We start from the raw sequence: 64,890 nt of genomic DNA on the forward strand, positions 1-64,890 counted from the left end.
TTTGCTTGATCCTACTCACGGGTAGTTGCTTTAGATTCCAATTGTCCAGAAAGAAATCAGCGCTTTCTGACCATGGCTATGCGGCTTCACTCCGAAGAAGGTAGACGACTCTCAGCCCCGCACCGCTCACCCCCGTTCCGTTCCAAAGCCTTTAAAAAGGCTCCTTCGCAGCGGGGGGGGCGCAAATGGAGCCCGCCGAGTCTCCAAGTTCACAGGCTTCACCGCCTGTGATTTCTTCGGGTCCCCGCTTCGCCGCAGCAGCCAGACCCAGTCCCCGCGGAGCCGATTCCCTCCGGAGCTCAGAGGGAATCCGCCATTAGTCGCTGGTGCTGACCGGAAGTCCGAGCAGCATTTAATTTTCTGACTTCCGACTGTTTCTTTGCTGCTTTATGGTTTCTGTATCTGATCTGTTGTTGTTTAAAAAATAGTTCTTATTAAATATTTTATTAGGTTACAAGAGTACATGCATTGTCTCTATTTTCGGGTTGTGGAGTTTTTCTACACATCAGTTACCGTATTTTTCGCCCCATAGGGCACACCGGCCCATAGGGCACACCTAGTTTTTTGGGGGGGAAATCGAGGGGGAAAAATTTATTCCTCCCCCCCCCCCGCAGCCATCCCCAAGCTAGAAGAGGGAGACAGAGCGCTCCGCCTCCCTCTTCTGCCTTCAGGGACAGCCTCCCTAGCCTCCGTGGGAAGGATGATATAACAAGGTTTTAAATGGATAAATAAATGTCCAGACAGCTAGGTTTATTTTATTGAACTTTATCACTATAGGTATATAAGGCCATGCAATAAAAATGATAAAATACAATAAAAATGCAACATAAGCATAGTTTGGGAAACCAGGCCCACAGTTATCAAAACACTTTCTATAAAGCAGTGGTTTCTCTTCTTACCAATATACTGGAGAGGAGAAGGAGAAGATAATCTTCTCTTTTGGCTCATCTCTCCCCCCCCTCTCCCTCTCCCTATTTAAATGTTCAGCCAAAGCTGCGTGCAGTTCCTCGTAATCCTGAACCTTCCATTTGGTGTGAGATAGCTGTGTGTTGTTTTCTGAACCCTTCACACTGGGAAACAGATTACAGGGTGAGTTTGCCTTTGACATTGCAACCAGTACTCCCACTTGAAAGACTTCTTCTCTCAAGCAGGAACTCTTCCCAGTTTTCATCCTCGTGGGATAAGTTAACATGCTTTCAGTTCCAAAAAGGTTCAGACACTTTTCAGATCATAAAAATGTCCCTATGCTTTAAAATCCCCATTAAGTCAAATTATTCAAAATGGAAAATCTTCAAAGAGCCTCTTCTAAGTAGTTGCCAAGGGGAATATCAGGAAGGGAGGGGGTCTTCTTTCTCTCTCTCCACAGACGCCACCCCCTGCGCCACAAGCAGCGTGCTTGGTAAAAGGATAGGAAGAGTATGGATGACATGTTCAAAGGGAAATATTTTAATTTCCTAGATAACCTTCACCACCTTGTTGTATCGAGTGGCAATGTTAACTGATGAGATTACTCTCTTCCAATGTGGAAAATATGTTAGTTGTTGATTTTATTGTATTTGGAAGCCCCAAATTGTTTTGTCGCACAGGTGAGAAACATTTTGGATAAATAAAAATGCACTTTGTATTCCTAGAGAACTGTGTCGATCTGTAGCAGTAAAAACAAATCATGTAGCACCCTAAAGACTATGAAGCCATAAGCTTAAATTCAGAGTGCGGGAAATGCAAGTAGACTGCGCAGAAAGGGAACTCCAAACTAGGTGAATGGGCAATGGCTGATTGAGGCAAGCATAAATAGAAGCAACCTGGGGCAAAAAGTATTAACTTCACCTATATACTGATGGGATCTGAATTAGTGCCGAACAGGAAAGAGAGTCGGGACAGGGGGAGAAACCTGATTCAGTTTGTATTTAAAGGCCCATCTACTTTCTGAAACAAAATGGAAAATGAAATGCAGCCATCCTCTGAAACTGAATTTTGCAATGCAGTTCTCTATCCAAGTAATGTGTACAAAAATGCATATAGTCAGGTAAATTGTGCATCAAAATGCATAGTTGTTGCCATCCATCTGTCTCTCGAGAGACAATGGAGTGCGCCTCTGGGGGTAAAGCCAGGGATTGACTGCAGGAATTGCCAGAAGAAGGCTTACGAGGCACCATCCAATAGAAAAAGTAACATTAAATGCATTCTATCAGGGGAAATTAAATTGACAAAATGTGTATATTAAAGAAAATTGCATACAAGCATGTGTATGTTAGGTGAAATTCACACAAAGTGCTGATTAGTTTTCATGAGGACTTAAAAAATAATAATAATAATGGTGAACTGATATGGAAATATGAAGATTGGTTTTCATGAGGACTTTTTTTTATTAAAAAAAATGGTGAACTGATGTAAAAATATGAAGAACTGAAGACTGGAAAAATGAAAAACTGGGAGAAAATAACACTGACAGATTCCCCCATCCCCTGAGAAGAGACCTTGAAGCTGTGCAGGTCATTCAGTGGAAATGTTGGATGCTAGGAATTATTAGGAAAACAAATACATGGTGGGGCCATAATTGGAATACAGCAGTTCTGGTACCACATCTCAAAAAGACTATTCTACAAATGGAAATTTTCTCCATGAGAAAATGGAATCCTTGTAGGTTGCAAAAAAAAAAAAAAAGGTGACAGGGGAAGAATAAAGATTTGTAAATTATGCAAAGTATGCATTATGCTGAAGTTATATGTTTTATTATTTAATATTATTTATTTTATATTGAACTCTTCTGATAAGCTCCCCATCCCCATTCTGAACCATTACCATCTTAAAACAAACCCTTTTTCCTTTGGAAACCTGGAAGTTGGCTAGTTGTTTCAGGATACTACAGTATCTCATCACCGACAGGCTCTAGCAATTCAATCCAAAGTTTGCAAAAACAGAATTTGAGGAGGAATGGGTTGACCCTCATATAACAGGAGGGAGTTTGCTGGCAGTTTCCCAATTCACTTGAAAAAAGAGAGAAAAAAGCAGGATGGCTGTGGCGACCTCTGTTCCCCACTCGGCAGGGTGTAGACAGTAGCTCCTAATTGTCAGAGCTTTATCCCCTTCCCCAAAAGATAATTTTTACCTGGAGAGAATTTTTTTTAAAAAGAAATAAAAATCCTGAACTGATCTGACATGTCAGGTTGTGGAAGAGACAGTTCTGTTCTGTTATATTCCTCTCCCTTTTATTATATTGTCCTTTGTTCTAAGAACAGCTGGTGGCTGATAAAGTGCTTGGATTTTTCCAATAATCATGGTGTTCTGAATCTGACAAGTGCTTCATTCTCTTCCTCACCCCGGTGCCTCAGAATTTCTGCTATATTTCAGAGCCGAATTTGCTATTACCAATGGTGGTATTGGTGAGAGAGACAGACAGATCTCTCCCCACATCTTTCTCACACAAACACAAGCTTCTTATGTTCACAAGCTTCTTATGTTTGTATGTGGGGAATACATACCTGCAAGTGCTTTCTTTCGGGGGGGAACAGGGGTACGCATACCCCTAAACATTTTGTGAATCTAAGTTTGGCCTCATTGAGGGGCAGTATTTCAATATGAGAAGGAAAATGAGAGTACCCCTAAACGTATTTTGGGGGGGGGAGGGGAAGCACTGCATACCTGTCCAGGGCCGGATTTAGGTTTGATAAGGCCCTAATCTGCTAAAGGTAATGGGCCCTTTATATGTCCAGGTGTCCTTTGTCAACAACAAATTGTCGCTGTTTATGTGTTGAATATATGCTATATGGTAATTTATGGACCTAATAGGTTTCTAAAGCCATTTGTACATGCAGAATGTAGGCACCCTATAGGCACTCATAGAAATGAGCAAACCAGTGATATTTTAGGGAGCAGGCTAGCAGGCAGGGCCCATTACTTACATCATAGGAGCCTAGCCAACACAAAACATTGTTGCTGTATGTAGGTTTTATTTTATTTTATTTTTATCTTATATTTTTGAAAATGTACATCCAGGTTTAAATTTTTTTGGGGCCCCCAAGAGAGTGGGGCCCTAAACTATAGCTTGTTTAGCTTATACGTAATCCGGCACTGTACCTGTCTATAAGCGAGAGAGAAAGAGAGAGACTTAAAAGTGTTTGTATGCGCATGTTATACACACATAACTTTCTTTCTCCATCTCTCACACACAAAACCTTTGTATTTGTGTGAGAGATAGAGAGACCTCTCGCACACACACTTTCTTACTCTCGCACACACACATAGATCTTTATAGTTATGCATTCTCCACACACAAACATACAAAGCTTTGGATTATGCCGAACACTATGCATTATTAATTGCTCCTTCTCTCACAACCACCCACTGAGCTGCGCATTAATGCGCGTATATACCTGAGCCCGAGCAGGCACTTTGTCTTTGATTATTTCTCGATGCCGGGCTGCCAAGCAATGCTCATTAAAAGAGAAAAGGGGGGAAATTATAGAGTTCCTAGGCTATTATTCCCAAACAAACATTTTTATTAATAAATCGGCTTTTATGAACCTTCTTTACGAACTAAGAAGAAATGGCAGCAATATCACAGCAGTTCCAGTAGGTCAGAATGCACAAGGAGGCCTTTTGAAAGTCAAATCATTGCCGCTGAGGAAATGATGAAGGTCCTGTGTGAGTGTCTGGAGGCGGTTGGAGGATGGATGGCGGCTAACAGATTGAGGTTGAATCCTGACAAGACAGAAGTACTGTTTTGGGGGGGACAGGAGGAGGGTGGGTGTGGAGGACTCCCTGGTCCTGAATGGGGTAACTGTGCCCCTGAAGGACCAGGTGCACAGCCTGGGAGTCATTTTGGACTCACAGCTGTCCATGCAGGCGCAGGTCAATTCTGTGTCCAGGGCAGCTGTTTATCAGCTTCATCTGGTACTCAGGCTGAGACCCTACCTGTCCGCAGACTGTCTCGCCAGAGTGGTGCATGCTCTAGTTATCTCTCGCTTGGACTACTGCAATGCGCTCTATGTGGGGCTACTTTTGAAGGTGACCCGGAAACTACAACTAATCCAGAATGCGGCAGCTAGACTGGTGACTGGGAACGGCCGCTGAGACCATATAACACCGGTCTTGAAAGACCTAAACTGGCTCCCAGTACGTTTCTGTGCACAATTCAAAGTGTTGGTGCTGACCTTTAAAGCCCTGAACGGCCTCAGTCCAGTATATCTGAAGGAGCATCTCCACCTCCATCATTCAGCCCGGACACTGAGACCCACGCCAAGGGCCTTCTGGCGGTTCCCTCACTGCAAGAAGCCAAGTTACAGGGAACCAGGCAGAGGGCCTTCTCGGTAGTGGCACCTGCCCTGTGGAACGCCCTCCCACCAGATGTCAAAGAGAAAAATAACTACCAAACTTTTAGAAGACATCTGAAGGCAGCCCTGTTTAGGGAAGCTTTTAATGTTTAATAGGTTATTGTATTTTGTTGGAAGCCACCCAGAGTGGCTGGAGAACCCCAGCCAGATGGGTGGGTATAAATGAATTATTATTATTATTATTGGTTTATAAACATATATGAGGACTAACCATTCAAAAGGGATGGTTCATGCTGCAATTACTTTCTTTCACAGATGGTCTGAAAGACTAAGAATATGAGACGAGGTTGCTGGATCAGGCCCGTCTAGTCCAGCATCCTCTTCTCACAGTGGCCAGCCAGATGCCTGAGGGAAAACCCTATGGTATTCAGAACTGGTATTCAAAAGCAGAGCTGGCCTCAGCCCCACGGCTTTTGCCACCTAACCCCACTTACTTGGAAATAAGCCCTTGGGACTTCTAAGTAAACATGGTTACGGTCGTGCTGCATGAGTATTAAGGACTGCAGCCTTACTTACTTAGGCTGCAGTCCTATACATACAGTGGAACCTGGGTTTTTGAGCGTCTCAGAAGCTTAACGTTTTGGTTTCCAAATGCCAAAAACCCAGAAGTAATTGCTTCCATTTTTGAATGCACCTTGGAAGTTGAACAGCTTCCGCTGTGTGTTTTTCAATTTTTCCAATTGAACTTGCAGCCAGCCCTTTGCGCCTTGGTTTTCAAACGTTACGGAAGTCAAACGGTCTTCTGGAACGGATTATGTTCGAGAACCGAGGTACCACTGTACTTGAATTCTGTGGGGTTAACTTCTGACATGTATAGGACTGCACTGTCTTCCACACTGCCCCAAGGGTTCAGAATGAGTTAAAGTTTTATAAAATTTAAAATACACTCACTTGATTTTTTAAAAAACAACAACACACATTTCTGAGAAGATTGAAGATTGGGTTGGGGCTATTATCAGAAGGGTGTGCATATCAGAAAATGTGACACAGTTTAGAATGCTGTGCACAAGTGACTCTGGATCAAACATCTAATCTTCCACAACTGTGTTACGGAAACCTGAAAATTGCATGTGTTAATGACAGATTATTTGTGATGAGGAACTCACTGTCAATAGTAGATAGCTCCTACAGAGCCATATTATCAGCAGGCATAATTAACGGCAACTCAGTTTATGCCTAAATCTCATACCTGTCAGTCTGGCCTATAAGGCATTTTATCTTCATAGATATGACTGATAAAAATCTCTCTTTCAGCTTGATTTAGCACTTCTTATCAGCATTCAGTTTGCATGACCACTCGTTATTCATTAAGCATGAGCTGCAAAGTTACTTCTTTGTATTAAGAAGTAGCGACCAATGGCATTCACCAAAATGATTCAGCATATATTGATAACAAGGCTTAGCCGGATCCCTCTCTTGCTCTTCCTCTGTTTTCTTGCTGAAACCTTTATGGCAGCAGAACCGTTTTATGCTGCACCTGGAAATGTTCCCTTAATGAGTAGGTTGCCATACGTATGGAATTTGGGGAAATCGGCAAAATGTCTGGGGAAAAGCTCAACAACTTTGAGTTTCATTTCCTAAAGAAAGCTCAACAACTTTTGTGTCCTGAGTTTTACTTCTAGATATATGGCAACCCTATTAATGATTTTTGAGGCAACTTCCTGCACTGGGAATGTGCCATAGCTTAGTGGTAGAGCACATGCATTGCGTCCTAGGTTTAATTCCTGGCAACAGCCTCTGTCAGAAACTCTAAAGAACTGCTGCCTGTCAGCATAAGGGCAATGCAGAAATAGATAGGCAGTTTCCTGTGTTGATATCTTACCGTTGTGCTGGACACATATAAATAATCTGCAATGTTCCAGAAGGAGCCCACTTGAACTTGGTCAGTTTATCATAATCTCAACAAACCAGCTCCCTTGTACGCCACAATTTCATTATTGATTCTTCCTAAATCGCTGGAGCAGGAGTGAGTTGCAAGTTAATAATCACAATTATGAGTTTAGTGATAAAAACAGTTCTGAGCTAGAGTAAGAAATTCAATTTCAGAGACTTACCTGTTCCTGGCCTTTGCAATTACGAAAAGCTCTTGCATTTTAAATCTTGTAGTCCCTCACTCAGCCTTAGATTATTCTGCCACAGGCAAACCCCAAAGACACATATCACTTTCTAACTAAAGTTGTTAATATGAAGTTGGAGGAGCTTTCTGCATTTAAATCAACCTGCTGCAGATTCCCTGAACCTCAATTGCTTTTGAATCCAGACAGCTGCAAAGGAAGGTAAGGGAGAGCAATCACCAACCAGAGTACAGGAATATTCTAAATTGCCAAAGTGTCCCATTTTCATTAAAATCCTACCATTAGCTGAGAAATAAATCAGACAGCAATCCAGCTCCGCAGCTGAATATTGATACGAACCTTAAAATGTAACATGTAACAGCTGCATGAAAATAATGCTCTTGGAAATTAATCAAAATATATGTTCTAGTAAATCCAACTCAAGGCCTTTGTTCAAAAACAAAAGAACAACAACCCCAGAATGCATCACATTAATACAAGGGAGTGGGGGAAGCAGAAAATTAGACATTTGGCTTCTGCTTCTGGTATTATTATACACACTGCAAAAATTAATCTTCACCCTTCACAAAACTCTGCTGATGTCATTGAAGTTTAACCTCAGGTAACCCAGCTATCATTTTCTAAGTGCAGTTTCAAGGTCACCCACCGTTTTATCTGTGCAGTATGAATGTTATTTGAACTGCTGTCTTCTCTCCATAAAAGAATCATGAGAAGAAGCTTTCGGGTTGTTGTCGTTTTTTTAAGGGAAGGATCATTCAAGTTTTATGGACTTTATGAGCAAATTAGATAGCATTGTCTTTAGTTATTGTTATTTCAGATCGTTCTGTATTTTCCAAACGACTGAGTTTCATGAACGTTTTCATGTTTCATTACCGCTTTGTGAAGAATTTGGGGGTGGGGTGGCCCTGAAGCAGTTCCCCAGTGATTCTGCGCTAACTGCAGTTATTTGATGCCAGCCCGAACCTACAGGGCCCTGGAAAGAACATATTCTGCATCATCCCTGTATTGGTGACACAAGGCCGGTGGCACCCTCACCTTTGTGAGGTCATCCTTCCTTTCCTTCATAAATGTACTTAATTAATTGCTTTAGTTTATGGGCTGCTTTTCCAGCAGGAAGCTGCATCACTTTCACAGCTGATGCAACAGATTTTAGTTATTTATTACATTTATATCTTGCCTTCTATTCCCCCAAAGAGTTCAAGGTGGTATTCATTGTTAAGTATAAGTGATTTAATTCACACAGAAATGAAAAATGTATGTGTATTAAAATAGAAAACTGCTAGCATTTTCCAGTGTTGTTTTCTAAAGGACTCTGAGCTCCTTAATGGGTTAATGAATAACTGTTGATTGTTTTCTACTCTGTGCTGAGAAAGAACCTTTGATCATGTGATGAAGGTATGGAGTTGCAACTTCGCCATCTTGGAAGGGTGGTGGCTGTTTCCCTGCCCCCCTCTCCCAAACTCCATGGAGTGAGGATGTAAATGAAGCTCTCCTGAAGGGAGAATAAACAGCCTAAGGCCAATGGAGGCAGGAATGCAGGTTGTGGGGAGAGACTGACCTCTGCTTCTAGGTCTGTTTGGATTATTTCATATTTTATGAGAAGCTGAGCCTGTGTTGGACAGCACAAGACATTGCATGGCTTTTTTTGGCTGTATCTTTGATGGGAGTAAGTTCTTATGCTTCCAGTCACTGTGTAAATATTAATATCTGCAACATTCATGAGCCTCACAACCACCATACACAAACTCTTAGCAACCATGTGAGGTAGATTAGGTCAAGAACTGGTGGTCGACCAGTGAGGTTCATGGCCATGTGCAGATCTCAGAACTAGCACTCAGCTATATAGCGGCAAATAAAATGTTTTAAATGTGTTGTAAAGTGCAATACACAGATGTGACACTGGATGGTGACAGTGAGCTATGGCAAATTCAATGTATTTTTCAAAACATTTTTTTCAAAAATAGCATTTTCACAGTGGGTTTTGTGTGTGTGTGTGTGTGTGTGTGTTTAGATTCCGCCCTTGTCTATTCCACCCACTGTACTACACTGACTGAACCCTTCTCTCCGATTTATGAATGCCAAATCAGCATTGATAAGTAAAGGTTGGTAGGGAATGAGACTCTTAATCTCAGGGCCATGGGTTTGAGCCCCACATTTGGCAAAAGATTCCTGCATCACAGGGGGTTGGACTTGATGGCCTTTGTGGTCCCTTCCAATGCTATAATTCTAGGTTTCTATAATTCTGTTTTTTCTTGCAATTTATAATACAGACTGATCCTGATATATCAGCTTGCCTAAGCCCCCTCATATTGCTTTCCCTGCAAACTAGTGGATGGACAGAGATTTGAAACCAGGACTTATTAGCTCATAGCTCATGATCTTATCCTCAAGGCCACATTAGCTTTCTCACCTTAATTGCTTATGAATCCATTTGAAAATCTTATCAAGGCATTAGAGATTTAAATTAAGACAAATAAATAAATAAAGATCAATCAGAGATCAATTACTTGTGTGAGGCAGTGGCAACAAAAAGAGAATTTCTAGGGATGTAATTAAGATGGAAAATTCTAGTGGGAGGGCAATTAGGAATTGTTTGGCAACGCAGTAAAGAGTTGCCAGGAGCAGCTGCACAACTGCTATCAGTTCATACGTTTTCAAGGTTACTCCTGACACCCATCAATTTAAAAAGTTCAATAGCAATCAAATTATGCTGCCATAGGGGGATAGGATAGATGACCCACGAGAGATCTCTTCCCTATCAAATGATATAATGGACTATTTGAGTTGAAATTAATGAAATGCTAACATTGTTGCATGAAAAAGTATTAATATTCATTGCTTATCTGACATTCGCAAACTGGAGGGGGGTGGAAACTGTCTTTTTGAGCACACTATCAATCTTCCCAGGTGTCTCCAGCATAACAAATGTATGCAGTATAATTTGGAGAAGAAAGAGAAAGTAAACATGGATGATCCCGGAAAGAAGTTATGCAACATGTGCTTCATCTTTCCAAGAGATGCGGGTGGTGCTGTGGTCTAAACCACTGAGCCTCTTGGAAGGTTGGTGGTTCGAATCCCCACCACGGGGTGAGCTCCCATTGCTCTGTCCCAGCTCCTGCCAACCTAGCAGTTTGAAAGCACATCAGTGCAAGTAGATAAATAGGTACCACTATGGTGGGAAGGTAAACAGCATTTCCGTGCTCTCTGGTTTCCGTCAAGGTGTTCCAGTGCGCCAGAAGTGGTTTAGTCATGCTGGCCACATGACCCAGAAAGCTGTCTGTGGACAAACGCCGGTTCTCTCGGTCTGAAAGCAAGATGAGCACCACAACCCCATAGTCGCCTTTGACTGGACTTAACCGTCCAGGGGTCCTTTACCTTTTACCTTTACCTTTCATATTTCCAGGTCAATTGTCATCAAGGAGCTTGCAATACAAGGATGGTGCTTTCACCAAGAAAAGCAAAATTATTTCGTTCCTCAGTAGAAATAATCACTGATGCCATGCCCCGATGTATTTCATTTAATAAGGTAAGGGTGGGGAACCTTCGGCCCAGGAACCCAATGTGGCCCTCAGGCCTCTCTCTATGGCCCCTCTGACTCTCCTTGGGTACCTCTCTCCCCAGAGCACCTTGTTTCATGGTCCTGCTCCACACCCTTGGGTGCTTTTGCCTGGCTGGAACATGATCTGGGATAAAACGTATGTTTCCTCAATGGAGGGGAGAGGTATCTGTGTGAAGCCCAGGTTGAAATGTAACCTGCCAAGTTCAGAGTTGCCTCCTCCCATTTTTCCCTCTGACCCCACCTACCACTAGAATGGAGTCTGTGGAAGGCAGGCATCAAGGGAATGTAGCTTTGGGGCTGAAAGAGGTCCCTCACTCTTTTTATGAAGCATAGGCCAAAGACAAACATCTTCAGCACCTTGGATTCCATGAAGCTATGGTCAAGATCAGGGGTAGGCAACTTAAGGCCTATGGGCCACAAGCGGAACATGGAGTCGTTTAACTGGCCCCCGAGCCACCCCTGAACCGAGCCGCCTGCTCAGCGAGTCCCTGCGTGCTGCTCTAAAATGGCACGGCGCGGCGTGGGGACTCGCTTCTGCGGCGCTGGAAATCGTGTCTGCGCAGACGCTGGCCCATGGAGGGATCTCCACCAGAGTGAACCGGCCCAGGCGAGGTAAACCTTGCCGACCCCTCGTCAAGATACGTGAGGGTAAGCAGCTTGTTCCACATGCTTAAAAGAGATATTTGAAGTGAGCAGGGATGTTCATTTTATGGAGACCCAGGCTGGGTCCTGGGGGTGTGAAGAGGTCTCTGGGTCCCTGGGCACCTGGAAAAGTTTAGCAGCAATTAGCAGCAACCACAGCAGATGGAACTTTACACTGGCTTCCCAACCACCTCTCACTTTTGCTTGGGCAGAAGACTGGGCTCCGGGACGGACAGCTCAGCAACCAAGGGGCAACATAATTGAGCTCCTGAGACTCACAGCGTTTTGCCCCACAGGAGAGCCACAGAAAGAATGTAGTTGGTCAAGGGAGCCATGGACTCCAAAAGGTTAAAAACCTTTGCTATTGATGTTAAATTGCACTGGGAACAAATTGTCACCCTGCGGCACATCACACCCTGCTAAGGTGAAGTACAATCCCCCAGTGCTACAGTCTAAAGCCAGCCCCCAATACTGTGTGCCCCCAGCTCCCGTCTCACAAACCAATCCTGAAGGATGCCATGGTCAGAGAACTCACCACCAAATCATCATCAAATAAGAGTGACAACTTCACACTTCCCCTTTCCCTCTTGTTGGTAAAGGGCATCCAACACTGTGACCAGGTTCAGATTCTGTCCCATAATGAGGGCTGAACCCAGTTGCCTTATCGAAAATGGGTGCATCTGCAACTAGGTAGCCGACCAGCAGCAGTAGATCCTGCCAGATACCTAGGATCCTGAGAGATGCCTAAGGATGTTGGGTGCTGCCTCCAGGCCTGGTGTAGCTTCATAATAAAATGATGAGGACTAGAAGCAGGCACAGAGGGATTGGATGGGGGATGGATGTGTACCAAATACCAATTCAGGAGGTGTAGCCTCATTAATCTCTTGCTGCAAAGTCGATCAAGAATCTTGTGACCCTCTTAGGTAAAGTGTAAAGGGGACCCCTGACCATTAGGTCCAGTCGTGACTGACTCTGGGGTTGTGGCGCTCATCTTGCTTTATTGGCCGAGGGAGCCAGCGTACAGCTTCTGGGTCATGTGGCCAGCATGACTAAGCTGCTTCTGGCGAACCAGAGCAGCACACAGAAACACTGTTTACCTTCCCGCTGGAGCGGTACCTATTTATCTGCTTGCACTTCATGGTTTCGAACTGCTAGGTGGGCAGGAGCAGGGACTGAGCAACGGGAGCTCACCCCGTCGCGGGGATTCGAACCGCCAACCTTCTGATCAGCAAATCCTAGGTTCTGTGGTTTAACCCACAGCGCCACCCGCGTCCCTGTGACCCTCTTAAAGACTAACAAATTTATTATGGCAAAAGGACTAGAATCGTGATGTGGAAAACTTTATCTCATAATACATTTGTTGTTCTTTCTTTTTTTGGAATTATTTTTATTTGATTTTACAAATATAAATTTATAACATTCCGAATGCATATCCATATATAGAGATTACTCTGAATCTTGAGACTCCCCCCCCCATCCCCTCCATGGGTCTTATTGTCAACATTTACAACTGCATATTATTCCATATTCTATATTTTAAATCAATACATCTTATCCATAGTATTTGTTACATTACAAGTGGCTTTCAAATCCTGCTAATGTTTTCATGTGCTTGCAGCGGTCTCCTAGATAAATTATAATTTTTTCCCATTCTTCTTTAAAAACTTCTTTAAAGTTTTTTCCTCTTGGTTCCTGAGTTTTCCAGTCACCTTTGCTATTTCAATGTAGTCCATCACGTTTGTTATTCTTTAAGGGTTTCTTGCTGCTTTTATGGAAAACAAAGTTATCTTTCTTCCAAAGCAACTCACCCTTCAATTCTGTACATCAGGATGTTGGATCAACAGCACCCAGCAGCTGGAGAAATCTTTCTGCTTGCTCTCAACAGTCCACTGTGTACAGAACAGCTCAAAGAAGCCTGTTTATTATACCAATGCTAATGTCATTGTGGATTCCCCCGCCCCTCTCCTGCCTCTAACTTTGAAGGTTAGCCAAAGAAGATGGGCAGCTTTCATTGCATCTTCTGCAATGTTTCCAGTTGCTTAAAACCCAAAGGAAACCCCAGAGGGGATCATTCTTCTAAGTGTCAGAAAGGGCTGGAAATCAGACAAAAATCAGGCAAGGAACGGCTGCCAAAGCCAAGGTCCCTTGTGTTGATGATGAACTGAAGGGGCCAATTCTGGACTGAATTACAATGTGTTTATTTCATTACTGTGTTTATTTTAATCCTAACAAGCTAAGTACTTAGACATGCTGCCTAATCTTCCTTGAGAGAAAGGGAAGAGCGGTTTTCTCCTTACTAGAGTTCTCTCATTTCCCAAGCCAAGAAAGAAAGAAAGAAAGAAAGAAAGAGAGAGAGAAAGAAAGAACCCTCATTCATGACATGATACAGGAAGGGGAATGGGGAAGATGCTGGAACAGCATGACAAAACAGCCTCACAGGCAAGCTTCCTGGGATTGCTTTGAACTCTTCCTCATCATTATTTCATGCACAGGATAGCTTTTACGCTTATGAGAGGGGAGGGAGAGGGAAGAGAGGAACAACCAAAGTTGCCTTCAGGATTTTTAAAATCAAAGCTGCTGCTTTGCTGATTCCTGCTGCAGTGAGTTTTCGGTCAGGGAGATTCAAGTCTGGTAACCTATACATGACAACCATTTATTTTTTTTTACAAACACCACTGGGCCTGCAAGTGATTTATCAGAGACAACAGATATGGCTGTCCTATTTCTGGAAGATAATCACGCATCTTGACAATGGAGTACAGGTTTTTGCTCTTATTTGATCTGATCTTCTGATGTCACTCGGACGCGTGTGCCATACACACCATCTTATGGATTACGGAAAGATGGTCATTCCAAATGTACTCAAGGGAGAATGGGATGCTTACGGTTTTCTGAGCTGTACCTTCAATAATTAAGGTGTTATTTTGGGGAGCAGGAAGCAGGTTGTTAAACAACGGTATCTCAGGTCAGTGAGCATGCAGCCAGCACCGCATCTTCTGCCAAAGTGGTTCCATCAGAGGATGTATTTATTTAATATATTGCAATGCAATATACAATTTTAAGACCACTATGCCTAAAAGACCACATTTCCCCATATAAATCTGCCCTGACCATGAGGCACTTTTCTGTATGCCGTATCTGAGTAAGGCTTAAAGGTGGCAGTGAGAGTCAGGCTTTCTCTATACTATGCTCCCCCCACCTATGTTTTCAGGAATGCTGTCCCTGGGGAAGACTGCCTGGTACCCATATTATCATCATTTTGGCACCCAGAAAATGCTTTTTTGATTTTCCAGACATTTGAGCAGCATCAGTAGTAGGCTATTGCACTATAAAATCTGTTTTTAATAATGTTATTTATTTTCATTTTCATTTTTTTTACTTCGGATGTATGTTGATCGCTTTAGGACTATTTTTCGTGGGAAATAAAGTATAAACTCAATAAACACAATAGATTATACTGAGATTTGTTTCGTTCTAAAAGGAAAATGGAACCAGAGAATTAAAATATTGAAACACAGGCAATTATTTGACTATGTTTTATTAGAATATCAAATAAAAGATCACTATAAGAGATAAATACAACAATTATGTCTATGCACTGTGCTCCACAGATAAATAAGGAGATCTATACTTGATTCCTAGAATGAGAAAAAAGTATTGATACATTTCTGGGCATTTGGTATATTTATTGAAGCCCCAAAGAGCTAAAATGCTGTTGCCCGGTTGAGAAATGTGGTGTTGCATTTTTTGGACCCTTTCTTACAGCACCATCACTGCTGGTTTCTCAAACTGCAGAACTTCAGTGACCTACAAACAGATCAATTTTTGAACCTGGAGTTTCAGGCCTTTTATTAGGCTCCCAAGTGGTTTTGGATACACACACGACAAAGAGCAAAAGATCATTTCTAGCCCCTCTCCTGCTGTCTTCCCTGCCCAGGCTCTTCTCTTCTTTGAACACTGAACAAGCAGCTCTGCTTGAAAAGGCAGAAGCTCCTCCTCTCCTGTTGAGAGGACATCTCTCCCCCTCCCCAGTTATACCTCCTTTGTATCAGGGGGCAGAAACATTTCGAAAGGCACTAAACCACTTTTATGAAAACTCCTGGCACGCCAGCAATAAAGATACAGGGCTTTCCAATTATGCTGAAAAATGGCATTCCGCTTTAGCATATTCAAAACTTCTAAGAACATTCCTATTAAAACCTATGGTGGCCCCACGTTATAGAGGGAGGGAGAGAAATAAGTCAAAAAGTAGATTCTGAGCAGGCAAGCTCCATCCCCCGTACTGAACTTCCAAAACATGAGCACCATAACACTAAAAATATTGACCAAGCTGATTTCCACCAGTTTTGCATCCAAGTAAGGATAGTTAAGATTGGAGCCTTAATTAAAAGTCTGTTTTAAAAGCCAAACTGCACAATAAATGAGTCGTTGCATTTAATGTGGCTGTTTTTGCTTTCGGTAACCACCGTGTTTGGACATCAAGACCCTCACGGGCCAGATAAAAATCCTCCCTTATCCCCTTAAGCTGCTTTTTGCATTAGGAGAAAATCTCCAAATTGTGGCATGGGTTGAACCCTTTTCCTGCTCACTGCAGTCCCAATCTTGATTGCATCCCCCTGGTGCAAGTGACCACACTTGGAATACTGTGTGCATTTAGGGTCACTGCATCTCAAAAAGGTGTCAAAGAGCTGCAAAAGGTGTAGGTGACAAAAATGATCAAGGGTCTGGAATGACTCCCCTCAAAGGATAGTCTGCACACGTGCAGGTTGCGATTCGGCACTTCTGCGCATGTGCAAAGCGTGATTTAGCACTTCTGTGCATGCGCGACCGCCGAAACCCAGAAGTAACCCGTTCGGGTGCTTCCGGGTTTTGGTGGGTGCGAAACCCAAAAAAATGCAACCTGAAGCAGCTGCCACCCAAGGTATGACTGTATTTTAATATTCTGTTGGAAGCCACCCAGAGTGGCTGGGGAAACCCAGCCAGATGGGTGGGGTATAAATAATAAATAATTATTATTATTTCTGGATTCCTCCCGTCGCTCTCCATTTCCTCCCTCTATTTTTCTAATGTTTTACTAAGGGGTAGAAATAAGTTGCTGTTGTTATTTTCAGGGTGGGGTGAACACAGTTGTGTCCAATCCCAGCTATATTAAATTTATCGAATTTATCCACGGATGTCTATGGCCTGCCATTTCTTCTATCCCTGGGAACATTTAAAAACAGCTTCTTTGTATGAAACAGCAAATAACTTATCCAGACAATGAGATGGTTCTTTCTTCCATATTTTTCACTCTATTTCCTCCCTCCATTCAAGAGTCTCTGTGTGTTCCATGCCACTGAGCTATCATGGGATTGTTTTAGGGCTTTTTCCCCCCACCTAGTTTTCTTGTGCTTGTGTATCCCTTGAGGTTACCCTGAGTCTGTCAGTATTTCTTTCTCATGTGTCACCGATGTGGTTTTGGCAACCTAAAGCATGAGCACCATGGGAAGAACTGAAGAAGTATTAGTTGTTCGGGAACCTTCTCGGATTTGCCCTGTTCCTGGAAGTGGGACAATTTGCTTTGAACAATAGCAAACCAGAAAGCCAACTGAGGAAGCTTTTCCTAGCAAGATGGCAAAGTGATGGGGAGCTTCTGGTCTTAAATGACTGCCTGCCATGCAGCTGATTACGAAACCCTGGCAGAAACACAGGTGGGCACTACAGATTTCATGTTGTATCAAAGGTGCCTTAAGTCATAATTCGGTACAGCAATCTGGATACTTCAAGTTAGCAAGCCAATTAACACACTTCAAGGCAGTAGGGCAGTTAGGAGAATTCCTGGATACTAGCTATCCAATTCAGAGGGGAAAGGAGGACTCACTGAAATGAAAACACAAAGCCGAAGAGAGAAATACTAGTTAAACATGTAGAAGCATGTGGCTCATCGGAAGTGGAAACAAGTCTGCATGTATTGCTGCACTGTAGTTACTACGAGGATCTACGCCTGACCCTTATTGCCCCAGTTCTACAAAAGCTTAAAAATGAACCAGAACTCCAACGTATGAGAGCCTTGGTAGAAGATAAGGTTCCTGAAATTACGATCAATGTTGCCAAATTCTGTGTAGCCGCTATTAGGCGCAGGAAACAAGAGCTTTCCAATGCCAATATGCAGGCGAAGGCAAATACTTAATTTTATTTATGCTGTCAAATTTTAAATTGCTGTTATGGCCTAATCTGTATTGAAATTGTCCTTTGTTTTTTCCGGTGTTATGCTTTGCTGACTAGCTGTACGAGTTAATCTGGTCTGTGACCGTTTAATAAAATTTGATTTGGGAACATGTAGGAGCTGGGTGCAAGTTATTGCCAAAGTTTGGCTTTACTTGGCTTGGAATACAGGATCCTGCTCATAATGCCCATCTGCCCCCTGCTAAGAAAAAGAAAGAAAGAAAGAAAGAAAGAAAGAAAGAAAGAAAGAAAGAAAGAAAGAAAATGAAAGATCAACAGCACCAGGACTTATAGTTTCTATGATGCACACAATAAGAACAAGGATACAGTACTCTGCAACTCCCTGACCCCTCTGTGGTTGAAACTGTAGAAGCTGGGGAAGGCATTCCCATCCCACAGCACTCCTAGTTATTATATCATGTCTCAGAGATGTTACGGCTTTGTCTTCCAGACCATAAAGAGACCTATGGATAATTTGCATGCCTGGCATCTTATTCCACATATCCAGCTGCCAATCTTTGCCTGCTGGTAGCTGGCAAGTCTTGGGATACGGAACAAGTGAACTGGTGAGTGATCTGCCCCCTTAGGTAATCTGCTGCACTGGGGGTGCCAAGGCTGATTAATATCTGGAAGAAGGACCACTGAGCTGCACTGAGGAAGCCATTTAGGTGTAAGCATATAAATAAACCAAAGCCAAGTCTGGAATAAGATAACTGGGCTCTTTAACCCAGTCTGCACCCATTTCAAAATTATTTTTACATATGAAAATGCTTTTCAGCATATGGAATGCTTTTTGTTACTTGTATACATAAAATTGTTTTTACATACGAAATTGCTTTTAATTTGTTGTTTAATTTTTTTACTGTAACTTCACTTCTTGATTTCTCTGTTTGTCCCAGCACAGGAAAACTAATACTTGCTGTGAAATTCAGGAGTGACCTCTGATTCAAAGGACGTGTGGAGGGCAAAGTCCCTGCCTGACTTTCCCAGGAGGTTGAGGATGCTCTCTGAAAAATAAAAAAAGAAAGTTTACTCCAACATAAGAAGCCCTAGTGAATTCAGGAAAGCTACCCAAGCAATAGTGGTGTGCGAACAAAGGGACCCCGGACTTTCCTTTGCCGCCCGATTCTGCCTTGGGGAAATATCGTTTACTTATTCATTCATTCATTCATTCATTCATTCCGAATGCAATCCGGCTCCAGAAATGAACTACTACAACAGATAATAACAACTGCTCTGACTGGCAATCAGAAAGGGAAGGGATGCAGGAGGCGTGGGGATAATGAAACATCTGGAAATAAAAGAGGGAACCTGGAGGGTAAAGAAGAAAAAAGTGGCAGGCACTGTGAGCAGAGTAAAGAAAGAGTGAGTTGCAAAAGGTAGGCAAGAAAGTCGCTTCCTGTCTCCTGGCAGAGACCAGGAGGGGCAGCCAGCTGATGGTCCAGATGTTCAGGTACATTCCAGCGGTTTCCGCGAAGGGAGGGGCAGCGAGCGAGAGGCTGGGACTGGGAGGCGAGCCTGGGAGCAGCGCTGCCTTCGCCTCCCTCATTTGTTTGCGGCGAGACCGTGGCGCTGTCGTTAAAGGCACCTCGTCGCCTGCCTGCCTTCTCCCTCCCTTCTCTGTCTCTCCCTCCCTCCCTTTGTGTCAACGCTACGGAGCGCAGGAGGCCGGAGCGGAGCGAGCGCTTCTGGTGGCGGATCCGGAGACCCCGGAGGAGCCGCACCTCCTCGCTGGCTGGCTGGCTGGCAGCGCGGGGAGCGTCAGCGATGCAAGTGACGAGGCGATGCTCGCGGTGAGTTTCTTTTCCCGCGGGGGAGGGAGGGAGGGAGCGGGAGATGGACTTTCCCTGCCTCTCCCACTCCTGCGCGCCGGGGGGTCGGCCTCTCCCCCGCCCCAAATAGAACCTGGGAAATCACTTGTGGAGGGAATTCGCCTCGGGCCAACCTCACACCTGGAGTTTGCAGGCGCCGGCGGGAAAAAGTGCTCCGTCCATGCGAGGCTCGGAGCGCCAGCCTGGCTCTGTCTGAGCCTCATCCGGCGGCAAGGAAGGGCTGCGGAGAGAAAGCTGCTTGGGATCGAGGACCCGCGCAGCCGGATCCTGAGCCACACTGCTTTCAAGGGGGGGGGGGTCGCTAGTGTTGTCCACGCGCGTTACCCGGGAGCAAGCCCGGCGCACACATTTGGATTTCTCAGTAAGCAGTCAAGAGATGGTAGATCTCGATCAGGTCATGCCTACACAAGGATCCCTTTATACTGAGTGACCAGATCGTCGTTGCAAAAGGATCTCTTTGTAACCAGCGATCTCCAGTGCCTGCCTGGGTCGAGCAACCGGCACCTGCTGTAACAATAAGGAGCAGCGATCTTTTGTTATCAGTAACTGAGATTACTCCCCCCACCTTCCAAAGCAGCTGGAGGAATTTTCTTTTTTGTACTTGTGGGGAAGGCGGCGCGGGTCAGAGCAGCCAGATTGCTGCGGAGAATGAAGCAACCGCATCCCATTGGTTCTCAGCTGTCCGTTTTTATCTTCACAACAACCATGAGAGGTAGGCTCGGCTGAGAGAGGCAGGGAGTGCCCACCCAACGGGCTTCGTGGCTGAGCGCACGAGTGTGAAACCCGAAGTCCTGGTCTGGCCCTCTAACCACTATGCCACACTGCCTCGCTTTCAAGCGATTTCCTCGGAAGCTGCCCGTGTACATTGCCCTGGAATGTCATTCTCAAGGCTTTTGCTATCCTTAAATCCAGTTTTCCTGGGAATAAAATCTAGGCTCCGGAGCATCAGGCTGCGATCTTTGAATTTTCAGAGCGTGGTGATCCCCCAGTCCGCACCTAAAATACCCTTCCTTGCAAGGAGGAAATCTCAAGGATTTCTAAGCAAAGCCGGAGGCGGGGGGGTGGGGGGAGGTTGGTTCCGTAACACCCTCGGTCAATTGGCAGGTAAAATCCTAGCATGTAATATATACTTGGGAGACACTGAGACTCTCGATCTTAGGGTCGTGAGTTCGAGCCGCACGTTGGGCGACAGATTCCTGTATCGCAGGCGTTTGGACTAGATGACCCTCGTGGTCCCTTCCAACTGTACAGTTTTGGGATTCTAAGAGTTTTCTGAGATATATTTCTTCCAAGTAAAGCGTGCCCATTTCCGCGGTTTCACCAAACTGGGAGGGAAACTGGTTTTGCCCGCACTTGACACTGGAAGGAAGGGAGCACCAAGCCAGGAACTAACTGAGCTTCGCGGAGTAAGTTGCGTCTGATGCGTCCTTATCAATTTCAGGGCAGCTAATCTGCAATGTCGGACCCTACCTTAAAAAAGAAAGTGCGGGGAGCCCCACCCCCAGTCTTCCTGACAGCCTTAATAACCCGCGTTTTTAGGAAAGCAAAGAGCTTGAAAAACACATGAAAGGGCTCTGTCTTCCTTGCTGGAAAGCAAGAGGTTAAACTTTGTTTCGGAGGGACGAGCGTGCTGGTTTCCTGAGATAAATGGACAGGAAGCAAATTGCTTCCCCTGCTCTCTGGCCAGCGGCTCCCAAATGCTTTTTGCACCTGCTACTCTGCATTTTTGCAGTTCGGCGCTGCAAAAAAAGAAAAAACTCCCCCCGCGCGATCGAATCACTTCCTTCCAGGCTGGCTGGAGCAGAAAGCCCCTTTCCCCCGGCCCCGGGAAGAGGGACCGTCTCGCCGCTACCTTGATTGTTTTTTTATTTATTTACGATTGCTGTTGTTGTTTTCGCTGCCGATCAGGTCCTGAACTGCCCGGCGTCCCATACTCGGAGATGCAGGTTTGACGACGCCCTCGGTTCGCTCGGCGCCGCAAGGGTTAAAGATGATGTAAGTAGCCAAGTATTTTTTTTCTTCTTCTTCCCCCGAAGCGGATTTATTAAGCGCTCCGTGGTGGGTGCGCGCGCGCGCGTTTGTGCCCAGACTTCCCCAGATGGCCGGAGGAGAGAAGCAATGGAGGGAGCTGGAATGGGAGTTCTGGGTTCGAGTTTTACAACTAACCCCCTGCGGACTGAATCTGTCCACACACAGACCCCATCCACCAAGTTTCCAGGATTCAGAATGGTGTGCTGGCAAAACAGTTCTGCAAACGGAAATCGCATCCACAGGGAGGCAGTTCAAGCATCTCACGTCCCTTCTGGGGCCTAGTGCTGTTTGGAGGAGAAGCCACAGTTTCTTTCACTAACGTTCCCAGCATATGCTTGACACATGACCAGCTACACGATCCTTCAGTTTTACTTTCCCCTTCCCTCAGGTTTTCTGTTTACATGTTGATGCCTCCTTCCTGGACAGTAACTGCTGGATCCTAAGTGTGAAGGAAGCCTGACCGGATCCCCTGTTAGGAGTTCATTCATATAGGGTCTCCCAGCCCAGCTGGGCAAACCAGGCAGGTGTTAGGTGGAAAGATTTCACCCCTAGATACTTTATCTAAAAGCATCTGCTTTCAAGGGAATCTGTTCCCAAGGAAAAGTGCCCAAAACTGGGACCTTAATGCCTCTTTACTTGTAAGTATATCTGAGGTGTACTTGCCAATAAACTTGCAAATAAACAAGATTATGGTGCTCACGGCTCTTGCCGTTTGACTTCCATCAAGTAAGGCAGTTAAGGATGAGAGGTAAAAAATGGAGTGTTCTTGTTACAGTTTAATGGATTTAGGAGGAGTCTGAAGTGCTCTGGTGCTTTGTGTGGATTTAAGCTAAAACGTGTGTGGATCTGTCTTGTTGATGGCAGCAGTGGCGGAGCACGGGGGGGGGGCTGGCATGCGTCCCGGGGGCGTGGTGTGCCACCCGCAGGGGCGTGACGCATGTCCTGGGGGCATGGCACGCTGCCTGCGGGGGCGTGGCGCCCAGCATGGGTGGGGGGGCAGCCATGATGGCACCCCACCGGGATCGTGCTGCCGGGGGTGGTGCGCTCCCCCCGCACTCCTCTTCCTCCACCAGTGGATGGCAGCGTTTTCTTGCTTTCTCAAAGTCCCGGCCTTATGCAAGGGATGGAGACGCCCTCAAATGGAGGCCAACTCCTAGCATCCCTGACCATTGGCCGTGTTGGTTGAGGCTGATGGGAGTTGGAGTCCAGTAATATCTGGAAGGCTGCAGGTTCCACATCGCTGTCTTAAAACACTCACACATTCTTCTTCTTTAGGCTTGGAACTAGGTAAGTCACACTGAATTAAGTAGGGCCAACTAGTAAGTTAGCAGTCAAGGTGACCATGGCATTTCCTTCAAAAGGCTCCTGCCATAGGAACATGGTTGGTGGATGACACACAGCATCTACTATTGCAGCTGGTAACATGTGGAACGCATGTGGTCCAAACTTAAGGGGGTCCTCCTTCAGCATAAGGAGAAACTGGCTTATTTCAGTGGTTTATTTCCAGTTGATGGTTTTGTTGGAACTTTGCAAACACATGCCAGCACTTCAAAAACCAAACTTTTTGGTCACAACAGATCTAAATAAGACTTCATTAGTGGACATTTTTTTTTTTAAAGCGGGGGGGGGGGGGGAGGTAACCTTTCTAATTCAGGGGTATTATGTCGGCATCAGCATATTTAATAAATAAATAAAGAGAATGTATGTGTGGCACACCTCTTAACAGTGGCATTTATATCATTGCAAAAGATGCAACTGAAAAGCATCATTTCCCAGCCTCTCTACAACTGAACAATCAAGCCCCCTTTGGTGAAATGTAGCTTCTTTTAATGAAAGCTGTAACATTTCATGACCTGTGTGTTTACAATAACTCAAGAGCGCCCTCTACAGTGTGAAGGGCTGCCATGCAGTAGAACGAGAGAAGAGAGAGCCTTTTCCACCAGCGTTTCTTTTTTAAAAAAGTAATTTTCTGCATTCAGTGATGGTCTTCCTGTAATCGATGCTGAAGAGTCAACTGCTCTGAAAAAAACACACTTGCATTTTATATACTTATATAAGTTAACATATTGATTTTTGCCAGCTTCAATTCATTTATGGGTTGGATTATTTCTGGCTTTGAACTATTTTCTATATATACCCTGACCTGAATCTAGTACAGGTTACAGCAGTTAGCAGAGCTTTAAAGAGGGGAGGGCCCCACTCTTCCAGTGGTCATACTTTAGAAATCCATAATTGTCTTAATGCAGGTGGAGGTATAGCACAAGTTGTGACCAGTGTCTCTTTATTGTTTAATAAAATTACCAGAGACAAATGGTTTGTGGATCTCTGGCAAAACAGATATTTTACTATTTAGGCAAAGTGCAATCCTATGCATATTTTCTCAGAAGTATGTCACTGAATGACTCAAAAGTAGATGTGCAGACTCAGTTCTACTGAAGTCTGTGGGACTTGGAATGAAACAGATGGGCTGTAAACTAGCTAAAATCACACAGTGGTTTTATAAGATTTTATGGTGATACTAGAAATTTGTACACCTTAAGTGGTTTACTTTGCCTCACAAATGTATCCAACGAATGTGATGACTTGGTTGAGAAGCACCTGGTTTTGAGGCAGTAATTAAATACACTCTGCTTAGTACAGTTTGGTACATATTTACTCAGGAAGGAAGTCCTGGGTTCAATTGAGCTTACTTCCACATAAGTGGTAAAGAACTGAAACAACAGGTTCTCTCTGGGAGTTCATGCATTTCAAAAGCCACTTTCGCTAGTCATTATAACTTGATGGATGTGCAGTGTGTACTGTCCTTAAAACTAGATTAGGGATCTGGAACTTGTGGTCCACTAGATGTTGTCAGACTTCAGTTACCAACAGATCCAGTCAGCAGAGAAAACGGTCAGGGTTAATGGGAGCTCCAATGTTATGTGGAGGTTTCCCATCCCTGCTTCAGATCTTGCTAGACCACCAGCTGTTATATAAACCACCTGAGTGTTGACTGTTGGCCCATGTTTGTGTGAACAGAGATGGTTGGTGCCCATTGAGATTGGAGGGGCAGAATGCAGGGATCCCAAACAGTAGGTGGCGCTTGAGCCAGTTACAGACAGAGTCAACTAATTTTAGTTTCCCCATCATCCTCTTTCCTGCTAAATTATACAAGGGCAACTCTGGGACTAAGGAAGAAGTTGTTGGGTTCTCCCACTACTCACTGCACTAGTCGTGAGAAATAAGGTGGGCAGGTGGGGGCTGGTTGGCAAGGCACTGCCCCACTTGCCCCAATGAACCAGCCACCACTGTTCACGACTCCCTGCCTGTATAGGTAGGTTTGCATTCTCTTATTGACATGGATATAATCCATGGGGGGTTGGGGGACTTCATCTGCTCAACTTGTGCAGTTCAGACTTTTGCCAAAGGCACAGGAGCAGCATCGGTTAAAACAATTGCAAAATAAATTACCTGGCTTGCTTGCTTGAAATAAGTTACTATACTTTATAGGTGAAACCTCAAACACTCCCTCAAATCATTCCAAAGGTTTTAGAATTATGGTGGTATTTCAAGTTAGTTTTTGTGACCTTGGTGGGACTTCCTATTTTGGGGGTTGAGGGCACCTGTTTAACAAGGCCGTTGTGCCCTTGCTAGAGAGTCACTCCCTTTGAACCCAGTGAGGGTACAGGGATGCTGTGGCTGCAACTAATAGCAAGTTCTTGCCTAAATGACTTCAGGATTAGGTTAAAGTAGGACCTTCAACATTTCCTCTGGCTCAATTCCAGGCCTCTCATTTTTGCATAACAATTCTTCCAAGAAACAGCCTCTATCCAGGTTGGAGGAAAGAGGGTTAATTTTTTTAAAAAGGAGCCCTTCTGACTGCCCCAAGCAGATATGCGTGCCAGCTGATGAAAAGGAAAGTGTATTCAAGTGTTAAAGCAATTCGTGAAGATTAGATTCCACTTCACACTTACAGATAAGGAAACTGGATGCTGTTAGACACCCGCCCCCCGCTTCCACGTTGTGTATATCCCGCCTCTCTCCGGCAGACTCCTTGTCCGCGTGCCTGGCAGCAATTTAGTACACTGCCTTCAGCCTCTGGATAGGAGACAGACAGAAGAAGCAGCAGCTCAGTACGCGATCAGTGCTGCTAACGTTTACATCACAATCCATAAACTATTTCAATAAGAGCTGTCCTCCTGCCTATAAGTGATTATTCTATAGATGCTTACTCAAGGTAGCGTAACGCGGATTAGTTGCTCTTTAAATTGCCCTGTTTCGCTTAAGCCGCTTTAATGCGCCAACCGTACACCAATTGTTGGGGGAGGGGGTGTAGCCCTTTCTCCCCCGATCTTTTTTTCTAGAAAATACACTCGAGCTAAGAATAGGCAGGTTGCTAATTATAGACACCCCCCCCCACCCGCATGATAATATATATAAGTGGAGCTTCCGGTCTCCTTGTTGTTCTTTACAATTCACTAGTGAAGGGTGGTTGTTACGGATTAATTATACCAGTTCAAACGAAACAACACCCTTTTAAAATGAGAACTGGAAGTGACCAATTGGAGGACGCCTCAGTCCTAATGATGACTAATTTCAAAGCATGCTTGCTTAGGATGGCAACATTAAAATCCAGCCCTTTCTTTAGGGATGCCTAAGGAAGTCGTATGTCCCACTTTCCCCGTCTAACAAATAACTTCGCTGCTAAATCGAGGACACAAAAAGTTAACAGGAAATTTAACTTGAAGCTGAATCTCTACTGGGGAGAAGACACAGCGCTCTCTCGACCCCTTCAGGCAAAATCCTACGGGCAAACCCCACCCCTGCTTTCCAAACGTGTTGCTGAAAACAAGCAGCCTTCAGCCTTGTTCCAGGATTCTAATTTGGAAGGTTTGCCTAGTCAACGTTCCAGTGTTAAGAGTACGGGCTGCGCTGGGCCGGGAACGTGATTGGCCGCTTAAAAAGAAAAAAAAGTTGAATCACGTGGGGGGACCCCCTCCCCTCGAAAGAACAGCTTAGATTACATCAAGCCAGCGCTCACCGGCCGGATCTCTAGTATAGTCTCGGCAGGAATGTGTGCGCTGGGAGGAAGGAGACGCGGCCCGTGGGTGGTGCGTAAAGACGCAGACTTCCCGGCAGCTAGGGGGTGGGAATCACTGGAGTGTGAGGGCTCCACAGTAAAAACAAAAAAGTCTCTTCCAGGCGGGTCGTTTCCCTCCTAGTGTAAGGAGACTCTGCACTAAATCTGCAGCCTGCTTTCCGCTTTTGTTTTGTGCAATTGGCCAGAGCAAAAATAATAATACCGACAGCCAGCTATTGCAAACAGTAAACACCTAAGCAGTAGTACAAGCTCCTTGGAGGAGGAGGAGAAGAAAAATAATCTACTCCAGAAATTGGTTTAGTTAGGTGGAGGAGGGAGGAGGAGGAGGAGGAGGAGGTAAGTTCCGGCCTCCTATGAGGGTTGCCTTTGTTTGGCTGAACGGGCTCTGGGAGCCAATGGGAGCGCGCCGGGAGGAGTGGGGCGGGCGGGCGAGCCTGGTGTGAGTGTGTGTGCAGAGCCGAGATTGCTTCCAGTGGGAAGGGTGTCGGTCTGCTTTTCTGCTGCCAGGTCTCGCTCCGCTCGGCGTGAGGACGGGGCCGGCCACCTCCGGGGCTGCTCGGTGGCTTTCCGCTCACCCGCTTTGTGTCTCTCTTCTTTCTCCCCTCTTCCTCCTCCTCCCTTCCTCCAACCAACCGCCGCCTCTCCGCGATGCTGCCCTCGCTGGCCTCCGCCTCTGCTCCCGTGTGGCCTGGCGGCCTCTTTCCGCCGTGGGGTTGATCCGAAGGAGGAAGAAGAGGAAGCGCGGAGGCCCGATCGCCTGCTCATGCAGCAGCCCCATCGCCGCCGCCGCCGCCCCACCGTTGGAGTCCCGTCGAGCTGCATGGACGGGCATGGGGAGAGCGGCCCCTCTCTGCGCCATCGCCGCCGCCAACGCCGCCAGGGCTGAGCAGCAGCAGCAGCAGCAGCAGCGCCGCCCCCCGCCTGCCCTCCTCGTCCTTTTCAGCCTGGGGCTGCTCCTACACACAGGTACCGCCTGGGCCCCTCTTTGGGCGGGGGTGGGGGGTGGAAACCCGCAAGGAAACGGGCCGGGATGGAGCGGGGACCGACGTCCCGACGGCTGCGGAGCTGTGTAGTGAGACGTGTTTGTTCGCGAGTTGTTGGTTTGGGGGTTCCCTTTATTTCTTTTTTTAACGGGACGTTTGGTGGGCGAGCTGGGCTGCCAAGATCCGGTGTTCACTTCCTCGGGAGCAAGTGGAAAGCCCGTGATCGCGGAAAGTGCGCCCGCGCGTATGTGTATGTGTGTGTAGAGGAATCTGAAGTTTTTGCGCGACCCACCTGGAGCGTCGCAGGCGGGGCGGACGGCTCCTTGCTGAAGGCGCGTGGTGTTCCGAGGCTGCTCTTGCAAGTGGGAGCCGCTTGTGCCAAAACGCTTGTTTTGCAGCCCGGAGGAATCTGACACACACGCGAAGGCTTCTCCCTCCTCCTCCTCCTCCTCCTCCTCTCCTTTCCGCGGTCTCCGCTTTTAAAAAGCAAGTCTGCGAGCCTTCTCTCCCCAGCAAGGCGGGGGCGCGGAGCTGGCCCCGCTCGACGGAGCGGGGGAGGGGGCTGCCGTGTCTGGGTGAGTTTGATTGGCACCGCTCCCTCCCTGCCCGGGTGTTTACTAAGTCAGCGCCGAGATCAGGTTTCTCTTCTCCTCGCCGCCGCCTCCTCCTCCTCCTTCGCGACGCAGGAAAGAGAGCGCCTGGGCTCTCCTAATCTGCAGCTGGCGTTGAAGGATTTTGGGAGGAGAAGGCGAGTTGATCTCGGTGAAAAGTCGTCGCTTTCCCTTCTTCCCAGCGGCTTTGAATGCGGATCTGTTTGCGCGGCTGGAATTCGCACTTTTTCTTTTTTTTGCTCCAATGGTGCCACGGGATGAGGCTTGCTGCTCCTGTTTTGTTTTCTGCGAGATGCCTCTGTCTTGTCAGCTGTCATGCTTTTTAAAAAAATGGTATTTCTGTTGGCCTTCCTGTAGGAGCCCAAACCTTGCTGGGTTGTAGCCTTCTCCTTTTCATTTCGCCCAGGGAAGCTTGCTGGGCAAAGGACTCCTCCGGCTCAGGCAAACCCAACAAAGGTTGGGTTTGTAACATGGCTTGGGTGGGTGGGTGGGACTTTATGGTGTGTATGGGGAAGGGCAGAGTCTGGTTTGTGTGCAGCAGGTCCCAGCTTCAATCCTTGGCCATCCCCAGATTAGGGATGGGAGAGTCCGAAATCCTGGTGGGATTCTGCCAGTCAGTGGTAGGCAGTGCAGAGCTAGATGGACCATTGCCTGACTCCGTATAAGGCAGATTTCATCTGTTCTTCCTAGCAAAGCTTCTTACATCAGTGTGTGAAGGGGATCTGGGTCCCCAACTGTTTTTCTGATAGGGCTTCTGTGCCTTTCACACTTTTGCTTACAAATCAAGTAAGACCTTTTCCTGTCACTATTGACACACCATAGCAATTTTCAGCTTCTGAATGTCTTGCTTTTAAAGATTTTATTACTGCTTTTCTTTATTTCGGAGGGAGTGGGAGCACCCAAGAAGTTTCCTAAAAATAAAAGTCTCTGAAATCAATAGGATTTTGTGCTGGGGTATTTGGTCAGGCATACAGTTTTAAATATTTGTAGGCCACCTTTCTGGACAACGTGCTCTGAAGGTGACAGCGGTGATATGATACAATATCAAATTAGAAACTCTTTAAAAACACAACAGTTAATAGAAATACTTTAAAATATTGTTCAGTCAGTAGAAAGAAACTGAGAGAGGCCCACTCTTGGTGTTCCTTGGTGCAAATGCAGAGATCAGATACATGAGTCCCAATGAAAATCTACACAGACGTATTTTGTGAAGTTCTAGATTGCACAAAATTATGCAGTAATACAACCTTGGAAAGCTGTGAGAAGAGCTTACTAGAGACATTTCACTGAGTAACCGGAAAGCATGAGATCACCGCGTCAGAGATTTGTAGAATTGTAGAGTTAGAAGGGGTCAGCCATCTAGCCCATGGGTAGGCCTGGGGGCCGGATCCGGCCCAATCACCTTCTAAATCCGGCCCGCAGACAGTCTGGGAATCAGTGTGTTTTTACATGAGTAGAATGTGTCCTTTGATTTAAAATGCATCTCTGGGTTATTTGTGGGGCATAGGAATTCGTTCATATTTTTTTTCAAAATATAGTCCAGCCCCCCACAAGGTCTGAGGGACAGCGGACCAGCCCCCTGCTGAAAAAGTTTGCTGACCCCTGATCTAGTCTAACCCCTTGCAATGGAGGAATCTCAGCTAGATCATACATAACAGATGTCCATCCAACCTGTGCTTTAAAATCTCCAAGGAAGGAGAGTCCACCACTTGTGGCAGTCTGTTCCACTGTCAAACAGCTCTTACCATCAGAAAGTTCTTCCTGTTGGAATCATCTTTCTTGTAACTTGAATTGATTGATAGAGGTCCTAGCCTCTGGAGCAGGAGAAAACAAGCTTCCTCCATCTTCCATGTGACAGTCCTTTAGATGTTTGAAGATGGCAATCGTGTTTCCTCTGTCTCTTCTTTACCAGGCTAAACATACCCAACTCCCTCGACCATTCCTCATAAGGCTTGGTTTCTAGACCCTTGATCATCTTGGTCACCCTCCTCTGCACACATTCCAGTTTGTCAATATTCTTCTTAAATGGTGGTGCTGAGAACTGGACACAGTATTCCAGGTGTGGTCTGTCCAAGGCATAAGAGAGTGGTATTACTGTGGTTCTTTTAAGGAAAGGGTTGATTTTAGTTTTCCCAATGAGATTTAACTATATGAAACTGTATTAGACAGCTTCTGATAGAGCACACCACTTATTGAAGTACTAGAGGCCAACATTTCTTGAATTTTAAGGAAGAATGTGTTGACAAACTGGCTCCTGTCCCAATCTGAGAGCACCAGCTAAATTTAGGATTCTGGGTGTAGAATAGCTTAGCTTTCAATAGGCTTCATGCTCCCAGTGGTCCATCGAGAGAAGTGATGGTCCTTAATCAAAAGTGAACTCGTGTTTGGGGCTTTTGATTCTTGTGTGTAGGTTACCAACCCGGCAGCCATAGAATGTGTGAGGTTTTTGTTTGCAGAAGGTGTAGCACTGACAAGTCAGTACTGAACAAAGAACAAATTCTCTTTGTGACTTCCTTTATGAAATATTCAGAAATATTGTTTCTTTGGATCCAGAACTTCTCTTTCTGTTTACAAAGAGGCCCTAGAGCAAAGTCCTGTCTCTTTTGGAACTTTGTAACAAATACTATGAACCAAAACAATAAGGGAGAGTTCATATGGTGTTTTGTTTTAAATTCAGTTTATTTATTACACTTTAGAATCATAGAACTGTAGAGTTGGAAGGGTCCCTGAAGATCTTCTAGTCAAACCCCCTGCAATGCAGGAATATGCAACTGGATCAAACCTGCAACCTTGGTGTTATCAGCACCACGCTCTAACCAACTGAGCTACCCACATTTCCCCCTTCCCCAAGGGGTTAAATGTGGCATACATGGTTCCTCTGCCTCCATTTTATTCTCACAACAATCTTGTGAGGTAGGCTAGACTGAGAGATGGTGACTGGCAGTGGCACAAGGCCATGCAGTGAGTTTTATGGCCAAGTGGGGAATTTGAACCCAGGGCTCCCAACAAACACTTAAATGTACACCACACACTTGCTGCATTCAACAGGTGTACACTCTTATGTCCCATCGGTACGCAGTAGTTGAGTTGTAAGCTCACATACAATATTCAGGGAGGGTACATCTCCAGTATGTATACATCTTTGCTGCCAGCACAATAAAATGGCTTCAGTGACACTTATTAAGTGCATCACTGAAGCAATTCCTTTTACTGGCAACAAGGCAAGGCATGCTGGGTCTGTTACACTTCCTGTTCCCTACCAAGATTAACATTCAGTGGAAAGAGTTGTGGTAGAAAGTGGAATGTAGACCTACCCTTTTCATCTATTCTGCATTTTCTTAATCTTTATCCAAAACACCAATTTTTAAAATGAAAAACCCCAACTTCATAATTTTAGTTACTAAAATACTGTAAATACAAAATTCTCAGTGTCTGTTATTCCTAAAAGTATGTATAGCTTTCTTTAATTTATATACAACACCATCCTATACACATCTAGATAGATGAAAGTCCTATAGAGTTCAGTGGGATTAATCTGTATAACTGCAGCCTTAAACGCATTGAATATTTACATTTCGAAGAGGATGGGGCTGCAACAAAAACACCAAGCTGCTTAAAATAGCATTTGAACTGGAAATTATTTTTCCAACATGGTATCTCTGATTCCCTCTTGGGGGTATGTTAAATATACAGAACTGCATCCAAAATAGACATGCTTCTGTGGGTTAGTGAATATTTAAAAAATGTACATTAAAGACACCAGGAACCCCTGTTAAGATTTTCCAACTGGGACCTGATGAGAAATCCTATGCTAAGGTTGCAAATCTAGGCACCTGGGAGTAAGTCCGATTCCACCCCAGGAGAAGAAGAAGAAGAGGAGTTTGGGTTTGATATCCTGCTTAATCAATACCCTAAGGAGTCTCAAAGCGGCTAACATTCTCCTTTCTCTTCCTCCCCCACAACAAACACTCTGTGAGGTGAGTGGAGCTGAGAGACTTCAAAAAAGTGTGACTAGCCCAAGGTCACCCAGCAGCTGCATGTGGAGGAGCGGGGAAGCAAACCCAGTTCACCAGATTACGAGTCCACCGCTCTGAACCACTACACCACACTGAGAACATGTACAGAAAGAAGCAAGATATTGACTGTGGCTACTCCAAGACGATGCCAACTCAGTGGGTTGCAATGCAATGAAGCACCTGTGAGTTCAAGGCTGGTTACATTGCCATCTTGGAGCAGGTGGGCGCACACCTACAAGCTGCCCACCCTCTCAGCCCCACCACTGCAGCTCTTCCCCCTCATGTGCGACGACTGATCAATTTGTTGGAAGAGCTCCATGCAGGAAAAGTATAGTATTATATCCATAACACGTTTCGATTTATAAAAGAACCCAGTGTTTGAAATTAGCCAGGCGCCAAGCGCGTTTTATAACCATTTGCAAATCTCTGGATGCTAGGATGGCCCCTCCAGCTTTCTTAAACAGAAGAACTTAATTTTTCTGCATTTGCGCCCCATCTTTTCCTTCAAGGGGTACATGGTTCACCCCCTCCTCGGTTAATCCCTACAACGACCCAGTGAGGTAGGCTAAGAGGTAAGTGACTGGCCCAAGGTCACCCAGTGGGCCTCAGTGGGGATTTGAACCCTGATACCCCATGTCTTAGTCCAGCACTCTAACCACTATGCCACACTGGCTCCCTAGAGTACTTCTGCTCTATAAATTAAGTAGGCAAATAAATATGGGGAGAGCCAAATGTCCTTTAGAGAAGGATCTGAAATACTTTCCTTGGAAGCTTGAGTTTGTTATAGTCTGGATTGTTTTATTTGATGTTTCAATGTGTTAAAGCTCAAGCAGAAAGGTAGATACACTTCAGGTTTTTTCACACATGGAGATAAGGGAGTAAGGATCAGGGTGAGTACCTCCACCCAATTCCAGCCCCCTTCTGGCAGAGCTTCTTTCTGCTTCCTGAGGCTCAGTCTCACAGGTCTTCCAGTTGTGACCTGCTGCTGGCCTTGTCCTGTACTTAGTCATGAAGTTGTAGGCCTGTAATGTTTTATTATTTTCAGTACACACCAGGCTGGATAAAAATCATTTTTTTATTTAAATCAATTAAATTTTTTTATTAATATTTTTTTAATTTAAATCAGATTTTTTAAAATTTAAATTGGATTTATTTGATTTAAATCAGATTGGATTTTTTAAATAAAATGCTTTTGGAGGAAAAATCTTTCTAATGATAGTTTTCTATTTAAGTTACATTATAGTCCAAAGACTACTCATCAGGAAATAAGGATTTGTTTTAAGTTTTTCATGTTTGCTAACTCAGTCTAAGTTTTTTTTTTAATTGTTTAACCACATCAGTTAACAAATATTGATACATATGCTGTAATGTTATTGTTTTAGTTAAATAAATGGTTTGAATTGTTATTAAGGAAATGATTCTTTTTCTCCTTCCAGCAGAAAAGTTGTCCAAATATAAACAGTTAACTTATTAAACCTCACAATAATTTCCTAAAAGGCTCTGGCTGCAAGATGCAACACTCCTCCCTCAGCAATAGGAAGCAGGCTCTCTGCTGGAGTGCTATAACAGGTCTTAAAGGGACTATTGTGAGTGCAATGCCTAGACGGTTGAACTAGGACCTGGGAGACCAGGGTTCAAATCCCCACTAGACCAAGCTCCTAAAATGCTTCTTTCTTTCTTTCTTTCTTTCTTTCTTTCTTTCTTTCTTTCTTTTCCTTTCCCTCCCTCAAATCTCTCTCCCCCCCCCCCCCCGTTTCTTAGAAAGCAGATTCTTCTCAGAAACAAGTGCTTTTATTGCCATGCAGTCAGAGACTGGCTATTTCTTTATTTCTGTTGATGTGACGAAACAGGCCGATCTATAAATCGTAATGCAGAAGGACACTGATTTTCTTTCCCAGTGAACAGGGAAACCAACAACAGCAACAAAACCCCTCAACGTCATGCGTTACCCTTATTAGGGTTTTTATTCCCTGGTGCACTTTTGTGTTTAATCTGAGTTTGAAAACAAGAGCCGTTGCATTCTGGTGTCCATGGAAACCAGTTAATTAAAAGGGGGAAATGAATGCTATTGTCATTTATTTCGGTTGCTTTCTCCATTTACAACCAAACACAGATGCCCTACTGTTTCTGTGTTGCTCTTCATCTTGGCATTTTGATTAGTTGGGAAATTGCTTACTAATGTGAGCACAACTGAATTTTACAGCTTGCAGTGGTGGATTCTCCTTCCTTGGAGGTTTTTAAGCAGAGTTTGGATGGCCATCTGTCATGGATGCTTTAGTTGAGATTCTTGCATTGCAGGGAGTTTGGACTAGGAATTGTGTGCTTCTACAGTTCCCAAGACACACCATCCTTTCTTAAGAGAGCAAAGCACATTATGGCACTACTTTGAAATGCTCCCGTGTGATGCTCAAGCAAAATCCATGGTATATGGCTTAGAAATAGCTTTCGCTAAATGAGCATATCCTTAGCACAAAATACAGGGCAATTTAATATGGCTAGCTTTTCACTGGGCAATGTAATTAAATCTGTTTTGAAAAGTGGCAAGGCTTTGTGTGTGGAATGCTGTTTTAGACTCTTCAGAAGTTTATCCTGGGTGGAATGCTGGAGAGTATGAAAAGACAAGTGTTCAAGATATTTGAGACTACACCCTTTAGCTGCGCAGTGAGCATGCAAAAAACTGGATTTAATTATGTCTGTGCATAGCACTTCTAGAGCACTTCTCTCGTTTCTCTCTCCTCTAAACTGCCTCCTCACCAACCCCCCAAATGTGAAAAGCTATCCAACTTTATAATGGAGAAAAGATCGTTTTATTCGTTTGTATGTGTGTTAGTCAGCTTTATTTTTGGGAGGTTTGAAGATAATTCCCCAGGTGTAGAACATTCCGATTTCTTTTCAAGTATCCTTTTGAAAAATTAAACATGTCAGAATTACATGTGTAAAGTTTGCATTGAAAGATGCAGAAAAACACTCAAGATTTCATCAGTTTGTGCCGGAAAGCTTAATTCCCTTGCAGCCTTCTTTGGTTTCAAATTAGCATGATAAATTCTCTTTTATTTTTAAAAGGGCATGTTGTTAATTCTCTCCCTTCCCCCAGTTGTGGACACAGCCCATCAAGTCTTACATCTGCAAACTGGTTTAACTGAAACATGTATTCAAGTAACATGATAAAAGCCCTAAAATTTACGACAAGTGAGCCATGAAATTATATTCTTTATCATAATTAAGTTCTTTTTTTTAAAAAAAAACCCTGTCTTTTAAAGCTTATGCATAACATATCTCTGTGAGCCCCACAATGAATGCTAGCTTTTCTAAATTACTTAGCTTTGGATCAGTACTTTTATTCTGGGGGTACTCAGGGGTACGCACAATGCTATTTTTCTAGAAAAACTCACCATGAACTCTTAGAATGGCAATGAGGCTCACATGAGAGGTGCCGGAACTAAGTTCTGGAGAGTTCCGGCTGGGGAATAAAGCATTGGGTACACAGTACCAGTATCTACAATAAAAGCATTGTGTCTGATACTAGGATTAAATACGGGCACTATGTATTTTTAAGGGGGCGAAAGTTGCCCCAGCATCCTAAAATGAGTTCCTTCCCTGCTCACTTTACTATTTCAAGTATACAGTTGTACCTTGGTTCTCAAACTTAATCTGTTCCGGAAGTCCGTTCCAAAACCAAAGCTTTCCAAAACCCATAGGAAGTAGTGCAAAATGGATTAATCCATTCCAGATTTTTTAAAACAACCCCTAAAACAGCAATTTAACATGAATTTTGCTATCTAATGGGACCATTGATCCATAAAATGAAAGCAATAAACAATGTACTGCAGTCACACAATCAGTCAGTAGCTGAACTGGGTTCCACACAGTTACAAAAACAAAACAAAAAAAGCCACAAAAACGCAGAAGAAATAGCAAAAAAACAGACAAACCTCAGTGTAACACTCAAAATGGAAGTGTGGCATTCAGATCGGAAACGTAACACTCAAAACGGAGCACGTTCGGCTTCTGAAAAAAGCTTGCAAACCAGAACACTTCTGGGTTTGCAGTGTTTGGGTTCCAAGTTGTTTGAGTACCAAGGTGTTTGAGAACCAAGGTACCACTGTACCTCACTTTTCCCTCAAAGCGCTCAAGATGGCACACGGCTCTCTTCTCTTTTCCCCTCCCCACCCCTTCATTTTATATTTGCCACAACCCTGTGAGGTAGGCCAGGCTGAGGCCCCGGTAGGCCAGTTTTGCTAGACTGCATCATCAGGGAGGGCAGCTAGAATAGTGCTGTTCAGCTGCAAGATTTCCTTGCTGTTCTGTGGCTGAGGTACATATTGTTAGATGGCTTCTTCCATTCTCTTGGCAAACGTGCTTTAAAGAAGCATATGTGCAACAGGGGACCTCTGTCGGGAGCTCCCTTGCGCATTATGGTTTGGCCATGTGCTCTGCATGCGCCTGCTGAAAGCATTATGTGCAAATGGAGATGGCCTATTGTGTTGATTTTACTAGGGCTCTCCTGGCTTGTGGGCTTTCAGTTGAATTAGCAGGGGTCAGCAAACTTTTTCAGCAGGGGGCCGGTCCACTGTCCCTCAGACCTTGTGGGGAGGCCGGACTATATTTTTTGGGGGGGAAATGAATGAATTCCTATGCCCCACAAATAACACAAAGATGCATTTTAAATAAAAGGACACATTCAACTCATGTAAAAACACGCTGATTCCTAGACTGTCCGCGGGCCGGATTGAGAAGGCGATTGGGCTGGTTCCGGCCCCCAGGCCTTAGTTTGCCTACCTATGAATTAGAGCATGGTACTGATAATGTGAAGGTTGCAGGTTCACTCCCTGTGTGGAACAACTGCAGATTCCTGCATTGAAGGGGGTTGGACTGGATCATCGTCAGGGTCCATTCCAGCTCTACAATTCTATTATTCTATGAGTTTCCTTAATAACTGAGAATGAGAGAGAGAGAACACTTTTCCAGGCACTCACTGAGCCAGACTCCTGCCCCCCTCAAAAAACCCAGGCAGTCATGAAATAGTGTGAAGTTGGGAGAGTCTGGTTTTTTTTATTATTATTTAAATGTGAATTGAATTGTAAATTTACCACCTGCATTCCATAGCCCGGCTCCCCCTTAGGCTAGCCAGGCGTAGCTGCAGCATGTGGTTTCCGTAGTTAACAAATATTAAGTGTAGTTTTAAATAATTATGGGACTGTGGTCGATAGGGAAAGGTGGGGCAAAATCTCTGTTAAAAAAAAAACAAAACCCAAGTACTCAGCTTTCAGCCATGACGGAAAGTAAGACTAAAATCTGGACTCTCCCAAATAAAGAGTGTGACTTAACAGGCTCTTTTCTTTCTGCTTTGTAGAATATGTGCAGGTTGTACGCATGGTCACATTCACACCATATGTTTAAAACACTGTGACGCCACTTTATTCAGTTGTGCCCCCACCAAATTCTGGGAGTTGTAGTTTGTTAAAGGTACAGAGAGTTCTTAGGAGTCCCCTGTTCCCCTCGCAGAGCAACAATTTCCAGAGTGGTTCAACAGTCAATCCCTCTTTTGCTGGGAACTCTGGGAATTGCATCTTGGCCAGCCTTCAGCCAAGTTGAATATTAATAGAATCGTAGAGTTGGAAAGAACCCCAAGGATTATCCAGTCCAACCCCCTGCAATGCAGGAATCTTTTTGCCCAATGTGGGACTCGAACCCACTGCCCTGCGATTAAGAATCTCATGCTCTACCGACTGAGCCAGATGACAATGGAAGCTGCAACTCACTCATCTGGAGTTAGTCTCACTGAAGTCGCTGGTGTTTTCTTCTGACTGAGGATGGAGCATGCTCTCATGGAATAATAAAAAAAGTTTTGCTGAAAGTCCTACTGATGTGTCTGTTTGAGCATATCATATATATAATCCAAGGTCCTTCTGGCAGTTCCCTCACTGTGTGAAGTGAAGTTACAGGGAACCAGGCGAAGGGCCTTCTCTGTAGTGGCACCCTCACTGTGGAACTATTTGACTTAGAAGACTTCTGAAGGCAGCCCTGTTCAGGGAAGTTTTTAATAGTTGATGTTTTATTGTGTTTTTAAATATTTTGTTGGCAATTGTGCAGAGTGGCTGGGGCAGTCAGATGGGTGGCATATAAATAATGTTGTTGATGTTTGTTTGTTTAATGAAAACGAATCACACCCAGTAATGTCCGCTCTTCTTTTGCCCAGGCGACTGCCAGCTGCAGACGCCGTGTCGAATCCAGAAGTGCACCACGGACTTTGTGGCTCTGACTTCTCACCTGAACTCTGCCCTTGATGGCTTTGATTTGGAATTCTGCAAAGCCCTGCGTGCCTATTCCGCCTGCACCTACCGCAACTCCAAAGTCTGCCGTGGGAACCTGGTCTACCATTCGGCTGTGCTGGGGATCAGCGATCTCATGAGCCAGAGGAACTGCTCCAAGGATGGCCCGACCTCCTCGACGAACCCCGAAATCACCCACGACCCATGTAATTACAGCAGCCGCCAGGGAGCCGGCGAACTTCGCGGGGGAGGAGAGCAGACTCCGCCCACGTACTTTTTCTGTGGCCTGTTTGGAGACCCACACCTGCGGACCTTTAAGGATCACTTTCAGACGTGCAAAGTGGAAGGGGCATGGCCCCTCATAGATAACAACTACTTGTCGGTGCAGGTGACAAATGTGCCCGTGGTCCCCAGGTCCAGCGCCACTGCCACAAATAAGGTGCGTACAAGGCACATGCCTTATTTTCCTCTTTAAAAAGTTACAGTAGAGTTTGAAATTTATAGACGGCAGGATTTTGATGAATTGGGATATGGAAGAAAGGGCCAGCTGCAGAGCTGTGCCAGGCAGGGAATCCCTAGGCTGGCTTATGCAAACCAGCCTGGCTGGCCTAGCGGAAGAGCAAATCTGTTAACATGACGAAAGGGTGTTGATGGGTCACCCCAGAGGAATCTTTTGGCCTGGAGAGACAGGTGTTGCTGAGGTGATGGGGTGTGTTTTTGAGGTGACAGGAAAAGAGAGGTGTTGGGTTTTTTTATAGCAAGGTGTTCTGGGAAGAAGAAGGGAGAAGAAAGACTGGGAGCCATCTTGGGCAGGATGGCTGAAGGCTGGCTTCACTGCTGTGGGGGACAAGCCCCTCTTGAAGTGACCATGCTGTAAGATCTGGGCTTCCTCCATGCAGACTGAATTGGTAAATAGGTGAATAAACGAGATTTCTTAAAGCTGCGGCAATCTCTGATGTATCTCAGTTCTGCAAAGGAACACCAACCCGGGGTGAGTGCCTGGAACCCCCTGGGATCTTGCAGAGAGTGGTGGTGGCGGCACACAATTTTTGTAACAATATTTTAAATCCGAAACTTTCCTCCTTCGCCCTTTTTGGTGATGGTGAGAAAACAGAGCTGTTGCATGTGAATGCATGTTTAATTCTTTCAGACTAGAGAACATGTAATCGAAGCATGCTCACAGATAGTTGGCCAAGAAGAGACAGCTGGTTTTAAGGAGCAGCTCACCTGCTATGCTATGCAGTGACCAAGGGAAGGTCTCTTGTGCTGTGGGCAGAGAACATTGGCTGAGAGCTGATGAAGATTGGAGGGTTTATGAGCAGCATTGAAGTTCTCCAAATCCCGAAGGAAAGGTGTGGTTGGGAATAACTTGTAAGGAATTGCATTGTAGTGAAGCACATTTGTTGGTGTGCAGTCTGTAAATAAGGTTTGGTGGAAGGGAGATTGAGCTCTACTAGCCAGTTTTCGATGGGCTGTGTTGTGCCTGGCGGCTGAGTGCAATAGGAGATGGATTTTGACACGATAGAGCATGGTGCTGATAAGGCCAAGGTCGCAGGTTCGATCTCCATAAGGAACAGCTGCATATTCCTGCATTGCCACGGGTTGGACTAGATGATCCTTGGTGTCCCTTCCAAGTGTACAGTTCTGTGATTCTACGAATTATTCTGTTCTTTAGCAAGAGTACATACTTGGGATCACACGACAGAGATGTGCTAATGCCAGCTGTTAAAGAGATTCTAAAAACGCGCTCTTGTAAATGTAAAGTGTGCTGGACTATGAGAATGCTAAGTTTTCTTTTTAAATGTTTATTATTAGTATTATTAAAATAAATAAATACATTCAAATTAAATTATACAGTGCTGATGCTAGTGGGATAAATGGCACTTCTGGCATCTATTGTCTTAAATTTTGTGAGTGGTAGGATTAAAACACTGAAAAGAACCCCCCCCCCCATGAGGAATATTTCCGACCGAGTAGAGCTGTATGAAAGACGTGACTTGTTTGTATGAATTAAAAAGGTGGAGGCTCTGGATCACTGCTCTTGGCAGATTTAGTGTGACATTATTCTAGTGGGTGGGGAACTTCCCTCAATATGGCTTTGGCCCACATTGAGCCAGTGTTGTAGTCCATTAAGTTCAATGTATGTTAAGAGACCTGAGTTCAAATGCTAAGAGGGAAAAATGGAGATTTGTCTTAGAAGCTGCTTCTGAGAATGACTTCATTAAGGAAACGCTGTTAGTGCCTCTGGGCTTTTGGGCTAAAGAGCAATCTGACGTGCAGGGTGGTTATTAAAAACAACAACACAAAAGTGACGTAATGCTGCTTTCAGAGTGCCAGTGGAAGCATACAATTAGCAATTTGTAAGATAAGTATTTTGGGAAGAACAATATGTTTGGTCCTTTTCTATGCATAATTGACCCTTAATGCCTGTAATTTGGTGTTGAGGATCCCACCACAGCCCCTGTTCCCCCTCCCCCCCCAAAAAAAATTCTGCCTGCATATCAGCTCAAGCTTGCAGACACAATTTGATCTTGGGTGTGTTAATGTTTTTTTAAAACAAAAAAACCTCATGACCTTCCAAAGTGCTGTTTTTTGTGTAGCCATGGAGTCATTTTATGACCTAACTATTCAACATGCTATCAAGCCCAGTTCAAGATCTTAATGGTGACTTTTAAAGCCCTGAATTGCTTGGAACCCAGTTATCCAAAGGCCCCCTTCTTCTTACTCTGTCCTGTCGGGGATTAAAGTTCTACTGGGAAGGCTCTTGACACCATCTCTGAATGATGCTCATAGTTCAGCAGCTTGAGAGAGGCCTTCTCCTGGGTGGTACCCCAGCTGTGGAATGCCCTCCCCTTTGAAAAATGACTGGCAAACAATATTATTTAGTGTTGCACGCTGGCAACGAACTTACCTTTTCCACCAGGTGCTTAGTTTGCCAGGCCAGCAATAGTAATATTGCGGAAGAGCAGTTGTGATATTTGTGGTGGTTGTTTTTCACAGAATCGTAGAGTTGGAAGGGACTAGGGGGGTCATTTAGTCCAACACAAGAATCTTTTCCCTAACATGGGGCTCGAGCCCACAACCCTGAATTTCTATCCCACCATTTCTCAAAGCACCTTAAGGCGTTGTACACCTCCCTTCCTCCCTCCTTCTCTCATCCTCACAACAGCCCTGTGGGGTAAATTAGGCTGTGAGAGAACGATTGACCCCAAATCACCCACTGGGCTTCATGGTTGAGTTGATTTGAAGCCTGGTCTCCCCAGCTCTTAGTTCAGCACTCTAACCCAGGGTTCCTCAAACTTGGGTCTCCAACTCTTTTTGGACCACAGTTCCCATCATCCCTGACCATTTGTCCTGATAACTAGGAATGATGGGAGTTGTAGTCTAGCAACAGCTGGAGACCCAGGTTTGGGAAACCCTGCTCTAGCCACTGGCTTTTGGTAATTTTTTAATCTTAAATTATGTCACCCACCCTGGGATCTCTTGCTGACGAAGGCTGAGCTAAAGGTGAAATTAAAATAAATAAATTTCTGTGTGATGTTTAGTTCTCTTGGATAGAGAGGTTTGAATAAGTGAGCTGTCAGATACCGAAGTGGATGCTCTTCTGAGTGGCACTGTCTTTTGTTTCTACTTAATATGGTTTTGAAGTCGCATTGCCCAGGCTCGCAATCCGGGGGAAAGCGCTGCGTTCAACACCCTGCCTTTTAACAACAGAAGCCAGCAAGCACAAAAAATGAAAATGGAAAATGAAAATACCATCGTCAATGTTAAGAGGTGATTGATCCAAATCGTGCAACTGCATCCACAGGGATGTTCAAATAGGCAGAAGCAACTAATGGGATGTGGGTGTGTTCATTAAAGAGACTTTGACTGTAGGATGTCTGAAAGAGGTTTCTTGGCACTGGTGATTCTATTGGATGCTACACAGACCTTGAGGTTTTGCTTCCACTGCCAGGCAATTAGGCTTTTATCAGAATACCTTTGTGCTGTCATGGAAGCCGAGCATGACATAGCTTTGAAAGCCTTAATGCATTTACTTGAAACCCTTTGAGTTCTGTTGCTTAAACATTCCCTTTTTAAAGATACGTTATGGAAAAGTCTTCCGTTTTCTGTAGTTCTTTTCTCACATTTACCCATGCAAAGTTGCATAAAGTTGCATAAAGCGTCCACCATTTTCAGGGTGGGGTTGTACCTAGCTTAATGATGTCAGTCTCTTCTCTACTTTTTAACAAGACACGCCCCCCCCAAATGATTTTTTTTTTCCTTGTCAAAAGTGATCTCTCCAAACAAGACATCTAGTGAGCGAGAACTATCACCTTTTGTTTGGAAGAACGAGTCTTCGGAATTACAGTGGTACCTCGGGTTAAGTACTTAATTCATTCTGGAGGTCTGCTCTTAACCTGAAACTGTTCTTAACCTGAAGCACCACTTTAGCCAATGGGGCCTCCTACTGCCGCCGCTGTGCGATTTCCGTTCTCATCCTGAAGCAAAGTTCTTAACCCGAGGTACTATTTCTGTAACCTGAAGCGTATGTAACCTGAAGCATATGTAACACGAGGTACCACTGTAAAGTCTGCATATTGCAAGTTCTGCTAAGCAGTATAGATTTCTCATTAAAAAGGGAACAGGCTGAATTTAGATTGGAATAAATATTACCCACCTCCCCCAGATCAGACTGCTCACTTTGGTTGTGGGTTTAAGCATCAGGAATTTCAGCAGCGTTCTTTTTAGGTTTGAAAGCAAGAGCCCTCTTTCAGCATTAGCCAAGGGGGAATGTATTTACCTAATCTCAAGGAGGGCAAAACCATTTTAACTATCTGATAAAAGAAACAACCTACACAGTATAGGCAGCTCCCCCCCCCCACTTACATGGAGGTTACTTCCATGCACATAAGTGAAATTGGGTAAAGTGGGGAGCACCCTTTAAACGCCCTCTCTGCCGCTCTCTCTCCAATCCAGACCCAAATACTGTATCCAGAAATATCCACAACTAGGATGGAAGTTCTGGGGCGGGCTGGAGACAGCTCAGGGAAGCAGTGGCTGTTGCTGCTACGCTACTGCACACATCAGCTGTTAGGCGGGGAGGCTGAGCAGCGTAAACAAAGCCCCACTGCGCCTCTGGTTTCTTAGGGGCTTTCTCTGCCCTCAGTGACGTCCTCTTTGGGGGAGCATCTCCTCGCAAGCTGTGAGGACTTTTCAGCGCTCTCCCAGCATTTCCGGGTTTGAATTGAACTAGTTAATTATTTCCCTGCGACGTGCATATATGTAGTTGTGTGCAAGGCAGTCACACGTAAGTGAGGCTGGGCACCTGTATTGCACACTAAAATGAATTTGGATGTTTGGTCACCTTGGAGAAAATAGGCAGGAGCGGTAATTCACGTTGTCTGGAGATATGACAAATTTAACTGGGGTGGGGAACTGGCGGCCCATGTTTCACATCTGACTCATAAGGCCTTTCATTTGGGCTTCCTGACTCTCTACGAAGCCCCACCCCCTGAGTTGGTGGGGGTGGGAATACCTTGCTCTTCTTAATATGCACATTACAAATTGGGAAGCATGGAATAAACTTTGCAAGTGTTGTACAGTGGTACCTCGGGTTAAGAACTTAATTAGTTCTGGAGGTCCGTTCTTAACCTGAAAGTGTTCTTAACCTGAAGCACCACTTTAACTAATGGGGCCTCCTGCTGCCACCACACCACCGCCGCACGATTTCTGTTCTTATCCTGAAGCAAAGTTCTTAACCCGAGGTACTATTTCTGGGTTAGCGGAGTCTGTAACCTGAAGCGTCCGTAATCCGAGGTACCACTGTATTCTCATAGGCACCAGTGTGGGTTTTTCAGTAACAACAGTGGAATCTCCGAATGTGCTTCTGATTTGTGGCGCTGGGTTTTGGCTGGCAGCAGAAGATCTTCAGCGAGTAGGAGACTGGACATAAAAGTTACTCATCTCCCTGCAAGAGTAATGCAGCACTACTGATTGCTGTGAATTAACACAGCATTCTATAGAAACCTCTTCCTTGACACACCCTGTTGTAGCTTTGATGATCTTATGCTTACTTCCAATCAGGGAAGGCTTAAGAGGTCCACTTCATTTCCTTTGCTGGTTTCTTGCAAGGTAGGGAGTACCTTGCAGCAGATGCAGCCATCTAGGTTGTAAACAATCTTGGCTGCAGAAAAGTTCTCCTTTCTCTTGGTCTCCTTTGTTGCCTTTCGCTGACTGGCTCTGACTCTTACGGTTTGCTAAATGGCTGTTTTCATGTCCCTTCTGTTGCAGTTTCTTTAATTTTCCGGGCAAATGTGCATCTCTCTGATAGGAGGCAACAATTGGCACTAAGAATTCTTACACCTTAGGTGTGTGTTGTGTAACATTGTTGAAATAAAGGAGATTCTTAATCTCCAGTTGTGTTCCACATGCCCTTTTTTATCTGTAGAAGACGAGCGTATCAGGTTTCAGGTCAAGAGTGTGGCAGCGTAGCTCAACTTTTACAACAATTTGTTCATTTTCATAGAATTGTAAAGTTGGAAGGGATCCTAAGGATCATCTAGTCCAACCCTCTGCAATGCAGGAATCTCAACTAAAGCACTCATGAAAAGAAGCATGAATTTCTTCTTTTAGTGCCTGTTTCTGTGAGTCGCAGAGCTTGGCAATTAGTAATGGAGGCACAATTTACTTAACTGGTTGAGACGAGCTTTGTCTTCTGGTTTCTGTGACATTGAGGCCCAAGAGTTGTGTATTATCCACCTTCTTGAATTCACCTTTGCCATTACTTACTATGTTTCTGTGTAGTATTTAATTTTGAGGGGAAAGGTTGAGCTGTCTCCCCAAAAGCTTGAATTGCTGCTGTCTATGCCGCAGGTGACATAGACAGGGACGCGGGTGGCGCTGTGGGTAAAAGCCTCAGCGCCTAGGGCTTGCCGATCGAAAGGTCGGCGGTTCGAATCCCTGCGGCGGGGTGCGCTCCCGTTGTTCGGTCCCAGCGCCTGCCAACCTAGCAGTTCGAAAGCACCCCTGGGTGCAAGTAGATAAATAGGGACCGCTTTCTAGTGGGAAGGTAAACGGCGTTTCCGTGTGCGGCTCTGGCTCACCAGAGCAGCGATGTCACGCTGGCCACGTGACCCGGAAGTGTCTGCAGACAGCGCTGGCCCCCGGCCTCTTGAGTGAGATGGGCGCACAACCCTAGAGTCTGTCAAGACTGGCCCGTACGGGCAGGGGTACCTTTACCTTTACCTTATGCCGCAGGTGAACCCAGCAAGATCTCTACTTGGCAGCATTGTAATCCAGACTTCTTGAAAACTATAGGGCAGAGCACTAGATCTCTCTGACCTGCTTTCCAGCATTGCTCTGACGAAGTTAACAGATGGTTCAAATTGATTAGATCTCACCTGGAATCAACATAAATAGGTAGCAAAAGAACAAGGAGGGAGAACGCTGGCACTGACAAAATAAGAAAATAAGTTTGACCTCAGGGTTACCTTCTCTGTCCTTATGTTGGTTTCACTTCCTTGAAGAAAAAAAAACCAGATTGGGTGTCTAGTTTCTTGGTGTCATTTGAAATGCCAGTTTTGTAACTGCTCGCACCTGTGTGCAGTGAGTCACTACCATATCTTGATGGGATCTTGTTCTTTTCCATCCTTCCTCACTTTTTGCTCTTCTCAAGAGATTGCTTATTTCAGGTAAATCCAGGTAGCCATCTGTTCTGGTAAGTAACATCCATAGGTTCTGTACTTCAAAAATGGCATTGGGCCACAGGCATCTTTTTCGAAAATATCTGTCAGAAAATGCAAGGAGTAAAAACACACACACAAAAAGTCATATGTGGGCCTCCTGTTGAGTCAGAGTGCCATTTCAGCAGCCTACATGACAACTGTGCTTTTGAAAAGATAGATAGATATGCTAGCTAGACAGACCTGTTTCGGGATTGCCTTTGACTTGCATGCCAGCCACATTTCCGGAAGAGAATTTGGTACAGTAAAATATACAGTAGGCCTTCTTGGGTACGGCAAGGAAACACCTTTGTGTTCATCAGCATGAAAATGAATTTGCATTTCTTATCTACCTCTGTAGTTAGAAAATGCACCTGGATTTAGGCCTTGTGCACAGAACCATTTGAATGCATATGGTTGTCTGGGTCAGAGGACAATATAACTCTAGCCCCATCTTGTTCTTCATATAAAAGCAGAGCAGGCTAGTGGTGGATTTTTGATACTGTTGATGGGACAATAGGGTGGCACTGTGGTCTAAATCACTGAGCCTCTTGGGCTTGCTGATCAGGTCAGCAGTTCGAATTCCTGCGACAGGGTGAGCTCCCGTTGCTCTGTCCCAGCTCCTGCCAACCTAGCAGTTTGAAGGCACATCAGTGCAAGTAGATAAATAGGTACCACTGCAGTGGGAAGGTAAACGGTGCTTCCGTGCGCTCTGGTTTCCATCACGGTGTTCTGTTGCGCCAGAAGCAGTTTAGTCATGCTAGCCACATGACCCGGAAAGCTGTCTTTGGACAAACCCTTGGCCTGAAGCGAGATGGGCACCACAACTCCATAGCGCCTTTGACCGGAGTTAACCTCCTAGGGGTCTTTTACTTTACTTACTTTACTTTTGATGGGACAGTATCCTACGCTGCATCTCTGAGCAGCAGGTCACTCTTCCCTCATTCTGCCCCATAGCAGGTGCATGAGATGGCTGCCTCTCTCTTTTCAAGTTTGAGCGCAAACTTACCTTTCTGTAGCGATAGGCGAGGTGCTGCTGGCTCTTTGCTATGGCTTAGGCAGCGGTTCTCAACCTGTGGGTCCCCAGATGTTGTTGGACTACAACTCCCATCATCCCTGAGCTCTGGCCTTGCTAGCTAGGGGTGATGGGTGTTGTAGTTCAACAACATCTGGGGACCCACAGGTTGAGAAAGACTGGCTTAGAGGATGCCAGGAAAAACTTATGCAGAGGGCCTTCTCGGTAGTGGCGCCCTCCCTGTGGAACGCCCTCCCATCAGATGTCAAGGAAATAAACCACTACCTGACTTCTAGAAAACATCTGAAGGCAGCCCTTTTTAGGGAAGTTTTTAATGATTGATGTTTTATCATGTTTTTAATATTCTGTTGGGAGCCACCCAGAGTGGCTGGGGAGGCCTGGCCAGATGGGTGGGAGTATAAGTAATAAATTATTATTATTAGGTTGGTCTTATCAGCCCTGAGTCTTCCCCAAGCAAACATCAAGCCTTCCAGGGAGGGACCTGGCAACAAGGAGATCTTGCTGGCGGCAGAACAGGGGAGGATTTCTAGGGCTGTGTACACACCGTTCATTTTTAAAGCGCATGAGTTTCATCCGAAGACTCTTGGGAACTGTAGCTTAAGAGCGCTGGGAATTATAACACTGGGGGTAAGCTACACTTCCCAAGATTCTTTGGGAGAAGTGTTGTGCATTGAAGGTGTGCTTTTGTACGCAGCCTATGTCTTGCTCGTAAGATCCGGGCGCTCGTAAATGTACTCAGGAGCTTCTCGGTCATTGCTCTTCAGAGCTAATGTCTCCTTGATTGTAGTTGTGAGAGGTTGCCTTATATTGAGGTAGGCAATTAGCCCATCTAGGCCAGCACTCCCTGTTCTAATGGGCACGGTTCCTTCCTGCTGCCTGATGTTCTTCCTCAGTGGAAAATAGGAGCTGGGACTTAAAAGATGTTGATGTACCTTGGAGGCAGGTCTCAGACTGGGCAGCTGGTGCCCATGAAAATGGCAGTTTCCTAAGAGCGCAGGAAAATAAAAACTTTCACCAGGACAACTTGTGTGTTTTATTTTTTTAGAAGCCAAACACCGGCGTTGAGACTGTTGGCTTGCATGGATTATAAGCAAATTTATGGAAAATTTCTGTAATTTATAGTCTGATTCGCCTACTGATGTGCAGGGACAATGTGCTCCGTGGGGCACTGGAGCTTCAATCTCTGGCTCCTAGGAATCATGCACAGGTCCACCTGTTGCCTCTGTATTATCAAAACATATTTTTGAAACCCATGAGGCCTAGAAACTCTTCAGTGGAAATTGGGGCTTATGGGATGCTGAATTGGTGTCCCAGTATCCAGTTTTAAATTTGAACCCATGCAGTAGGAACGTACATGGGTCATATCCAGCTAACTCCTTCCATCAGCGCAAGAGCTTTTCCTTGCACAATAGAGCTTTTCTCTCTGGCCCAAGTGAGCTTCATGCCTGAGTGGGGATTCAAACCCTGATCTCCCAGGTCCTAGTCCGACACATTAACTACTACACCACACGGACTTCCTAGAGTACTTCTACTGTAGGGCAGCTCTATAAATTGAATAGGTATAAAGGGAAAGCCAAATGTCTCTTAGAAGGATCTGAAATGTTTTCCTTGAATTTTGGATTTGTTTGATTCTGGATTGTTTTATTGGATGTTTCAATGCATTGTGAACCACTTCTGAGATCCATTCCCCCCTTAAAATATAAAGCGGTATGGAAATGAAAAGAAAATAACAATAAAAAATAAATCCCATTGGTGGGAAAGGTGCCTAGACGTTCCATTGTGGCCACTGCAACCAAGGTTTACGGTGCCATTTGGCGATTCGCTTATACAGTGGAACCTCGGTTTTTGAGCATCTCTTAAGCCGAACGTTTTGGTTTTCGAACACCGAAAACCTGGAAGTAAATGCTTCCGTTTTCGAACGCGGCTCGGAAGTTGAACGGCTTCCAAGGTGTGTTTCTCCATTTTCTCAATGGAATTTTTCGACCTCCCATTGCGCCTTGGTTGTCAAACATTTTGGGAGTCGAACGGTCTTCCAGAACGCATTATGTTCGACAACCGAGCTACCACTGTATATCTGAGCTTCGAACACTGTTTCATAGGTAACCTTTGACAGGCTGAGAGCGAGTGAGGTTGCTTAGCGCCACCCAGTGAGGTGACACCGAGTAGAGCTTTGAACTTTGCGCATTAAGTATAGAACTCAGGTGTTTGTGTGGCGTAGGTTGTCTTAGGAGAGCTGGGATTTATGGCAAGTGCTCCTTACTGGTCAGCTGAGAGGATTGAGTGGAATGGAAGTATTAAAAATGAATGAGGCAAAGTAGTTCGGAAGGAGAGTTGGGGCAGGGTGGGGTGGGGGGGGGAGAGAGGCGAAATGTTTAACAAAGGCATTGATGTTTTAAATGCACAACAATATTACCTATTAATAATGAATGGTGTGGTAAGAGACCAAATGTGCCAGAGTAAGTTATTGCAGTTTATGGATTAGGTCAGAGAAACAAGTAAGCAATGCGGATGGTGTCTGGAGGTTCAGTGACTAAAAAAACATTTGCACGAGCCTCCTCAAGGTGGGTTGGTGTGTGGTGTGCGGGGAGCAACCTTTAAGGGGCAGTAATTGACACAGCAGCTTAGTCTGTAGCTTGGATGGGGTTGTCCTGAGGGGATACCTCCCCCACTCTGTCAAAGACTAGCATCCTGGAAAAAAATGCATTTGCAGTTCCTGTGTATTGGAGTTACATCCAAGATGGATGTGCTTGCATAGCTCATCCAGGGCTGGGCCTACTTGCATTGGGAGCCTGCTAGCTAAATTTGGAAAGCAGTTAGTGACCATTGGAGGACTTTGAATGCTACCTGGAGAGCAGTAAATCATGCCTTGATTCTCTTTCATAGCAAAGACCGAAACAGCACGTTCGCCGGCGGGTCTGCTACAGTAGTGGCTGGCTGCCTCTGCCAAGACCCCATACTCCCCCAACATTTCTCTGATGAAAATAGGAACGTCCTGTTCAATACTGCTACTACTTCTATTACTAGTACTACTACTAATATTTATACCCAACCCATCTGAATGGGTTGCCCCAAGCCACTCTGGGTGGCTTCCAACATACAGTAGAGTCAAACCTCAGATCCTGAACGCCTCCGTTTTGGAACGTTTTGGCTCCCGGACACTGAAAACCCCGAAGTAAATGCTCTGGTTTCCAAATGTTTTTTGGAAGCCGAACGTCTGACATGGCTTCCGCTTGAGTGCAGGAAGTTCCTGCAACCAATCTGAAGCCACGCCTCTGAAATGTTTATTTCGGAAGCCGAATGGGCTACGGAATGGATTACGTTCGACAAATGATGCTTGACTGTATATGAAAACATAATAAAACATTAAACATTTAGAAAACTTCCCTATACAGGACTGCCTTCGTATGTCTTCTAAAGGTTGTATAGTCACTTATCTCCTTGGCTCAGCGGTTGCATAACTCCATACCCTCCAACATTTCTCCGATGAAATTTGGGACGCCCTAAATAAAAGCGGGACATTCCAGGATCAAGTCAGAAACTGGGATGGCTTCTGTAAATCCTGGACTTTCCCTGGAAAAATGACCAGCCTTTTTCTCCTGAAATGTTGTTGGACTATTTATTTATTTAGAAAGATTCATAAGCTGCTTGATCACAAAGCTTTCTAAGTAAAAAGATTGCAGCCAAGCTAAAATACGCAAAGCTGTTGAAAAAACAAATATACATAAAATCACTGTCTGTAAAGCACAGATAAAATTAGCAAAACGCTTAAAAACTGATAGAGGTAACTACATTGTATGACTACAACTCCTGTCATCTCTGACAATTGGTGATGCTGGCTGGGGAGTCTGGAAAGTGTTGTCCCAACAACATTGTGTTGAGGGTGTAGTGTTGGGGAAGGGTGTTTTTATAGTCTAGTCTGAAGCATCCTTGCATAGAAATAGAAATTGTGATAGGATTGGATGTTGCAGTTGGTTACTAGACAATGTCCAATGTTACTTGGAGCAGACCCGTTGAAATGAATGGCCTTAAGTCTATGGTTTTCAGTGGGTGGTATTCTGAGTGTGATTGACGTTGGACATTGCCCTGAAGCAGGGATGGAAGACCTCAGATCCGGGGGCCAAATGCATCCCTCTAACCAACCCGTGAATTCTCCATATGTCATATCCCTTACCTGTCCTACTTTGCACCCTCCTTGAGAAGTTGTTGCTTGGCTAGAATGCCACCTTGAACTCTGATAATGCCTTTCCTTTTCCTGAATAGAGGATAGGAGTGTGTGTATAAGTTAGTCTACTGTAAACGTAAAGGGACCCCTGACAATTAAGTCCAGTCGCGAATGACTCTGGGGTTGCGGCGCTCATCTTGCTTTACAGGCTGGGGGAGCCGGCATTTGGCCGCTTCCTCAGACAGTTTTTTCCAGGTCATGTGGCCAGCATGACTAAGCCGCTTCTGGTGAAACCAGAGCAGTGCATGGAAACACCATTTACCTTTCTGCCAGAGAGGTACCTATTTATCTACTTGCACTTTGACGTGCTTTCGAACTGCTAGGTTGGCAGAAGCTGGGACAGAGCAGCAGGCGCTCACTCTGTCGCGGGGATTCGAACTGCCCACCTTTCAATCGCCAAGCCCAAGTGGCACAGTGGTTTAACCCGCAGCACCACCCGCGTCCCTCTACAGTGGTACCTTGGGTTACGTACGCTTCAGGTTACATACGCTTCAGGTTAAAGACTCCGCTAACCCAGAAATAGTACCTCGGGTTAAGAACTTTGCTTCAGGATGAGAACAGAAATTGTGCTCCGGCGGCGCAGCAGCAGCAGGAGGCTCCATTAGCTAAAGTGGTGCTTCAGGTTAAGAACAGTTTCAGGTTAAGTACGGACCTCTGGAACGAATTAAGTACTTAACCTGAGGTACCACTGTACTGTACAAAGGTAAAAATGATAAGAACATAAGAATCTGCTGGATCAGGCCAAAGACCCACCTGGTCCAGCCTCCTGTTCTTGCAGTGGCCAACTGTGGAAGCCTTGTAGGAAACAAGAACACTCTTCTCTGCTGTGGTTTTCAGAAATGGTATTCTCCAGTCCATGGAGGTACAGCCTAGGCATCATGGCTAGTAGCCTTGGCTAGCCTTCTCCTCTCTGAATTTGTCTGCTCCTCTTCAAAAAACCATCCAAGTTGGGGACCATCACAGCGATTTCCATAGTTTAACCACACTTTCGCCTCTGGCCCCATCATCCACTGGTATGTGGCTCCTGAAAGATGGCTTAGAAGGGAATGCTGCCCTTGAGCTGAGAAATGGTTAGCCAGTTGAGTCGCAATCTGTGACTCCCTAATACCTTAGGGCAGTTTGAGGATATTCTGTAGACCCGTTAATAATGGAGTTCTGCGCCTGATTGAAAAGTTAAATCCGTGAAAGATGATTATTTATTTTCTTGATCCTGGCCTTGCTGGAAAGCAGCAACTCGAAATGTGTGGTTTAATATATTTTTTTAAAAGGTCCTTATCCCAAAGGTGGGATGCTCAGCCAAGAATACTAATACGTTTCAGATTATATTGCATTATGGTTTCTAAATTGAGAGAGAGATGTTTACATTGCCTTGCATAATGCATCCATGCTTTTTTAAAGAAACTACCCTACTTAATACAGACTTTGGAAAACTTTGCTGCCTTTTAATAGGAGTTGTGTGGCCTGTAGAGACCAGCTGCAGAGCAATGCTGCACTCAGGGCAGCGGGAAGGCAGACAATTGCTTGGCACCTTTTCAAGGCTAAGTGGTCTGTGGACAAAGCTCTGCTTCCCTGGGTCTTGTTTAGGCTTAATTCTCACCCTTGCATTTGTTGGTGCATACCAGGAGTGGGGAACATGTGCTCCTCCTTGAAGTTGCTGAACTCCCATCAGTCCTAGCAAGCATGGCCCAGTGGTTGATGGGAGTTGTAGTTCAGCCACATCTGGAGGGCTAAAGTTTCCCTTTAGCTCATGAATAGTAGTAGTAGTAGTAGTAGTAATTTTTTTATTATTATTTATACCCTGCCCATCCGGCTGGGTTTCCCCAGCCACTCTGGGCAGCTCCCAACAGATTAAAAACAGAATAAAACCTCACATATTAAAAACTTCCCTAAACAGGGCTGCCTTCAGATGTCTTCTAAAAGTCAAGTAGTTGTTTTATTTCCTTGACATCTGATGGGAGGGCATTCCACAGGGCGGGCACCACCACTGAGAAGGCCCTCTGCCTGGTTGGTTCCCTGTAACCTCACTTCTCACAGTGAGGGAACCGCCAGAAAGCCCTCGGAGCTGGACCTCAGTTTCCAGGCTGAACAAGGGGGTGGAGACGCAGAAACCAAAAGAGAGCAGGTGACCTATTAGTGGTACCTCAGGTTACATACGCTTCAGGTTACAGACTCCGCTAACCCAGAAAAATTACCTCGGGTTAAGAACTTTGCTTCAGGATGAGAACAGAAATTGTGCTCCAGCGGTGCGGCAGCATCAGGAGACCCCATTAGCTAAAGTGGTGCTTCAGGTTAAGAACAGTTTCATGTTAAGAACCGACCTCCGGAACGAATTAAGTACCACTTAACCTGAGGTACCACTATTGTCCTTTTCATGGTACACGCATCCCCCCACTTAGTGTGACTGCGGTGCCAGGATGTTGGACGATTCGGTGTTTCCTCAACTTGGGTCTCCAGCTGTTTTTGGACTACAACTCCCACCATCCCTAGCTAGCAGGACCAGTGGTCAGGAGTGATGGGAATTGTAGTCCAAATGGAGAGCCAAGTTGGGGAAACACTGGACTAGATGATCCTCAGGGTCTCTTCCAATGCTATGATTCTGCCCTTCTGCAACCTGGTACCCTCGTGATGTTGCTGGCCAAGCCTGCATCACCAGTAGTCAGGAAGGATGGGAGTTGTGTTCAAGCAACACTTGGAGGGTCACAGTTTCACCATGCCAGCTCTATTAGGCTAATATTGGGAGCAACGGTGTTTGGGTTTTTGTTCTGTTTTTACCCACACCCCACAAATTCTTATACCTGTAAATCAAGTTCCTGCCAAGGATAGAACTAGCTGATTGATAAAACAAAGCAAGCTACTTTCTGTGATTTCTCAGAGAGATGTTCCCTTTCATCATGGCTGGTGTCAATTTTATGGCACATGCAAAGCAAAGATGGCAGTGGGGGAGAGAGTTCTGTCTCTCATTAGAAGTGATTTGTCCTGCTAATCTCTCACTTCAGTGTGAGCAGACTTGCACTTACTTCATCCGGCCTGCCAAAATTAACTTTCCCTCGCTGAGCGGCACTAGCGTGGCTGCAGAGAAGGGCCCGAAGTCATGTTGCTTTTTGTGTTTGGAGATGCTAGATCATTCCGCTTCCTGTTCTGGGGGAAAGCAGCTGTTTTCAGATTGCTCTTTTTCTCTCTTCAGAGAGAACTCCTCGGCAGAGAAGTTGGCTACACAACAAATTACTCGGAGAGACAATCTCCAGCATATCCTCCCTCAGGGTTCTCAAACGGAGCTTTAACTTGATTAATGCCAAAAGAGGGATTGCGAGTTGCTCCAGTGGAGTAGAAAGGGGCTGAATTCTTGCTCCAATCCAGACAACACTCAAAGTCAACTGCTCTCTTCCCCCCACTCCCCAAAGGAGAAACCCCCCCCCCGCTGGTCTCAGCTGTGGCCCCCGGCTATGCATTTAACAGATTGCTTGGCTGCAGCTGATCTGCAGGTAGCCGTCGAAGTGATTAAACCGAAGGAAACCGTTGGAAAATTCCAGTCACCCAGCACCGGTGGGAACATGTGGTGCTAAAATAATGAGGGTGTGTGTTTTGGGGTGGAGAGGAGGGAGGGGGTTGGGGGGGCAGGGCGGATGGGGTGTTTAAAACACTGCTGGCGATTTCACATTTCACTTTTTTCAATGTCCTGTCTTCTGCAAAGGTCTGGATAAGTTGTGCAGACTAATAGGCAACCTTGCATTTATCTTGTGCCGAGGACCTACTTTCCTTGTAGCACAAATGGGGTGGCGAAAGCAAAATGGGAAAATTTGGCCTTTTGTGGAATAAGGCTTTTGTTTTAATGTCATGGTGGGGGAGCCCTCCTGCGTACCTCTTTCCTTGATTTCTTTGTAACTTGCGCTTGGAATACATGTGTAGATCTGTGGCCCTCCCAAGGAGGAGTGTCCTGTCTTCTGCAGCCATGTTGGACAGCTAAGGAGGGGAGGGCAATAACAGAGAACAGCCAGTGCCCAGGCTGAGTCCAGACTCCTCCAACATGCCGAAGAAAGGGCTCAGAAATAAGAAAGGCTTCAACGGAAGGATCTGAAAATCGCTTTGCCCCTGTGAATGAGCATAGGCTGAAAAGTGGAAGGGCATTTTGTAACCTTCTGTTTCTGAGTTTAGAGGGTTTGCTGCTTCTCCTTCTCCAACTTTGATTTCCTGGATTTTGGCCGCACCCCAGTTCTGTCGCTTTCTTTGTGCCGAAATCGGGCCTGCAGGCCTGGTCTGGGACCCTCAGGCATTGCAAAGTCTGCATGTTTTTCAGAGTGCTTTTCCTGGGGTTCCTATGGGCTGCATGTCTCTCTCTCTTTCTCTCCAGGCAGCATATTTCAGTGCAACACGTTACTTGCCTTCAGCATTATTTCTCGGTCCCCCACCATCTGCTAAAGGTCTTAACTGTTGCATAGCTCTGTGAAAACTCAGGGTTCAGGCAACTTGTCTGCATAGGAATACCTGAAGGAGGCTTCCCCAAGCTTTAACGTTCAAAGCAGTGCTTCACAAAGAGCTAAGAGCTTCCCAATCCACTTCCCCAGGGATGCGTTCATACTCAACAAGAGGGCATCGTAGAATTGTAGAGTTGGAATAATAATAATTTATTATTTGTACCCCGCCCATCTGGCTGGGTTTCCCCAGCCACTCTGGGCGGCTTCCAACAAAGATTAAAAATACATTAAAATGTCACACATTAAAATTTTCCCTGAACAGAGCTGCCTTCAGATGTCTTCTAAATGTCAGGTAGTTGTTTATCTCTTTGCCATCTGATGGGAGGGCGTTCCACAGGGCAGGCGCAACTACCGAGAAGGCCCTCTGCCTGGTTCCCTGTAGCTTTGCTTCTCGCAGTGAGGGAGCTGCCAGAAGGCCCTCGGCGCTGGACCTCAGTGTCCAGGTAGAATGATGGGGGGTGGAGACGCTCCTTCAGGTATACTGGGCTGAGGCCATTTAGGGCTTTAAAGGTCAACACCCACACTTTGAATTGTGCTCGGACATGTACTGGGAGCCAATGTAGGTCTTTCAAGACCGGTGTTATGTGGTCTCGGCCTCCGAGGGTCATTGCAGGAATCTCAGCTAAAGTAGTTAAAACAGAAGCCCCTCCAACCGCTGCTTAAAAACCTCCAAGGATGGAGATCGCCCACAACCTCCCAAGGGAGACCATTCCACCACTGAACAGCTTTTACAGTCAGAAAGTTCTTCATGGAACCATTCAGAGGACTCAGGGGAGTGGGGGAGCCTGTCTCACAATCATTGCAGTGAATATTTCTTAGTTGCTTAGCATGGAACAGGTGGTTGCCCTCAGAAAAAAACTTTGCTCAGTGTCCCCAAACTCTTTTGGCCACTCTGAAGGGGTGTTGTTTTTCCTACAGGAGACTCCAGGCCTGTAGCGAAGCCTGAGGAGTTTGGCTTCACTACAAGCACACTAATGCACATTTATTTCATGCCATCTTTACTGTGGTATAAAACCCTCTTTTTATCACTCTGTAGAAGTATCATTCAATAGTTCTGGAGTGTGAGCACACCCTTGGTCTGTTAACTGGCAGATCAGCCAGAACTTAACAATACAGAGAGTTGCTAATTCTTCTTTCCCTCATGAACTGCTCCGTCTTGGAGTACGAAGCCCAAGCGCTGGGAATGAACCTTTAGAAAGGTTGAATGTTAACCTGCTTGTGATTTCTAGAATTTAGGACAGCCTTCCTCAGCCTGGTATCTGCAGTCCAAAAAATCTGGAAGGCATCTGGGTGGGGGAAAGGATCATCTGAAAGTGTTTTTCAAACTTGGGTCGCCTGCTGTTGTGGGACTACAACTCCCACCCATCCCTGGCCACTGCTCTTGCTAGCTAGGGATGATGGGAGTTGTAGTCCAAAAACAGCTGGAGACCCAAGTTTGAGAAACGCTGGTTTGCACCCAAGACTACTTTGGGGCAAAGGTTGGTTTCTGTTTCATCAAATGTTGCATGCTGATAATTGGACTGTGCTAATGGTAGCATCCTAGTGGGTATTGAATTTGGTGCCCGGCAGTGAATGGGAGTCTTTTTGAGTGGAATTTAAACAGCTGCACGTAGCCGAGAGGTGTGTCGGGTCATTCCCTGCTCTAATTCTGCTCTTCTTGGCTTCTCTTCCCTTCTGCAGATCACCATCATCTTCAAATCTTACCAAGACTGCACAGATCAGAAAGTGTACCAGGCCGTGACCGACGATTTGCCTGCCGCCTTTGTTGACGGCACAACCAGCGGTGGCGATGGCGACACCAAGAGCTTGCACATTGTGGAGCGAGTGAGCGGCAAGTATGTGGAGATGCACGCCCGGTATATTGGGACCACGGTCTTTGTGCGCCAGCTGGGCCGCTACCTAACACTCGCCATACGCATGCCGGAAGAGCTCGCCATGGCTTATGAAGAGAGCCAAGACCTCCAGCTCTGTGTGAACGGCTGCTCCTCCAGCGAGCGCATCGACGACAGCGGGCACCTCCCTTTGCCCGTGATGGGGCAGCTCCTCCCTCCGGGCGCTTCTAGCCAGACCCGGTCCGTGTACACCTTAGAGAGCGCCACGGCCAAATGCCACGAGAAGATGCTGCTGAAGGACATCTATTTTTACTCTTGCGTGTTCGATTTGCTGACCACCGGCGATGCCAACTTCACGGCAGCTGCCCACAGTGCCTTGCAAGACGTTGAGGCTCTGCACCCCAGGAAGGAGCGGTGGCACATCTTCCCCGACAACGGGGCGGCTGGCCAAGGGCAGCAGCTTTTGTGTCTTAGTCTTGGACTCACGTGCTTGATGCTTGTTGTGTTTTTGTAGGGTTGTGTTGGGTTCCCCCATCCCCGAGAACAAAGGTTTAAAAATATATATTGTCATAATATATTGACTTAAAGATTATATATGTATATACCATGTATATGAAGGGATGCTTCCGCCTTTCCCACCCCCTCCTCCTGGGACGCCCAGCGGATTGTACATATTGTGTTAGTTTTTCTTTCCTCATGTACGTTGGATGTAATATTCTTTTTTTGATTGTAATAATTTTTTGCTTTGCAGTTGGTGAAATGTTTTATAATGTCCTTTCATCAGGACCTGATAGAAAGCACTTTATTTTTTATATATTGAATATTTATGTGTATCTAGGTACTATGTAAAGCATTTAGCCACGTGTACATACATCATACCCAGTGCTCCCTCTAAGTATTACCTAGCTGAACTCACGAGCTTCTGCGGTCCTTTCCTCCTCCTCTCTCTGCTTCGCCTTTTGAGGCAAACCCAAGAAGTTGGCTGGAGGGGGGGAAGATAGGTGCAGGTCTGGGATGAGCTAATTCTTTCTTTTGGACCCTGGGCCAGTAGCCAGCCTGTGTTCCATAAGAACAAAAAGGTCATTTGATATTGATCCTCACAATTGGAACCGCCCCTTGCTGCATCACTCCTGATGCAGATGTTTCCCGCCCCCTTCTCCTGAGGACTGCTTTCTTGTGTGTGATGGGGAGGTGGCATTTTGTGCTCGGGTATTGACTCGCCAAGTGCAAAATGCATTTCTCGCCTCGGGTCATGAAGGGCACGAACGTAGAAAACGGTGTCTCTGTCTCCTTCCCAAACGTACACGTGTGAAACCCAAAACTCGCTGAGGTTTTTGGGGCTTGGTCTCTTAATATATATCGATTATATGGATATCTTCAAGTGGTTTGTATTAAGTGTGTTCCCTATGATAGTGGTAGGCCTCACTGGGTTAATCATGTCTGATTTCTCTCTCTCCTCCTTGCCCCCCCCCCAAAATGTAGGCACCTTCAGCCTACCTAAATAAGTTTTTTGCAACAACTACAAACCCCCCCCCCCCAAAGCTTTGGAGATAAACCTTTTAGAATTCTGACTTAGGTGTTTGTCTAAAAAAGGAGAAAATAAGGGAACCCCCCCAGTTTGCTCCAAAAAGCTTGCTGTGCCGGCCTATATTTTACATTTGGAGCCTGAACAGCCTAAGGCAACAGGAGAATTTGCTCAAAGGTTGCCTGGTCATCATTCCCAGATCTAGTTTTTTGTTTGCAACTTGCTAAACTGCAGTAGCTTCTTCTGTTACAAAATTCAGACATTGAGGCACCTTTAAAGATCTGACTGATTTTACCAGATTGGTGATGCAAGCGGTAACCCACGAAGCCGCAGTCCACCTTAAACATCTCTGGATTCTACCTCCCACTATTCCCGACGTCGGCCATGCTGGCAGAAGCGGATGACATTGCAACAACAACTGCAGAAGCGCAGCTTTTCTGTCTCGGGGTACAGCTACGAAAGTGTACGTCATGTTAAGTTTTTGAGGTGCCCCAAGATCATTCCTTTCATACGGCGCAGGCAATCATATACACATTTCATATTTAGAGGCTCAATTCCCACTCCTGTGTTTTGCTAGAGGACCCTGTGGCATATTGCAGCTGCAGTTGGACCTACACCCAGCTCTTTTTCAAAAGGCTCTCTGCCAACGTTTTCCCTCCCCCCTATGCTCTCTTGATCATCCTGGGGGTGAGGAAGCTAAGAGTACTTCCCCCCTCTCCCTTTTTACCTATGAAAGCCCAGTGGGACACTTGGGAGAATCTTTGAGCTCTAGGTTGGCATCTAGGCAGGTAGCAAAACTCGCATAGCATCGAAGTGCCAACCTCATTCCAGATTTAGTGAGCAGAGGGGTAGCTGAAATTACTAAGTATAAAGGAAGGTACGGAGCTTGGGCTTAGCTGAAACTTCTTGAAATATTTCAAGAATGGTTTTAAAACGGCAATTTTGTGTAAAGCTGTCCTTTTATTTTTTGTTGATTAGGGCAGCACAGAATTTGAAGCAAAACCTCCCCCTCCCCCTCCCCCTGAATCTTGTCTGGAGAGAAGCATTGATGGTCTTAGAATAGTTGGATTTTCCCGTTTTTTTGTGTGCCAAGTGGAAAGGTATTTGTGGAAGAAGCCCGATAGACAAGCTTAGAGGTGTAACTGCTGTGTGAGCCCATCGTAAAGAGCAGCTGTGTGCTAGCTAATTTCCTGTGTTCCCAAAGCCCCGCGAGTATCTATGTACACTAATATCTAAATCATAAAGTCCAGAGATAAGTAATATTTCAGAAATGTTAGAACCTGGAGTGTGTGGGGTTTTTCTTCTCTTTTCTTTCTTTCTTGTTCCTGCTGTGGGATTTCTTTAGAAAATGTTATTTGCACATGTTGGCTCTTGAAGTCCATCACAGTCAAGAGAGCTTTGGTTAATGCCAAACATATGGATAGTTTGAAGCGAGTGAGTGGTGTCTGGGGACAGCTTGCGCTTAGAAGGAACACTAGTTTTCACAGACACTCCAAACGGCTGGCTGTCTCTCTCTCTCCCTGAAGGCTTCAAACTTATTTTTATGCTAGAAAGAAAGAAAGAAAGAGAACCCACAGTGTGCCCAGTCTTTGCAAAGCCCCTTTTAGATGTGGTTCATGGATATACGAATAAGTATACATTTGTGTAAAAACAAAGAAAAAGAAAGTGACCATACAGTGTACAAATACTTTTAAATTATTATGATAGAATAAAGCTACATACCATGTTGTGGAATGTTTGTAATGTGGTTTTACTGACCCCTGGTGGACGCCAGCATATGACACGCGAGACGACGGGTAATGCTCATAAGCTCTGTGTGATGCGGCTGGGCTACAAGGGTTTTTTCTAGCGCCAGCTCCATTGTGCCAGGGCAATTTCTGCCCTCCTGCGTGTTAAGAAGATGGAATGCAGCCTTATCCTGAGCCAAGGCATAGGGCAGTTTTGTTCCGCACTGTCTACATTGGCACAGGATCTCAATGGGTCTTGTGATCCCAGGGATTTGGACCTGTTTTTTGTTCACGTGTTCTCTGCTGCTGCACTATGGCCTTTCCCAGTAAGGTAAAAGGTAAAGGACCCATGGAGGGTTAAGTCCAGTCAAAGGGGACTGTGGGGTTGCTGCACTCATCTCGCTTCCAGGCCAAGGGAGCCGCCGTTTGTCCACAGACAGCTTTCCAGGTCATGTGGCCAGCATGACTAAACCACTTCTGGCGCATCGGAACACCATGATGGAAACCAGAGTGCACGGAAAGGCCGTTTACCTTCCCACCGCAGCGGTACCTATTTATCTACTTGCACTGGTGTGCTTTCAAACTGCTAGGTTGGCAGCAGCTGGGACAGAGCAATGGGAGCTCACCCCGTGGTGGGGATTCGAACCACCAACCTTCCAAGAGGCTCAGTGGTTTAGACCACAGCACCACCCGCGTCCCTCTTTCCCAATAGCAGCCAGCTTTCCAATGTGATTCACTGCTGAACATGTAGGAATCTCTGTTATATAGAATCAGGCCATTAGTCATTCTGGCTCAGTTTTGTTGACATTGCCTGGCAGTGACTGTTCAGGGTCTCACACAGGGATCTTTCCTCAGCCCTACCTGGAGAAGTGGAGAATTGAACAGATCCTTCCCATGCAAAGGACCCCATCAGTGAGCTACATCCCCTTCCGCTTCATAGGATTACAATGTCATGCTATAAAGGCCAGCATACTAAAGTAAAAAAAGTTACTGCAGGCATCTGTAAGAATTACAACTCATCCTCAGCAGTACATAAATTCCTTTTAAAAAAAAAAAAATACCATAATTGGGTTTTATTTTTCATGGTTCCAAGTCATTCTTAAAAAAAAAAAAAAGGACATGGAATCACTTTGTTGTGTTTTTTTGTGCCACCTTTAGAGGCCTCCTTTCTCAGCAAAACTTTTTTTTGTCGTTATTATAAAGTTGCTTGAAACAAGGCTGTTATCTTGCACATACTATACTGCAAAGAATGGTTGAAATGAAAGGGCAGTGGCACCACACAACCTCTTTATGTGATTGTTCATTGACAATAACGCATTTGTTTGTGCTAAGGACAAGATGAGCTTTACCTTTAGACTGCTTCAGCTAGGTCTACGGAAGGCCTCTACATGTGCAGAGAATTGCGGAGAGAACATGGTTCTTTTTGCCACAACTCATTGGGATCGAGACAAGAAAACCTGTGATTCGGGCTTTCCCCATGCTCTCTAGACTGCTTGACCCGAGTAGGATTTAGCTCCCCGCCCCCCATTAGATGACAAGCAGATTCCTTGCTGGATTCCCACAGGCATCTGGCTGGCCACTGTGAGAATTAAGATGCTTGAACTAGATGGGCCATCGGCCTGATCCCAGCAGGCTCTTATGCTGCATCCCTGGACAACAGTAAATATGAATGTATGCTCAACGTAATGTACAGTGGTACCTCAGGTTACATACACTTCAGGTTACAGACTCCGCTAACCCAGAAATAGTACCTTAGGTTAAGAACTTTACCTCAGGCTGAGAACAGAAATTGTGCGGCGGCGGCAGCGGGAGGCCCCATTAGCTAAAGTGGTAAAGTGGTGCTTCAGGTTAAGAACGGACCTCCGGAACAAATTAAGTACTTAACCCGAGGCACCACTAACACGATTTTTGACACGTTCGGTTGAACGAAGTCTTGGATTAAACCAAGGGATGCCTCACATCAGTCTTACAAGCACACAGGCCTGCTCATACCAGTTGCCTCTGCCGGGACTAGGTTCAGTCACTAATTCTGCAGTCATGGTGAAGCACCAGAAAATCCTGATAATGTGGCGAGCCCTTATACAGGGGCCCAATCCCCACTGCCTTATATATGAGGATTGCCTGGGTTCAAAAGCCCAGTGGCAACCAGTACTACTGCATCTCAGACAGACACAGGATTTGGGTTCCACAGCATTGTCTCTCGCAACCGGAAAGAAGAGAACAATGCCGTTACTCACTTTTATCACCTTTGCTTCTAAAACATTTGTAGCAATTCAGATCATTTCCCTAAAGTCCATTTATAGTTCGATGTAATGCATGCTTCTGCGACTCTTCTTGTTTTTGACTCTGTTCAACAGCATTCCCCTCAGCAAGAACACTGGATCCCTTCATATTCTTACAGATCGCAAGATCTCCTGGGGAATCTCCAATTTCACTTTGCAATAATCACATAGCGCTACCATCCAAAGTTTGCATTGTTGCCAAATCATAACAACCAGCTTTTCAGCTCGGATTCCTAGAGCAACGTAAGAATTTAAAATCAATAAAATTATGAAAGCAAATAGAAAAGGGGGGGAGGTCTTTAAAGGTTTAGGCAAATAAAATGCTCTCCCCAGGTGATTAAAAAAATGCAAAGAGCTGGCAGAAAGCATTTCAAAGATGGCAAGCCATAGCTTAACTGCCATATCACTACTGCCACCTGCTGTTCTGCTTGTGACACTACAAGCAAGTTAGCCTGGGCTCGTTTCATCCATTCTCCCGAGATGGAGAATTCTTGGTACCATCTGACAAACCCTCCTGCAGCCAATTCCTTGTGTAGCTGTTCAGCTTCAGTGAACTCCCCGAACAACCTGTCCTCTCCATTCAAGGTGGACAAGTTGCATAGATAAAATTGACTTCAAAATTACACACCTCAGTCGGTTTTATGCTTTTCTTCGCTTCTCTTTGTTCTTGGTTTCACTTGGATAAATCATTTTGATATCCCGGTCCCCCCCGCCCCAGTCGCTCACGTTGCTGAATCTGTGCTGAATTTACCAAAGTTCAACTGCTGCCAACACAATCATAGCTCATCAAACTGCAGGTCAGTGAAAAACAGCGGCTTGCAAGAACCTGTGAATCCAAAACATAGGAATTTCGAGTCTGAATAAAGCAAAATTTGCCAATTACGTCTCAGCTAATGAGAAATATTTTCAGGTTTTAAGCACTCACGAAATTCCATCCATCTCACCAGCAGTGGCTGAGGCCACTCCCTCACTAAATCAGCAGTTAAATTAAAATGCATGTACAGTAGTAGAAGCCAAACCCTCTTCAGTAGCTTGACAGAACATTCTGAATCCAGTTTGCTGCATACATACTCCATGTGCATTAAAACACAGGGACTACTCAGGATGGTATGTCATCTTATATTTGCTATATAGTTGGCACGGCACCCCTGCTAAACCCTTCATACAGCATTTCTCAAACTATATGAGCTTCAAGTGTCGCTCTTACTCCCATTTCACAAGCATGAACTTGAAAGGGCCCGAGACTATTCAGTATATTCATAATTCAGCAAGAATGTTAACACAAGCCGTCCAGAACAAAACTCAAATACTCATCTGCCAGGACTTGGTCACCGTCTTCCAGAATTAGAAGCGGGGGACCTCACGCGCCCTTTGCTTGAGTCTCCATATTTATAGCAGACTGTGAAACATCTGGGTTGTAGTTTTCTCTTTGCTCCAGTATAAAAGGTAAAGG

At 45.3% G+C, this 64,890-nt stretch overlaps 1 protein-coding gene across 3 annotated transcripts; it reads left to right on the forward strand.

Moving 5' to 3' along the window:
• The first annotated feature begins 19,452 nt into the window (after positions 1-19,452).
• RGMB (repulsive guidance molecule BMP co-receptor b) lies at positions 19,453-59,429 on the forward strand. 3 transcript variants are annotated; one of them, XM_053407884.1, is made up of 5 exons: positions 19,453-19,606; positions 21,554-21,640; positions 27,481-27,722; positions 38,566-39,077; positions 57,752-59,429. In XM_053407884.1, exons 2-5 carry the CDS (start codon positions 21,636-21,638, stop codon positions 58,415-58,417), a joined length of 1,425 nt encoding a protein of 474 aa, XP_053263859.1. In that variant the 5' UTR covers positions 19,453-19,606; positions 21,554-21,635; the 3' UTR covers positions 58,418-59,429. The 3 variants fall into 3 exon arrangements, with proteins under 3 accessions (XP_053263859.1, XP_053263861.1, XP_053263860.1); XM_053407886.1 differs by lacking the exon at positions 19,453-19,606 and adding an exon at positions 20,039-20,357; XM_053407885.1 differs by lacking the exon at positions 19,453-19,606 and having other exon boundaries at positions 21,328-21,640.
• Positions 59,430-64,890: the final 5,461 nt, after the last annotated feature.

Source organism: Podarcis raffonei, chromosome 11, assembly GCF_027172205.1.
Source record: "Podarcis raffonei isolate rPodRaf1 chromosome 11, rPodRaf1.pri, whole genome shotgun sequence".
Lineage (NCBI taxonomy): Eukaryota > Metazoa > Chordata > Lepidosauria > Squamata > Lacertidae > Podarcis > Podarcis raffonei.

Coding starts and splice junctions, on each gene's coding strand:
- RGMB (XM_053407884.1), top strand. Junction 27,723..38,565: donor GGGGCTGCTCCTACACACAG/GTACCGCCTGGG, acceptor TCTTTTGCCCAG/GCGACTGCCAGCTGCAGACG. Junction 39,078..57,751: donor GCGCCACTGCCACAAATAAG/GTGCGTACAAGG, acceptor TCCCTTCTGCAG/ATCACCATCATCTTCAAATC.